Genomic DNA, 72089 nt, shown 5'->3' with positions numbered 1-72089 from the left:
CCAATCAAAATGAAGTATGACTCATTTATCTTAATAAGCAACCAATCAAAACGAAGCTTGACACATTTGTCTTCATTATCTACCAATCAAAATGAAGAACAAAATTTGTACACAAATTTCTTAAGGCTACAACATTAGGGAGAGAATTGTAAAATACAAATGATATTTTCCCTATAAATATATTATCCTTTTTTCATTATTTTCATTGGTCTCTTCATACCATACTCTTAATCATCCCAATATCTATATCTCTCATCCTTTATTTTAATCGGGCTTTCATTTTTTTTAGTTTCTAGCACTTTTCCTTTTGCCATTTTTGAGTTTTGTATATTTTTCTAAGTCACATGTCTCTGTTTTATTTTCTATATTTTTCAGCAATGATTATTTTATCTATTTTATATATATTTTTGTTTAGTTGCATGAGAATATGCAGTTCAAGCATAAGATCAGGTTCAAACTCGAGAAATTGGTTAATCTCAAAGAAAAAGTGGCAAATTGTCCTCACATTCTTTCGTTTGGCTTATACTCGCTCCGTTTTTAAATATAAGCAAATTTTATTTTTTTAGGTTCATTCAATTAATGATGTATGTGGTTTATAATATGGACTACATACATCATTAATTGAATGAACCTAAAAATTAAAATTTGCTTATATTTAGAAATGAAGGGAGTAGATCTATATTTTCACATCTATATTTTCACTTCCAAATGGTGCATTAATTGTTAGTACAGAAAAAGTGAATGAATGAGAAAAGAGATCATTTACTCATCTTTAACTTTTGTTGTACTTTTGACCATTTGCTGTGTTGTGTGACATTCATGGCCTTAGACTCTAAAACGAGACATGCATTCCGATTGAAAACTAAATGTAAAATCAGAATTTACAAATTTGTATTTTTGTTGTTGTCTATTTCATATTTCATCTGATTCATTTGTTTGTTTCCTATGTTATTGTTTGGATCTATATTTTGTTCTTTTAAACATGTTTGTTAGATTTGTTTATATATCATATAAGTAATATGTGTCCTCCTTATAAACATCAAATATTATTTTATATAATGTTATATATACATATTCTTATTACCTCCTCCTCCTCCTTCTTCTTCTTCTTAGCTACATATTTTTACTTTCAAAACAAAACAACACATTTAATATATAAAAACAAAAACAAAAAAAACTGCACATTTATATTCTTACATCGCTTTGTACATATAAAAAGAACTAAAAACAAAATTATTATTAAATGAGGTATATTATTATTTGTGTAAGTACCAAATGAGGTATTTATGAAAAATTGAAAACATCTCTTTTATATATAATAAATATAAATAAATAAATATTAACATGTATAAATATAAATGATTAATAAGAAATAATTTCGCTCCATAGCAGTGATGTATAAATGACGAATAAATTGTTTTTGAATATATTTGTTCAATTAGTCCATAAAAGAATTCATTGTAGTTTAGTACAACATAGTTTACGGTATTAAATTCACAATGCAATTGTCTTCTACCATATTTATCATTTTTTTAGGGGATTATCATTTCATTAAATCATTCTTGCGTATTCATCAAATATGTTTCCAATCTGGGTTCTCTTCCTTATGATTAATCAATTGGTATTAAAATCTTTTTAATTAATTTCCTTTTAGAATGATTTAAAAATAAAACAAAGTTTTAAATCATTTAATGGTTTTGATATTAACATTAAATAAATATTATTTTCTAGGAGTGTTACGTACATATTACATACACTCCTCAATTATTTATCTATATTTATTCTCAAATAGATGGTATCTCTTTCTCATCATGAACATAGGTAAAAGAGGAAACTATTAAACACATAATTACATATTTGTTCTCCCTCATGAATTTGATGTTCATCACTAGAGATTGACACTTTTTTAGATGTTTGATATTGTAGGTCGGGATGTGAGCTACAATGACAAAGAAGTATGAGTTATTGCAAGACAAAATAGTATCAACGAGAACTTAAATGCGATGGAAAAGGAACCACAAGAGAAGTTGTAATGTTGAAATATGTTTTTTGTTTGACGAACGATGACAGCTTATTTCTCAAATATAATAAATGTTTGCTTTCACAATGATCCTCATACTGGCGCTTCTCGAGTAAATTAATAGCTTCAGATGCAAGAATCACACATTCGAAGATATTACATTCACAAATGAAACCACGCTGCTCAACATAAATTATCCTCATAGTAATAGTGGCCAACCTGTTTGCAAGAATTTTAGTAATAACTTAGAACTGAAAATTAGCAAGAGCAATTGGGCGATAGTTCCCCATCACTTGTGGCCCTCACACTCTCGGAATAAGCACAATCATATTATTCAATTTTAACTTTTCCGTAAACAAATTAGATATTTTAATGAAACTTTAAAATATCACTTTATGATTTTTTTTTTTACAAAATTTTCGTGAATGATTATTAAGCATTTAGAATGAAATCAAAATTCCTTAATAACACGATTCTCTTACCTTTTTCAACAAACAATATCAATTTGGATTGAAAATAGAACATCAAATTTGAAATTTGAATTAAAAAAAAATAAATAAAAAAAATCCATTCTTAATTGTGGAGATTTCAAATTCAATATGTTTTTTTGTGAGTTAATGGTAGTAATTAACCTGCTAATTAATAAAAATTTAATGATATTTGTTCTTTGAGACTAAATATTTTTCCAGCTCATACATTATATTTACCATAGCCAGAAACAACGAGTATAACTTATTTTTTCCACCAAGAACAAGATCAACACCTGTGACCATTGCCAATCGCTTCTCTATAATGTCAAAATGACTAAAAATTGTGTGCTTTGGGGTTTCAATTGAAAGAAAATTGTGTTTGCTAGAATTAATTGTGATGTAGGGCTTCACTAAATAAAAAAATGAAAAAAAATCAGAAGATAAATCCTGAATCTGAGTTACATTTTCCTTCCAGGGAGAAATTGTTATTTGAAATAAATTTATGATTTTGAGGTTTTAATTGAAAACACCGGGATAAATCGTAATTTTTCTTTGGAGTTTCACTATGTGTTATCACTTGCTAGACCGACACCACCATTTTGGGCTAAATCTAAAAAACTAAAACACGGTATAGTTGAACTATTGGATGAATCCCACGACTCAGTAAGTTTCACGGCTGAGATTTGACAAAACAGAATTGGAAATCGATGGAAAGGATTGAAGGATTGATGATGAAGGGGTTAGAAGAAGATTTGAGTTGGAGTGATGAAGGTTTTAAGGTTCTAAGTTGGAGTATTAAGGTTTGAAAGATGAAGTTTGATTTGAACATGTAATTGTTTTTTAAATAATTGTTAATGAATAAAAAACCAGTTGAAAAAAATAAATGAAAAAGAAGGATTTGAACGGGTTTTTTAAATAAATTTTAATCTCCTATTTTAAAAATAGTGAGATTGACAGTTGAATCAGTCCATATTAGACGCATCATGCGTTTATTTTATTTTATTTTTGTGTTAACCCTCCAAGAATTTGAACGGGTTGGTTTGGGTTGGACTCAAGCTTAAACTGTTCGGATAAACTATGAATTGAGTTGGACCTAAGCTTAGCCAGGTTCAAGTAAACTATGATTCATTGATCTATAAAGTTTTATCCCAATTGTGTTTCCAATACACTCAGACCCATAATTCTAAATTGATGACAAAATTATTATGCATCCACAAAACATGAGAAATTGACACTATGACTAGGAAGATGATTAATTTTATGTGCCCACAAGAGACTAATTGGATGGGTGAAAAGACAAAAGAATTAGATACTTCTAGATTTAAGCATTGATACACCGGCAAAGTTAGATTGATATGTGGGGTAGGCATTATTTCGGATAAGGGATGGAAGAAGGTTATTGTGAATGTAAAAAGGATTTCAGATTGGAGAATAGGCCAAAAAATTGTAGTGGAACAAGACATCCTAAATATTATTACTGCTCACACACTTCAGGTAGGGTTTGAAGAATATCTCAAAGTAAAGTTTTTGGTGGATTTAAAATACTTAATTCAGGATATACCACAAGGAGAAAATATTTTTCCTGGGAGGGGGATCTAAATGGGCCGGGAGTGTTTCGAGAAGTTTCAAAGGCGTGCATGGAGGTATGGCCTTGGGGAGATTAATGCGCAGGGTAAATCAATACTATATTTTTTATCATATTTTTATCATACTATAGCTAATACGTGCTTAAGGAAAATAAAGGAGCATTTATCACATACAATAGTTCAGAAAGATTTGTTTGGTTATGGATGTAAGGGTTAATAGGAGAGATGGAAGATGAGAAGCAACAATTGGGCTTCTAGGATTAAGTGACAGCATTCAAAGGGTGAAAAATAAAGTGTTTTCCCACAGAAGATTTTAGAGGAAGGATACACGAAGCTACATGGAAGCGAAAATGATATTTTAGACAAGATGACACGTGAGATAAGAAAAGTAGCCAAAGAGACACAAGGAGAATCAATAGGTTTTGGATCTAGGAGTAACAAATATTGGTGGAAAAAAAGTGAGCAAAGTTAGAATCAAAAGGGAATGTCTTAAAGCGTGGTGTAGGTGTAAAATTATATAAATTTGGGAAAATTATAAGAGAGCTAGAAAACAAACCAAAAAGGCATTGAACAAAGCTAGAACGTAAGATTTTGATGGGTTATATCAATCCTTAGGTATCGAGGATGGCGAAAAATCAATATGTAGTCTTGCTAAGAGACGGGAAAGAAAGACAAGAGATTTGTATCAAGTGAAGTGTATTAAAGATGAAGAGGGTAAAATTATTGTTTAGGAAAAGGATATAAAGGATGAATGGAAGAAGTATTTCAACAACTTATTTAATGAAGGTAATGGGATATTACCAGACTCTAACATGATAGGCATTAGAGTGGAGGATTAAAACTATAACTACTATAATTCAAGAACACGAGTTAAAAGAGACCTTGAAAAGGATGAGTAATGCCAAACTAATTGGGCCTGGAAAAGTACCTATTGAACTATAGAAAATCATTCTAGAAAGAGGCATTGTTGGTGGATCACTAAATTTTTTAACGAAATTATGAGTTCAAAGCGATATCGGATGAGTGAAGAAAAATCACTTTAATTTTGATCGATAAGATTAAGGGGGATATACAAAATTGTGTAAATTATATTGGAATTAAACTTATTAGGATAAAAACACTGATTTGAAATAAAATATAGTTGTAAACTACATATATACACACACACACACACACTTTGTATTTGTAAAACCAAATATCCTAATACAATTGTATAATATATATTTTTACAATAACTACACAATTTACAACTAATACTTTTCGTAAAAAAACTTTATAATTTATACTAAACTTTCTTTAAATTTATGCTAACTTATATGTTAAATGACTTAAATATTCACTGACTTTGTGTGAGATGTACTTTTTTGAGTAAATTAATTTTCAATTCAATTTAAAATAAAAAAATAATATAAAATTTAATAAGTATGTTAATTCCCCGTGCTTGGCACGGGTATCCCGATTTGAATGATAACCTTGGTGACCCGCTTTTTTTCCAAGAAAGGGGAATACTCGCACCAACGCTTGATTCAGTTGAGCATGTTAACGAATATATGATGTCACTGATTCCAGGTGAAGAGAAAGAGTATATAAGCTATGTTTCTGTGTGTCGATCGGGTGAAAATTCTGATGTCCAGAGCGAGTGGTTCACAACGGAATTTCTTAATGGTATTAAGAGCTCTGGAATTCCAAATCATCGGTTGAAACTAAGGATGGGATGTCCAGTTATGTTGATGATAAACATCGATCAGGCCAATGGACTGTGTAACGGTACGAGACTGACAGTTACACATCTAGGGAAGAGCATGATAGCTGCTACCGTAACTACAGGAAAAAGGGCAGGTACCAGGGTATTCACTCCCAGGATGAATCTTATTCCGAGTGATCCAGAACTACCCTTCAAATTCAGGCGTAGGCAATTTCCATTGACGCTTTGTTTTGCAATGACAATAAATAAAAGTCAAGGTTAATCTTTATCTCGAGTGGGAGTTTATCTTCCTAAGCCCGTGTTCACGCATGGACAACTCTATGTCGCTGTTTCTCGAGTTACTTCTAGAAAAGGTTTGAAGCTGCTCATCTTGGATGAAGATAATAATGTTTGCAAGGAGACCACAAATGTTGTGTACCGTGAAGTTTTTCAAAAAGTATGATTATTGGTTATGTTTTAGAATTGGTGTTGCTATAATTTAGAAAACTAAAGTTGCGTATTGTTTGGAAGACGTTTTTTTTAATTTCTTTGTAAGGCATACTGGTCATTACAGGACATGCAATTTCTATATAAGCAGATCCTTCTGCCATTGATTTTTAATTGATGCACTTTTCAGATATAACAATACGCGAAACTTTTTTTTTTACATCGTTGTTACCCTAAAATACAATATTTATATTAGACCATTGGTTTTGTAAAAAATAAAAACAAATAACAATCGGCGTTTCTGTAGCTCAAACTACATTATGTCAACAAGTTTTTTACTTTTTATGATTAATAAAATACATTATGTCAACAAATAATAATATACAGCACGTCGGCGTATTTTTCCAAAAATATTACATATGCTAAGTTTAACAATGAGTACATCTTATACTACAAATAATTAGTATAAGTATAAATCCAAATACTTTAATCGTTATGTGCAATGTTTAGATATTTCAAAATATATACAAAATTAACAAAATTAAGATAATATTTTTTTCGATATCAAATTTAAATTATAACCACAACTATAACTTTAAGATAACATAATATAAAATCTATGCATCTGATTAAAAAAGTTTTTTATTTACCGTGCTTGGCACGGGTCACTATACTAGTTGTGATAAATAGGTAACTCGTGCAATCAAACAATGATTAAGAAATTGATCACAAGATATGAAATGTCAGTTTTATTTTTATGGCATAATTCCTTGAGAGCTCATCATTTTCTAATTGAACACAGCACTTAATCACACTTATCGTTGGTATTTGTGGTGGAATTTGTTTTTGGGAAATGCTAACCGGTACACCGGGAGACACTTGTTAAGGATATGAAAAAAGAAATTATATCTATCTTTCTATATATAAAAGTTAACCCATGCCAATTTTGAAGCCCTAATTTTTCCTAAACCCTAATGACTAAAATTCCTGTTTTACCCTAACTAAATCGTTAATTATGAAAACAAAAAGAAAAAGAGCCTCACAGGATAAACATAAAAACGTAATAAAAGAAAATCACGGAAACAAATTGGACGGATAAACATACTAACAATTGAACGGATAAACATCACAAAAAAAAAACGCAAACAACAAAATAGGCCGCAAATCAGAAAGGATAGCTCAAAGTTGTTTCCTATTTTGTTTCCAGCCTAAACTATCTGCTCCTATAACAAATAAAGCCGCAGATCAAACAAAATAGTTTCTTCTTCTTCCTCTTATCAATATCGCCACCGTTTTTCTTCTGCAGGCTTTGCCCAATCAGCAAACCGTTGATTACCCGAGCTTCAAGCTTCTCATCGTCGGCGATGGTGGCACAGGTACCAATTGCTTTTTTCCTTTTCCTTCATCGTTTCTTTATTCTCTTATTTTTAGTTAATTTGCGTGAAATATGTAACATAGAATCAGTGATTCGTTACGATCTGGCATATTGATTTGGAAGTGAACTTTGGTGTAATGAATAATGATAGTTTTTTTTTTGCAGGGGAGACAACATTTGTGAAGAGGCATCTTACTGGAGAATTTGAGAAGAAATATGAATGTAAGATTCATATTAATTTATGGCTAACAAGCATGATTATTGATAAGACCAAACCGCAAGCGCACGGCCTATCGAAGTAATAGTAGTAAGTAAGAGTATCGTTCCGCTAGGGAGTTGGTCAATCTAATTAGCCTTTAGATATTGATTAGAGGAGAAAGAGTTAAGAAGTTGGAGAGTGCAGTTTTTGAAAGTAAATAACAATAATATTAAAAAGCCTCGGGATCATTGGTTCATCATAATAACGAATCTTTTCACAAGCAAGCCCTAAACTTATAATTAAACGTTAATCCTAATTACTAAGGACAAGTTTCTCTTTAGCATATCACAGCTCCTCTCGAAGTCAGTGAGTGTATCCCTCCAACAACCACACCTATTCTCATGGGTGATTGCCTTTGGGACCCTTGAAGATCGAAACTTTATGTGTCCCAAGGTTTGCTAGACTATTCTCATGTTTCGCAAACCTTGTCTAAATTCACTTGATCGGATATCAAAGCTCCGCGTTCGCTTTATGAATTGATATCTGTGATGATGAATTAACCATTATCAAACCCTCCGCGTTCGCTTCCACAGTTTGATAATAATTAATTCATGTTAAAACGGTGAATTTAGATTAGGAATTAGGGTAACAATTAATTAAGGTTTAAGACTTGGCTTGATCCGGATTACGTCATTAGACTTATCCAACGATCCCAAGACAAAGAAGTCTACTCACTCATGTTCATCGTAGACATGGGGGAAGAAGAGAGAAAATAACGATAAAGTAAATTGCGAAGAAAGTAAAAGAAATAAAAGACTTTTATTAAAATAATACTTGAAATAAACAAAGTAAAAGGTGAATGTTTATGGTGGAGTGCTACTCTATTTATAGCTTTACAATTGACTTAGAAACTAAGCTACTATAAGGGCAAAACAGTAAAGCTGCAACGGAGTAACTTGGGCTTGAAGAAAAGCAGCAAAAGTGGCTCTGGGAGGTGGCACGGCCGTGCCACATGTTGGCACTGGCCGTGCCAAGCTTCTGACTTGGTGGGAACATATTTTTGTTCCATATCTTCGTATTTTTGCACTGTATTTGTTCCAGTCCTCTTTCTTTTGCTTCAAGACACCTTCCACCATATATTCGTTCCTAAAATAAAATAAAAGACAATTTAAAGTAAAATATTCTAATATAAAATAAAATGCAATAAAATAAAATCAAATCTAAAATAAAACTAAACTAAATAAGGCAATAAATTATACTATCTAAGACTCATCAAACTCCCCCACACTTGAATCTTTGCTTGTCCTCAAGCAAAAGGCAACAAACATAGCAGCAACAAAGATTGATTTATGGCAATATTAAGAACATAAGTCTCAAAGAAAGGTTTTGCCTCAAGTACACTAATTACAATTTCAAATACTTCCCATGAACCTATTCTACCCAACATCAAGTCTCAAGTGAGTGTGTGTGTGCAGTCCAACCCTTTTCTTGCTCCTGTATAAGACAGATATTATGAGGAATAGGTTCTATCCTTAGTGCTAAAGTAACCGAGAAAAGTCCTTTCTTCATTTCATATAAGAGTGATGGGAATTTAAGTTAAAATTAAATTAAATTAACAATTAAGCACAAAGGGGCTGCAGATGCTTAGGGGCTATCTATCCTCATAGGAAGTCTTCTCGGATGTAATTGTCCTTTCCCCCTAGATTCAAAATCACCCTAAGCAGTGCTGCAAAATTATTATTTGTTTCATCTCCGCGTAGGAAGTCTTTTTGGATGTAATTGTCCTTTCCCCCTAGCATTGATGAATTTGTTTCACTTTAAGTTCAAATTAGGGAGTCACCACCACAATTAGGAAGTTAGGGATTGTCCTTTCCCCCACATGTTGGTGCCATTCTCCCGCCCCATTTAACATTAACAAATTAAGAAGAATATAACAATTAAGAACAAGTTGATTAATTTTCCCACACAAACTTATACTACTTTTACTCTTAAGACTTTAAAGGGTCTAAGTTAACACTAAAGATAGAACGTGTTCCTTAAAATACCTATTCATACATTTGCTCAAGGATTGCAACCGGGTGCTTTTCTCATTGGAGAATTTTCACATTAAAACAAGACATGGGTATAGCAAGAACATAAGAAACACAAGAAACTATTTTCATGTACAAGAGGCGACCTAAAGAAGAGACAAAACAAAAATTTTCATGCCATATTTACATTAAAAACAAGCTACTTAGTCATGCCTCTTGCTATAAAAAACAAAACAAAAGAATAAAGTTCAAGGGAGTTTGGGAACACTACGACTCTAGACACTTTATTAGGCCCCCCCCACACTTAGGAGAAGCATTGTCCTCAATGATTCAAAAAGAAAAAGAAATGAGAAGAAGAAGAAGAAGAAGATGATGAAGAAGAAGAAGAAGAAGAATTAGAATAGAGAAGAGTAGAGGAAGAGGAAAGCTCACAATTTTATTGAGGTCCATAGTGGACTTTGGAGGTGAAGGTGTTCAATCATGTTTCAGAGCATTTGATTGTTTTCTTCATTTATTCGATTGCTCCTTTGGACATTGGTTCTTTCAACACCTTGTCTTTGTTGCTCGGTGCTTTATTCTTTGAACTTTGGTTTGCATCCATGCCCGCCGTTCATCATTATAGCTTCCACCGACTTCTTGTTCATGATGCAAGTTTGCACCTACCTCCTCATCATTACCACCATCATCTCCATCATTATGTACCTGTGGGTTAGTACCAACATAAAACAAATTTTCCACCACCTCCAGAATAGTTAAGTCCGGATTAGGTAGAATAATCAAACAATAAGCTCTAATAATTCTCTATTCATGTTGGTAATTATGAGTAGGGTCGTGGGTTCTAAGGAAGGACAAAGTAGTGAAAGTATATAAGTCTAGACAAAAGTTCCCTCTATCCTCTTGATCCCTTGATTCACACTCACCCCAAACTAACTTCCTAGCAAGAAAAGTGATGATTCCACCTACCATTATATCACCCTTATCATCCGGTTTCTTTTTAATTGAAACAAGATAATCAAGCAAATAATAGCAAATGTTAATATGATGGTTATAAAGCATAGCCCACAACATAAACAGCTCTCATCATTCCCTACCTCTTTCCTACTCTATACGGTGCAAGCCATAAACCTTTCAAGGTACCTAAGCATAGGGTTGTGTTATTCAACAAACTAATCACATTATCCTCTATTCCTAGTCTATCCATAGCATTAACATCAAGGTACCTGCAATTAGAGATAGTTCTAGAGATTAGAGATTTATACCTATTCCTTTGCTCGGGATCCTTTAATTTGATCCTATGATTGCAGGTTGTTGATTGCTTCTTGCACCACTTTCGGAGTCTTCAATCTCCATGCCTTTCTTCATTGATGCCATTGACCTTAACTTGACTTGGTGTGGATTTTGGGTGAAGGTTAGGGTTAGGCAAGGTTTTGGTTGGGAAGAGTTGGTTTAGTGATGGGGTTGTTGTTTAAGTGAAGTTTAAGAGTTGAATGATGGAGATTGGTGAAGAAGTTTTGGTTTTTGGGTTATGGTTTAATGGTATATGAATTTAGTTTAGAGAGTTATGGATAAAGGATGAAAGAGGTTATTTTGAATGAGGAAAAAAAAAAAAAAAAAAATTTTTTTTTTTTTTTTTTTTTTAAAAAAAAGTTTTTTTTTTTTTTTTTCTTGGGCACGGCCGTGCCACCTTAGGCACGGGCCGTGCCTAGCCTCTGGACCTTAGGCACAAAATTTTTTTTTTTTTTTTTAAACTGCTCATCTAACTTGGATTTAGCAAACTCTTGTGTTAAAGGAATTTTAGGCTCATGAGATGGTGAAACAAATGGCTTGTCATTCTCTCCTATAGTTTTCTCACTTTGAGGCTTATCACTTCCTATCTCTCGTTCATTGTTCTTAATTTTCACAACGGGGTCCTCTAATTGGTTACCATCCCTAAAAATAATAGCATGTATATGGTCTTTGGGGTTGGTTTCGGTTTGGCTTAGAAGGACTTCGGAGGTTTGAGAGGGAGTAGCCAGCTGTTGGGGTACTTGGGAAGTCTGAGTCTCTATCATCTTACTGTGAGTAACTATGGAGTCTACGTTCAATGTATGTTTGGCAAGAGAGTCCTTCAAAAATTCAGTTTGGTTTTTAAACTCTTGGAGCTGCTCAGATTGATTTATAAGAAAATTTTCTAAAAAAAGTTCCAAGCTGGATTTTTGAGGGACTATTTGGTTGTTTGCATAACTGAGTGGTGTTGTTTCTTGTCCAAAAAGATTTTGAGGGATTTGAAAAAAAATTTGGTTATTTTTAAACCCTTGATTATATTGAGCATAGTTTACTTGCTCAGGACTTCTAACAACACTACCTAGTTGGCAATCAATGCCAATATGGCCAAATACACCACAAACTTCACAAAGAGGTGATACAGGGGGAGGTGTGACAGCACTAGTATTTATTTTATCAAATTTTTGTGTGAGTGCGTCAACTTTAGCAGCTAGATGATCAAGGGAAGAATTTTCATACATACCTACCTCTTTCTGAGAGGGTGAAGGAGCAACATTAGTGGTGTCCTTTCCGTAGGTCCACTGATAGTGGTTTTGTGCCATGTCCTCGATCAAAGCATATGCTTCTGTGTATGTTTTGTTCATCAGAGCTCCACCTGCAGCTGCATCAACATAAATTTTTGTGGGATACAAAAGGCCATTATAAAAAGTGTGAATAATAAGCCAATTCTCTAGACCATGATGGGGACAAAGTCTAAGCATTTCTTTGAAACGCTCCCACGCATCGTAAAGAGATTCTCCATCTTTTTGAGTGAATTGTATGATTTGTTTTCTTAAGTGAACAATTTTAGAATGAGGAAAGAATTGGGCAAGAAAAGTTTGCCTCATTTGTTGCCATGAAGTGATAGAACCAAGTTTTAATGAATTAAACCAAGCACTAGCTCTTCCCCCTAAGGAAAAAGGAAAGTAGTGCAGCCTTACGACCTCTTGGTTTGCATTCACGGTTCCACTGAGTCTTAAAAAAGTTGAAATATGAAAATTCGGATCCTCAGTGGTTGATCCGAAAAATTGATTTTGCTGAACTAACTCAATAAGTTCAGGTTCTATTTCAAAATTGTCATCAACCGTTGGGTACACAATAGCATCGTATGACTCATTTGAAGATGGGATTGCATACTCTATGAGAGTGCATTCCTTAGCCATATCGTTATTATCTTCCCAAGAAGTTAAAGGCAAAAGAAGAAATAGAAAAAGATTTTTTTTTTTTTTTTTTATATATAAAATAAAATAAAATAAAGAGAAAGATTTTTTTTTTTTTATTTTTATATGAAGTAAATAAAATAAAATAAAATAGAATCAAATAAAGATTTTTTTTTTTTTTTTTATAGAAAGAAATATAGAAACAATAAAATAAAATAAAATAAAATAACGAAAAAGATTTTTTTTTTTTTTTTTTTTTTTATAGTCTAATCACTATCAAAAAGTTAATTAGATTAGTTAACTCCCCGGCAGCGGCGCCAAAAACTTGATAAGACCAAACCGCAAGCGCACGGCCTATCGAAGTAATAGTAGTAAGTAAGAGTATCGTTCCGCTAGGGAGTTGGTCAATCTAATTAGCCTTTAGATATTGATTAGAGGAGAAAGAGTTAAGAAGTTGGAGAGTGCAGTTTTTGAAAGTAAATAACAATAATATTAAAAAGCCTCGGGATCATTGGTTCATCATAATAACGAATCTTTTCACAAGCAAGCCCTAAACTTATAATTAAACGTTAATCCTAATTACTAAGGACAAGTTTCTCTTTAGCATATCACAGCTCCTCTCGAAGTCAGTGAGTGTATCCCTCCAACAACCACACCTATTCTCATGGGTGATTGCCTTTGGGACCCTTGAAGATCGAAACTTTATGTGTCCCAAGGTTTGCTAGACTATTCTCATGTTTCGCAAACCTTGTCTAAATTCACTTGATCGGATATCAAAGCTCCGCGTTCGCTTTATGAATTGATATCTGTGATGATGAATTAACCATTATCAAACCCTCCGCGTTCGCTTCCACAGTTTGATAATAATTAATTCATGTTAAAACGGTGAATTTAGATTAGGAATTAGGGTAACAATTAATTAAGGTTTAAGACTTGGCTTGATCCGGATTACGTCATTAGACTTATCCAACGATCCCAAGACAAAGAAGTCTACTCACTCATGTTCATCGTAGACATGGGGGAAGAAGAGAGAAAATAACGATAAAGTAAATTGCGAAGAAAGTAAAAGAAATAAAAGACTTTTATTAAAATAATACTTGAAATAAACAAAGTAAAAGGTGAATGTTTATGGTGGAGTGCTACTCTATTTATAGCTTTACAATTGACTTAGAAACTAAGCTACTATAAGGGCAAAACAGTAAAGCTGCAACGGAGTAACTTGGGCTTGAAGAAAAGCAGCAAAAGTGGCTCTGGGAGGTGGCACGGCCGTGCCACATGTTGGCACTGGCCGTGCCAAGCTTCTGACTTGGTGGGAACATATTTTTGTTCCATATCTTCGTATTTTTGCACTGTATTTGTTCCAGTCCTCTTTCTTTTGCTTCAAGACACCTTCCACCATATATTCGTTCCTAAAATAAAATAAAAGACAATTTAAAGTAAAATATTCTAATATAAAATAAAATGCAATAAAATAAAATCAAATCTAAAATAAAACTAAACTAAATAAGGCAATAAATTATACTATCTAAGACTCATCAATTATATACGGCTTTTTCTTCAAATTCGTTCTCATCATCATCATATTATCACAATTCTACTAAGCTTCTTGCTTTCCTTTTGTGATCTGTGTGTTGTGATATGTGAGTTGGGATTGAGCGCACATGGAGGATTTTGACTATGATTGGGTTCTGTTTTGCATTCAAGGATGGAATCTTCAACCAATCAAGGTATTTATAGTATATTAGGGATTTTGATGTGTTTTGTTTTTCAGTTTTTTTTGTATGTTTTCTTTTGTTTCAAGCTATCATCTTTGATTTGTTAATATGGTAAACAAACTTTTGTCGCTGTTTAAGGATTTTGTTTTGATTTTTCATTTTTGATTCACATTTCATATTTCCTTTTATGCTATTTTCAATGATTTGGGAATATTTTTATGGACAAAATCAGATTGGTACTCATTTGGGTAAGTTGTTTTTGCAGGAGATTAACTTGAATTGATTTGCGAAGGTATGTTTTGATCTCATATTTCACCATTGTTTATGGTTAAACCAACGTCCTCTCCTTTTGGCATCAGGTGAATTGAGTTTCTATGCACCACTCATCTGCTAATATCATCAACAGAAGGAGAAAATTTGTTTGTTCAACCACATAAACATTCTAGGAGAAGGTTATGTTTAATATGTTTTATTTGCAATCGTATGCTATCTTTTTTTTTATAAGTTTCGAAATTGAAATCATGGGTTTGGTTTGTTTTTGTTTCATTTGAATTAACGTTAAACTCCTTCAATTTTTGTATTTTTCATTTTTGGATAAAATATTATTCGAATTCTGTGAAGAACAAGTCTTGCTCTTTCTAAATATGTATGATTTTGATTTCTGATTTTTTGCTTTGGTTTGAATAGGAAGAAGAAATCATGGTGAATTATGAAAACATGGTGATCAGATTGGTACTCATTTGGGTAAGTTGTTTTTGCAGGAGATTAACTTGAATTGATTTGCGAAGGGATGTTTTGATCTCATATTTCACCATTGTTTATGGTTAAACCAACATCCTCTCCTTTTGGCATCAGGTGAATTGAGTTTCTATGCACCACTCATCTGCTAATATCATCAATAGAAGGAGAAAATTTGTTTGTTCAACCACATAAACATTTTATGAGAAGGTTATGTTTAATATGTTTTATTTGCAATCGTATGCTATCTTTTTTTTTTATAAGTTTCGAAATTGAAATCATGGGTTTAGTTTGTTTTTGTTTCATTTGAATTAACGTTAAACTCCTTCAATTTTTGTATTTTTCATTTTTGGATAAAATATTATTCGAATTCTGTGAAGAACAAGTCTGGCTCTTTCTAAATATGTATGATTTTGATTTCTGATTTTTTGCTTTGGTTTGAATAGGAAGAAGAAATCATGGGAAAGCAAAGTAGAGGAGACAAATAAAATGAAAATAGGCAAATAAATACCGAGAATAACGGAACCATGTTGACATTATAGGTAATATCATGAGGTTGTTTTTTGACATGCCTTTCTGGTCGCAATTTACACCACATCTATTTGACTGAGGTTGGTAATAGCTGGCTTTTCCCAAACTTCATGCTCATGAAAAAGGTAGTTTACAATGATACACTTGATATCATTTCTTTCATATCTTCAATATTTTTTTGCTATATAGGTAATATGATAGTGTTTGTTCTTTTTTACAACTGAATGTATGTTTGGTTCAAAGTCGTAATAATCTAAGCACATTTTTTTTTGCAGAGATAATCTGAACAGAGTCTGCACAACTTATATGCTCCAATGCTTGAAGTTTAAATAAGAATTCAATAAAAAGTATATTTTGAAGGTATATCCATGAACTTTGTGTGGCCTTCATTCTTTTGTTTGTTATACATAAGTATATAGCAGAGTATGCATGCTTTGAATTTATGATTACAATGAACACACTTGGTTTCTATGCTTTTCTATTTAGATTAGAATAGAAGCACACACACCTATTTTAACAAGAAACTCAATTTTAGTATAAAAAATAAGTGACTAATTGTGCTCCAAATTTAAATGTGAACTATCTGTCTCTTTCTGTTGATTTTTGTCCTCTTCGCGACTTCTTCCTTTTCCTGCTTTTCTTCATTGTGTTGTCTCCTTTTGTTTCCTACGAGTCAAGTACATGAAACATTTAACAGATCAGTAAAAAGCATGCAAAATATAAGTTCCAGCAGATAAAAACACATTTAAAATATGCTATATACTATAAAATAGCTGAACGAAACTAGGGGATTTGGAATTTGTTTAATCTGCATGCATAAACAAAACTAGAACAGCTAAGTATATAGCATCTATACTGTTTTGCACATTTGTAACAGTTGATGCTATCTTAATTTGAAATATAATCTATCATTCCAGATTTTAGTTTTACTTGGTGTTTTGCAATCTGACTTCAAGATTTGCTTTGCACTAATTCATAAGGACCTTCGTAGTCCTTTTATTTTTCCTCTTTTCTATGTTTATTCTCATTAAAAAAACGCTACATGTTTATAAGGTTGGTATATTTATTTATGTTTCATTATATAATTATATATTTTTACGCTTCAGTGCACTAAATAGCAGCTAGGAAGCCTGAAAGAAACATGGTTATATTTCATCATTTATACTTAGTCCAACAATTCATCCAAAATTCAGATAGCTACTTTAATTTGATTTATTAAATAGTAAATATGAAAGTAATGAATAATGAACACTCTAGACAAATAGAACAATGATTTCTCAATATCGTGGAAGCTAAAACAGAACCTTACTTCAATGATGTCTGTGAGTAATAGAAATAAGGAAATCATTGAGAATGTTTTCCCCACACCAATACAGATAAATGCATCAACATGTTACAGTCAAGACAAAACTCGGTTCAGACTAATTAAGAAAAATCCGAAAAGTAAACAGTAAAAGAAAGAACAGATATTGAGAAATCGGATAGTGCACACAAGAAGAAAACGAAATTGCCACTTTCTCTTTTATTATTCTTTAATAACTCTTATCCTGCGATAGCATCTCTTTCTGACGAAGCTGAGGCTAAGGAGATCGAGAGCAATGGTTCGAATATAGTGGCGGAGGGTGATTATTCAACCAATAAAAGCATTTGGTGAGGGATTTTACAAAATTCACCGGAAGGTGATTGTCATGATTGTTGATGATGTAGATAGGTATTCTTCATAACATTCATTGGTTGGATTGGATGTATCGGTCTCATCAAATTCTGTTTCTGATTTTTTTTCTCCCCATTTTTTCTTCACTTTTGCAGGTTTTCCTTTTTGGTATGATTGTGTTTATTGAGGAATGCATAGCTTGACTGTGATACTTATTGTGGAACTTCAGTTTTGGACTGATCTTCCAAGTTGCAATTGCTGTCAAAAATACTAAAATGAGTCAAATTTACTAATTGCAGGCTTCTAAGGAGATGCAAAAGCACTCATGATTGACTCCATTAACAAAAAAGAAAAGGTACTTGATTTATACAAAGTTATTAGTTATACTGTAAAACTGTTTACTTTCAATGTCAAATTTTCTCTAGCCGTTCCTGTCCTGATATCGTACTTATAAATTGTGTAAAATCACAGGAACAAGACACCTACTGATTCATCAGCCTCGCACAACCATACAGACGATCCTAAATGGTGCTTGCTCTCTGGAGGGTAAGTTGTTTTTACATTTATCACACGAATAATGAAATTTTTAGAGTGTTAGACAGAATCCAATATTGAATAATTCGTTGTCTAATTCCTTTTTAATTCAAACCACTATAAAGAATTGAAACTTATTACGTTAAGGTTGGAATGTACCCATGAAGTGCACAAATATATGTGTTTCAGTAGTATCATCATATTAATAGCTTTTTTGGAATAATGTTTGTTGCACTCAAACCACAATTTCAAAGCTCAAAACGTTGTTTTCTGATGTTTGAAAACATACTGGCTGAAACATGGTTATGTTCTGTTTAAAACAATTCAAAGAGTGTTTGGAACCGCGGTGGGAATGCTCTCACCGCACGGTAGGAACGAAGCTACAAATTGGAGCTTCAGCGTGAACGTGTTGAAATTCAAAATCTGTCACTTCAAATTCGCTCAGAAACCAATTTTGAAAAGAAAAAGTCCATCTAAAACATTTGAAAGATGATCACTTAAAATTGTACAATATTGCAAAGTTACTAATTTCTTTTTAGTACTTTGGATATTTTTATTCTCTTTGTTATGAATACTCAAAAGTGCACATTAAGAGAGTCCTACTCTTTTTTAGGAATTGGAGAATTTTCCTGTAGTATATCTGCACTTTTTCCATTTGAGAGGTCTGCTACTAATGCTATGTCATGTTTTGCTGACTTGCAGTTGTAGAGTTTTTGGGCCATTTTTTCTGCTTCCGGTGTTGTTCTATTGCCGATTCAACTCACATTTTTCTGGTCTCGGAAGATAATTTCGAAGCCCGCTTTGGTGTAAGGCAGCTAGAGTAGTGTTCTGCTGCAGATGTTCCAATCCATATATTCTGCAGATGTTAAAATCCATATATTCTTTTCATGTCCTAATCCATATTTTATGTAAAAACGACAGTTATCAAGAATATAGATTAAAAATGCAACATCTCATGTTCTATTGTATTATGCATGTCATTATGTATCTTGCCAATTTATGATAAAAAGTCTCACTGTGGGATACTTTAAATTTGCTGAGTTTGAAAGGAAATAGGGTGGACTTCATGAATTTAATTTCTTCACCGTGGGATACTTTTCTTCACCTACTTCATGAAGATGGTGTTTGCATTGATACTTCAAATGTAGTGTTTAAATATATTTTCCAAAATGTGTAAACTCGAAAAACTTCAATTACTATTGATTTTAAATAACATTTGAATATTAAGTTCGAACTATACAATGAATTTTTGCTTCTCCTTACTACATTTGCATTGTATATGACCCGTGCGGTAGCACGGGTAGAAAGTCTAGTAGTAGTTAATACATTAAAATTGTGTAATTAATTTATAATAAAGTCAAAAACAGTTTCCTTTTATGGTAATAATTCTCTTTTATGGTATGCTTAACCAGTGTCTCGGGGCCACTGGTTAGCAGGACCTTTGTTTTTAACACATTGCTATAAATTCCTCACAAATTAAACACGAGATATAAGGAAAGATTAAACCTGATTATTTCCTTAAGTTTAAAGAATTTGTTTCACAACTCTCATTATCGAGAAACTGATTTGGTGAGATTTGGAAGCATATTCCAAATTATTTTTCTTCTCTGATACACGGTGCGAGTGTGAACTTGGAGTTACAATAGTTTTGATCTTTTGCACAGAAAAGATGAGGAAACTAGTTTCCCACGGACTTCATTATTGTTCACCGACACTGACACTTGACTCGCCACTAACATGGATATGTCAACACCGCTAATGTTAAAAACATATGACACTTACACCGCTACCTATATATATATATATATATATATATATATATATATATATATATATATACATGATGGTTTCCACAATGGGATTATCAAAATACTCTTGAGAAGATTCTTCCTGAGTTGCTTGTTTGTAAGATATTATCTTACCTTTAGCAGAAGAAGAAGAAGATGCTTCTTCTTTCTCTTTTTTCACATTTGAAAAATTAGGTCTTCCTTTGTTGTATTGAACAACTGACCAGTCCCCAATTATAGGAACATTGCTTGTAGGTTGAACATGGGGCAACATATTATTGCTCCCTTGGTAACCACGACCATATTGGCTGCGGCCTCCTCTCCCCCTATAAGGGGTTGTCATAGCCCTGCAAGAATTCACGAGTTAAGAAATCAGCAAGAGAATTATTTTCTCCTTTAATATATTGAATATCAAATTCAAAGGCAGATAATTGAGCTTGCCAATTAGCAAAAATTTGTTTTGCTACAAGATTCTTAACATCTTTCTCTATAATGGGTTTTGCAGAACTACAATCAATTCTAAGCAAGAATTTTTGATTAAGAAGATCACTCTGAAATTTAGAGATACATTTTATTATAGAAAGCATTTCTTTCTTAACCGTAGAATACTTAGATTGAGTAGGATTCCATTTTCCTGAAGTAAATCTAACCAAAACTTCTTTATTAACATTAGGGATAACTTGTTTAAGAATTCCCCCATAACCCAAATTGGAAGCATCAGTTTCAACAATTTTAAAAAAATTAGGATTAGCAAGAGAAAGACAGGGTAAACACTTGACTTTACTCTTAATCTTTTGAACAGCTTGAGTATGCTCATCTGTCCAGGGTTTAGGTTTAGATTTTAACCTATTGTAAAGAATAGATGTGTCTTTGGACAAATATTCATAATAGTCTGAAACATAATTAAGACTACCTAAAAATCTTTGTAATTGAGTTTTATCTAAAATAATATCAGGAAACTTAGAAGCAAATTCAATGCTTCTATCAATAGGAATAATAGTTCCTTTATCAATGGTATGACCCAGAAATCTAATTTTAGTTTGAAATAATTTTATTTTGGGCGCAGAAACAACAAGCCCGCTTCTTTTAACAACCTCTTTAAAGATTTTTAAATGTTTAACATGTTGATCTATAGTTTTAGAGAATACTAAAACATCATCAATGTAAACAATAATAAAATCTGAGTATTTCTTAAAAATATCATTCATAATTTTTTGAAATTCTGATGGCGCATTTTTCAAACCAAAAGCCATCACCAGCCATTCAAACTGTCCAAACGGAACAGTAAAAGCTGTTTTATATCTATCAGATTCTTTGATTTGGATCTGCCAATAACCAGATTTCATATCAAATTTAGAAAAGATAGTCGCATTGGCTAATCTATCTAACAAATCCTTTTTGTTTGGAATAGGATACCTAATCCATTTTAAAACCTTATTAAGAGGCTTATAATTAATAACAAGTCTAGGAACACCACGTTCCTTTTCGGCCGCGTTATTAACGTAGAAAGCAGTACAACTCCAAGGGGATTTAGATTTTCTAATTAATCCCTTGTCAAGAAGAGATTGAATCTCTTTCCTACACAAATCTTGATAATCATCATTCATCTGTGCAGGTCTGGCTTTAGTAGGAATTTGACTTTCATTAAAGTCATCAACATAGGGAAGAGAAACAATATGTTTCTTTCTATCCCAAAAAGCATTGGGAAGATCATTACAAACTTCATTTTTAAATTGAAGTTCTAAAGACTTAATTTGTCTTTGCACCTCAGCCTTTTGGAGCTGTTCATCAATATTTAGAAGATTTATTTCATCTTTAAGAAAACATATTTGTTTCTCTTTTTTGTTAAGAATATCCTTAACTTCATTAATCATCCTAGTATGAGGATCAGTAATAAATTCAAAAATAACTTCTTGGTCATTAATATTGGTAGTAATACCTTTCTGATCAATATTAATAATAGGCATAATATTATGCAAAAAGGGAGTTCCTAATATAACTCTATGAGTTAAATTTTTAACCAAAATAAAATTTGTTGGTAAACAAATATTTTGATTACAAATATAAGCATTCGAAAGTTTATAATTAACTTGAAGTTTATCTCCTCCAGCTTGGGTAAGAGATTGAGTAGTTTTCGAAAAATATTTTGTAGGAATAATACCTTCCTGGATGCAGTTTAAGTCAGCACCACTATCAACCAAAGCTATCTCATTTTTAAGAATATATTCTTTATTAATAACTAAAGTTATTTTGACAAACCATTTTTGTGAAGTAACTCTTTGAAGAGTAGCAAGAAAAGTATTTTCAGGAGAAACCTTTTCATCAGAAGTAGAAGGTTTATTATCATCAATTTTCAGATTATCCTGACTAATATCTTCTGTCTTAAGGGTTTCTAATTTATAAGCTCTTTGAGATAATATATTATTATCTCTTTTTATTTGAGCTATCTCACTCTTTAAGAGATTTATTTCTCTTCTAAGATCGTTAGTGGAAACAGGAGTTTCTTTAACATTAGTTTCACGAAATCTAGATAAGACTTCACTTATTCTGTAAGGTGCCTCAATAATTTGAGGACCTTTATCCTTATTAGAACCATCTTTAATAAGAAATTCTAACATTTTTCTCTTCAGATTAATATCTGAAATACTATCAATAGCCTTTAAGGCTTCGTCATGTTCTGCAGTAAGAACATTAAGACCATTCATTTCGACTATTTGCTTCCAATAGTCTATCTCATCACTACATTGACAATCTTTATTGTCAGAATCAGAGTTTGAATCGTCATTAGACGAAGAATCACCAATTAAATCAATATTTTCATTATTATCTTCTGATTCATTATCAGAATACTTGAATAGGACTTTTTCAAGTTGAGCTCGAAGATTATCATCTTCTATATCATTAAGTTGCTTCTTAGTCCAGCATTGATTGGCATAATGACCAGTTTTACCACATTTATGGCAATTGATATCTTTTGAAAACTTATCAGCTTTCCTTTTATTTTTTGAACTAGGAAAATTTTCCCTAGATTTTCTTTTAGAGAAATTTTCTCTATTCTTCTTTTTATTAGAAGATTTATGATGCTTTCTTCTCTTAATGTGAGTAGTATCATTAGAAGAACTAATCGTCTTCTTCTTCTGCTTGTCATTAGAAGGTTTTCCTAAATCAAAAGCAAATTGCTCACAAAATTCACCTAATTGGTGTTTTTCAGTTAATTTTTGCTTTTTCAATTGATTTTTTAGTTTTATGTCATTACATAAAGCTAAACCTTCTTGAATACAAGTATTCGTTATTTGACCATAAGTCAGATCTGGGTAATTAATATTAATACCATCATTTTTATTTCTCAAAGTTTGCCTAATTCTTTCGGCAAAAAGATGAGGTAAACCATCAACAAATTTTGCTTTCCAATGACTATTATTAGGATTTTCAATCATAAAAAGTCTGGATAAAAAGGTATCTTTATACAATCTAAAATGTGTCAACGAAGGACACCTCAAATTTTGTAAAAGAGTACAAATACGTTCTCCAACAGGCATTCTAGTTCCAACAAAATTAATTTATAATGGCAAGACATAAAGTATAAACTGCGTCTTCTTCATTAGTGCTAGTTTCAGCACCAGTTGATTCATTTTTGACAATTTTTTTATGAGAAAGAATTTCTTCCTTTTGAACTTCAGTGAGATAAAAGTCCCACCATCCTCTAAGTTGGCCAACAAAACCAACAGTTATAAAAATAGCAATATTTCTATCAGGGTTACCCTGTTGTTTGCAAATAGTGGCATACATAAGCATTTTTTGCGTTACGGTAACGATTTGTCTATCATTTAGACCATCAATGTTCCATTCATAGATGGATCTACAAGAATACGAATTTTGAACGAAATCTTCAGTTTCTTCAAAAAGTAAATCTTGAGGGGAAGGTCTATCATAATAAATTTTATCAATCGCCCTCTTGGTATAAACGGTATTAATATCAGCCTTTTCATTAAGACTATGGTCAGCAAACATAGTGGTGAGTTGATCAATATTATCAATATCATCAAAATTATCATTAGATTCTTTAGAATCAAAATCAGAATCATTATCTTTAGAAAGAACATTAAGATTTATTTTCTTAAGTTTTTCTTGCAGACTATCCAAAAATTCATTAGAATTGTCGTCAATTTTGAAACCTTCAATTTTAGCTGGAGGTTGAATAATAGGAGTCTCACTAATTTGATCGTAAAATCCTTTCTTACGAGGTTGATATTCTTTTTTCTCAAAATTTTCTATTATAATCTTTTGGTTATCAATATGTTTTTCAACCAAAAATTTTAAAAACGCAATAACTTTATGTAAAGATATAAGTTGATCTCCTATACGAGTCAAATAAGCATTAGAGAAATTTTGAGCTTTTATTATAGAGTTTAACTCTTGAAGAGAGACTTGGGTATTACCCACTCTTTGACCAACAACAGTGTGCGAATAAACAACAGCTTCAACATCCTGTCCTAGAATGATATTTTTCTCAGGAGGAAAAGGATTATGAATAGGCTCTTTTTCCCCAGCAATATACCAAGGTCTAGATTTTAAAGTTAAAACTTCATTTTCAGTTTGATCCAAAAAAATAGGTTATAAACCAATCAACAAATCTAATAAAATTTTGAGTTTGGTTAAGATGATCATAATAATCTTCTTTGATTTTCTCACGTTCCCAATCAGGAAATTTCTTGAAAAACCATTTTCTAAAATCAGAATATTTATCAAGCATAAATTCATCATTGATGAATTTTCTCCAATTACTATTTGGTGTAAGATCCATAAAACAAAAATTTAAAAATCTGATTCCGTAGGAGATGTCTTACGCTCATTTTGACTGTTATTAGTCTGATAAACTCCATAAGGAATCTTATTATCTGTGATCAACAGTTTCAGAATCATCTTTTATTTTAGATGATGAAGCTTCTGAAAAAGATGCCCTAGACATATTACTAGGCGCAAAATAAAATCTATTAGAGGAATATCTCGAAGATATACTTCTAGGTATAGTACAAATTCTTTGAGGAGTAAATCTTATTTCTACATCCCCATCAGTGGTTTGAACAATTTGTTCAACTTGATTATTTAAAATGGTTTCAGGTTCAACAACCTGAGGCAAGTTCCAATTTTCTGGAAAATTTAATTCTTCCCATTTTATCAACCTATTAGTTGCGATTTTGGAAGTCAATAAATTAGTTTGAACCAACGCATTGGTTCCTGGAAAACTTATTTGTTTAGCCTTAGGATTAAGGGTATTTAGAACCTTAAAATAGATTCTGTAACAAACAGTCATGATTTGACTACCAGCTTGAAAATCATAACCATTAGTATGAATATTCATTTGCAAAGCTTTAAACAAATTTGCATCAGAAAGCGATAAGCTTAAATTAGGTGCTATGTCAAAATAAACAGGACCATGGCATAAGCTAGTTTCAATAACAGCGGCTAAGGATTGTTTAAAATTATTGCATCTACCATCTCTGACATAAGCCATAAGACTGGTATTTAATCCAAGCAGAGTTAAAGGTTTAATAGCAATTTGTATTAACCCAACATGCATGTATTTATAATCTTTAAAGGATTCTAAATCCTTTTTGCATAACAAGAATATATTTTGTGAATCTTTTGAGATTCTAACATTTTGTTCTATGGTCTTAACAGCCATTCTAGATTTGAATTCGAACATCCCAAAATTATAAATTTTGTTTGTGGGAACAGATGGAATTACCCACTTATTTAATTTTTCTAAATTATTTGGGAATTCGGCCAATTCTTGATTGGTTGTAAGATCATTTTGATCTGGTTCTTCCATAGGAAAATGTGGCAAACAGTGTTATGACATAGTTAAATAACAAAGTACATTAAAGTATAAAAGACTTTCTCATGATCATATCTTCAGGTAGTTAAAACATTAAAAACTTTATAAAAGTCTCTAAACCTATCAACCCGCAGGGATAGAAGAGCCAAGCTCTCAACGAGACATCGAACGCAGTAATCTGACAAAAATTCAAGTTAAAACAGACATATATTATCTCTAAAACTCCCTCCCAGGGAAAATGAGATTTTGTCTGAAACAAGAATCACCAGATCCGTCCCAAAATTCTTTTATGTTTAAAATAAAAGTTAATATGATCATGACAATTTCTTGTATACTAAATATTACTAAGAAATTAACTAAGTCATAACAAAAGTTTAGCCTCTAATTGTCATTCAATTAGAGTGGTGGAAGAGTAGTACCTGGATACACAAAACGGTAAAGGCGATGATACCAAAAGTTGTTCTTGTTGCTCGATTAGTGCAGATATATAAAGATTCAAAAGGAATTTCACAATGTTTTTTTTTATAAACTGGAAAATAGATTATAGGTGGGAGCGAAAGCGTGCCTCCAACAACGAAAAAACGTTCCTTATAAAGGAAAAAGGTTCACTATTTGAACCGGTAAAAGGCGACCTAAACAAACGGTGGCCGGTTACAAACGACAAAAACATAATTGCAGAAGCCGGGTGCTCATTGGGCCCCATCGTCACTTTAACAATTATTACAACGCGACAGACAACTTTTAACAAAATTGTCAAAAGAAAGAAAAAAGAAAAAGCTAAAGCTAAAGTTGATTGCGACTAAAGCAAAAGCTGAAGAGGACCATTTGTCCGCCAGAAGATTCCTCTGAATTATTTTGAAAAATAATCTTTTACGGATTTTGCGTTCCTTTCTTGGCTATGATTTCAATCATTGAGTCCCAAATGTCTTCCATCGTTGGGTCTGGTTGGGATTCACCAGCAAGAACCTCTTCGGTTTCATCTTGTTCTTTAGAATCTTTTGAAGATACAGACATACTATCTTCTGGAAAGGAACAGAAAAACTGATCTTTCATAAAATCAAGAACTCTGACCTTAATCTGATCATTAGTCTCTTGAGGATATTTCCTCTGAAAATAAGTCTTAACATCATTCATAGAAAAGTTTTGAGTGTTTGAAGTTTTGACACTCTTGGCTTTCTCTAAAGAAATAGCAGCAACAATTTTTTCAGATATGATTTTTATATCATCTGGACTCATATTAGTCCAAAATTTATAAAAGAAATTTCTTTGTAAAATAGGAACATTAAACCTATCCTTAGATATGGTTATATTCCATCTCCAAATCCAAGGAATTTGAAATTTACAAAAGAAATGACAAGGACATTGTCCTGTGATGAGTTTACTGGATGCAACCTTTTCAATTAAAGGGCTAGTATTACACCAGGAAGTATACAAATTTTGTATTTCAGAAGGTAGAATTTCTAAAGATGGGCCAAATTTTTGCCACCACGAGAAAAACCAATTAGGAATAGATTTTTCAATAATTTTGGGATTAACTGAAAAGAACCAAGAATGCTTGTTTTTTGGATTTTGATAATAGAATGCTTGAGTAAAAGCATTAACATAATCCCAATAATTAAAATTGATAGAGTTATTTTGGCTATCTATAATAGCTTTTTCATGGTTTGGGCTAATACCCCAATCTTTAGGTAACAAAATTTTGTTAATATGGCACTTAGAAAAACTTATAAAGTCTTTAGTATTACCATTATGATGATTATGAGTAATAATAACTGATCCTGATCCGATCAAAAGCATCTCAAGGTGTGGTCTCAACTTTCCAGCCATACCAGGATATCCTCTGGTATCTAAGTATCTATCTTTAATAGACCAACCATCACTGTTATTTAGTGAAAGATCTTCATCATCAATATACATGATGGTTTCCACAATGGAATTTTCAAAATACTCTTGAGAAGATTCTTCCTGAGTTGCTTGTTTGTAAGATATTATCTTACCTTTAGCAGAAGAAGAAGAAGATGCTTTTTCTTTCTCTTTTTTCACATTTGAAAAATTAGGTATTCCTTTGTTGTATTGAACAATTGACCAGTCCCCAATTATAGGAACATTGCTTGTAGGTTGAACATGGGGCAACATATTATTGCTCCCTTGGTAACCACGACCATATTGGCTGCGGCCTCCTCTCCCCCTATAAGGGGTTGTCATAGCCCTGCAAGAATTCACGAGTTAAGAAATCAGCAAGAGAATTATTTTCTCCTTTAATATATTGAATATCAAATTCAAAGGCAGATAATTGAGCTTGCCAATTAGCAAAAATTTGTTTTGCTACAAGATTCTTAACATCTTTCTCTATAATGGGTTTTGCAGAACTACAATCAATTCTAAGCAAGAATTTTTGATTAAGAAGATCACTCTGAAATTTAGAGATACATTTTATTATAGAAAGCATTTCTTTCTTAACCGTAGAATACTTAGATTGAGTAGGATTCCATTTTCCTGAAGTAAATCTAACCAAAACTTCTTTATTAACATTAGGGATAACTTGTTTAAGAATTCCCCCATAACCCAAATTGGAAGCATCAATTTCAACAATTTTAAAAAAATTAGGATTAGCAAGAGAAAGACAGGGTAAACACTTGACTTTACTCTTAATCATTTGAACAGCTTGAGTATGCTCATCTGTCCAGGGTTTAGGTTTAGATTTTAACCTATTGTAAAGAATAGCTGTGTCTTTGGACAAATATTCATAATAGTCTGAAACATAATTAAGACTACCTAAAAATCTTTGTAATTGAGTTTTATCTAAAACAATATCAGGAAACTTAGAAGCAAATTCAATGCTTCTATCAATAGGAATAATAGTTCCTTTATCAATGGTATGACCCAGAAATCTAATTTTAGTTTGAAATAATTTTATTTTGGGCGCAGAAACAACAAGCCCGCTTCTTTTAACAACCTCTTTAAAGATTTTTAAATGTTTAACATGTTGATCTATAGTTTTAGAGAATACTAAAACATCATCAATGTAAACAATAATAAAATCTGAGTATTTCTTAAAAATATCATTCATAATTTTTTGAAATTCTGATGGCGCATTTTTCAAACCAAAAGCCATCACCAGCCATTCAAACTGTCCAAACGGAACAGTAAAAGCCGTTTTATATCTATCAGATTCTTTGATTTGGATCTGCCAATAACCAGATTTCATATCAAATTTAGAAAAGATAGTCGCATTGGCTAATCTATCTAACAAATCCTTTTTGTTTGGAATAGGATACCTAATCCATTTTAAAACCTTATTAAGAGGCTTATAATTAATAACAAGTCTAGGAACACCACGTTCCTTTTCGGCCGCGTTATTAACGTAGAAAGCAGTACAACTCCAAGGGGATTTAGATTTTCTAATTAATCCCTTGTCAAGAAGAGATTGAATCTCTTTCCTACACAAATCTTGATAATCATCATTCATCTGTGCAGGTCTGGCTTTAGTAGGAATTTGACTTTCATTAAAGTCATCAACATAGGGAAGAGAAACAATATGTTTCTTTCTATCCCAAAAAGCATTGGGAAGATCATTACAAACTTCATTTTTAAATTGAAGTTCTAAAGACTTAATTTGTCTTTGCACCTCAGCCTTTTGGAGCTGTTCATCAATATTTAGAAGATTTATTTCATCTTTAAGAAAACATATTTGTTTCTCTTTTTTGTTAAGAATATCCTTAACTTCATTAATCATCCTAGTATGAGGATCAGTAATAAATTCAAAAATAACTTCTTGGTCATTAATATTGGTAGTAATACCTTTCTGATCAATATTAATAATAGGCATAATATTATGCAAAAAGGGAGTTCCTAATATAACTCTATGAGTTAAATTTTTAACCAAAATAAAATTTGTTGGTAAACAAATATTTTGATTACAAATATAAGCATTCGAAAGTTTATAATTAACTTGAAGTTTATCTCCTCCAGCTTGGGTAAGAGATTGAGTAGTTTTCGAAAAATATTTTGTAGGAATAATACCTTCCTGGATGCAGTTTAAGTCAGCACCACTATCAACCAAAGCTATCTCATTTTTAAGAATATATTCTTTATTAATAACTAAAGTTATTTTGACAAACCATTTTTGTGAAGTAACTCTTTGAAGAGTAGCAAGAAAAGTATTTTCAGGAGAAACCTTTTCATCAGAAGTAGAAGGTTTATTATCATCAATTTTCAGATTATCCTGACTAATATCTTCTGTCTTAAGGGTTTCTAATTTATAAGCTCTTTGAGATAATATATTATTATCTCTTTTTATTTGAGCTATCTCACTCTTTAAGAGATTTATTTCTCTTCTAAGATCGTTAGTGGAAACAGGAGTTTCTTTAACATTAGTTTCACGAAATCTAGATAAGACTTCACTTATTCTGTAAGGTGCCTCAATAATTTGAGGACCTTTATCCTTATTAGAACCATCTTTAATAAGAAATTCTAACATTTTTCTCTTCAGATTAATATCTGAAATACTATCAATAGCCTTTAAGGTTTCGTCATGTTCTGCAGTAAGAACATTAAGACCATTCATTTCGACTATTTGCTTCCAATAGTCTATCTCATCACTACATTGACAATCTTTATTGTCAGAATCAGAGTTTGAATCGTCATTAGACGAAGAATCACCAATTAAATCAATATTTTCATTATTATCTTCTGATTCATTATCAAAATACTTGAATAGGACTTTTTCAAGTTGAGCTCGAAGATTATCATCTTCTATATCATTAAGCTGCTTCTTAGTCCAGCATTGATTGGCATAATGACCAGTTTTACCACATTTATGGCAATTGATATCTTTTGAAAACTTATCAGCTTTCCTTTTATTTTTTGAACTAGGAAAATTTTCCCTAGATTTTCTTTTAGAGAAATTTTCTCTATTCTTCTTTTTATTAGAAGATTTATGATGCTTTCTTCTCTTAATGTGAGTAGTATCATTAGAAGTACTAATCGTCTTCTTCTTCTGCTTGTCATTAGAAGGTTTTCCTAAATCAAAAGCAAATTGCTCACAAAATTCACCTAATTGGTGTTTTTCAGTTAATTTTTGCTTTTTCAATTGATTTTTTAGTTTTATGTCATTACATAAAGCTAAACCTTCTTGAATACAAGTATTCGTTATTTGACCATAAGTCAGATCTGGGTAATTAATATTAATACCATCATTTTTATTTCTCAAAGTTTGCCTAATTCTTTCGGCAAAAAGATGAGGTAAACCATCAACAAATTTTGCTTTCCAATGACTATTATTAGGATTTTCAATCATAAAAAGTCTGGATAAAAAGGTATCTTTATACCATCTAAAATGTGTCAACGAAGGACACCTCAAATTTTGTAAAAGAGTACAAATACGTTCTCCAACAGGCATTCTAGTTCCAACAAAATTAATTTATAATGGCAAGACATAAAGTATAAACTGCGTCTTCTTCATTAGTGCTAGTTTCAGCACCAGTTGATTCATTTTTGACAATTTTTTTATGAGAAAGAATTTCTTCCTTTTGAACTTCAGTGAGATAAAAGTCCCACCATCCTCTAAGTTGGCCAACAAAACCAACAGTTATAAAAATAGCAATATTTCTATCAGGGTTACCCTGTTGTTTGCAAATAGTGGCATACATAAGCATTTTTTGCGTTACGGTAACGATTTGTCTATCATTTAGACCATCAATGTTCCATTCATAGATGGATCTACCAGAATACGAATTTTGAACGAAATCTTCAGTTTCTTCAAAAAGTAAATCTTGAGGGGAAGGTCTATCATAATAAATTTTATCAATCGCCCTCTTGGTATAAACGGTATTAATATCAGCCTTTTCATTAAGACTATGGTCAGCAAACATAGTGGTGAGTTGATCAATATTATCAATATCATCAAAATTATCATTAGATTCTTTAGAATCAAAATCAGAATCATTATCTTTAGAAAGAACATTAAGATTTATTTTCTTAAGTTTTTCTTGCAGACTATCCAAAAATTCATTAGAATTGTCGTCAATTTTGAAACCTTCAATTTTAGCTGGAGGTTGAATAATAGGAGTCTCACTAATTTGATCGTAAAATCCTTTCTTACGAGGTTGAGATTCTTTTTTCTCAAAATTTTCTATTATAATCTTTTGGTTATCAATATGTTTTTCAACCAAAAATTTTAAAAATGCAATATCTTTATCTAAAGATATAAGTTGATCTCCTATACGAGTCAAATAAGCATTAGAGAAATTTTGAGCTTTTATTATAGAGTTTAACTCTTGAAGAGAGACTTGGGTATTACCCACTCTTTGACCAACAACAGTGTGCGAATAAGCAACAGCTTCAGCATCCTGTCCTAGAACGATATTTTTCTCAGGAGGAAAAGGATTATGAATAGGCTCTTTTTCCCCAGCAATATACCAAGGTCTAGATTTTAAAGTTAAAACTTCATTTTCAGTTTGATCCAAAAAATAGGTTATAAACCAATCAACAAATCTAATAAAATTTTGAGTTTGGTTAAGATGATCATAATAATCTTCTTTGATTTTCTCACGTTCCCAATCAGGAAATTGTTGGATTAATTAATTAATTAATCAATTATGGATTGACAATCATCAATTATTATAAGTTAATCTTATAATATAAATTATGGTCTATTGTGTTAAGCACTAATTAGTTGATGAATATGTGTGATTGAGTTATTGTTTCTAAATGGACCGTGATGGGTTAGACCATTTAGCTAAGCCCAATGAGAGGTCCCTGCCCTCAGCCGTTTAGCTATTTAAACGTCATCCCATCAGACGGTTAATTATTCTGAATGTCATGGTGAAAACCTAGAGCTAGACGGAATGAGGGTAGTTATCCCTCTCATAGTCGTCGGCGTTGTCTACATTTATCCTTCATCAACCTAATTCAAAGGTACACAATTTCTTGTTCCTTCTTTTGTCATTGATGATATGCTATAATTTGTATCTAGTGATCTGGCTAAACCCTAAAACTTTCATCAATTGGTATCAGAGCCTAATAGATACGGTTATGGCTATTCTAATTCTGATTATCAAATGCTTGTTTGGCTATCTCGTATGAATTTATACATGAACTCACGTCCAATCATGACGGCTGTTAATTCATTGTTCACACAAACCCTTAATTATTTGATTGCGATCGAAACTTTTATGGTTGATGGAATTGTGTGAATATATGAACTTTGTGTAAATTCCAATTGTTCATTCTCTAAATATGTTGTTTTATCTGCGTGAATGTGTACATTAATATAGATTCAAGCAAATCTTTTGTTTTGGATTTTGTTGAATTACGTTCCTTGTAATTCTACTAGTAAGATACATATCATTACCCGATAAGTATAATTCTTGAATCAAGGTGTTATTCAAGTCGTGGGTTTTATATGAAAGTCATAGAATTTCGATCTCGTTTTCTCCTTGAATCCGCAAAGAAAAGCGACGAACCCTAACCTTGAGATCTCCAATGATTTCTTGATTTCTAAAGTTAATACGTAGCTTCACATCGAGAAACAAAGAGATCGAACCAGGATTATTCCGGGTCAACACAACCCGGTTTTTTGTTCCATTACCTGATCTAATTAAAAAAAAAACTGCTGCCTATGCCAAATATTTTGGGGTAAAATTATAATTTCTTTTGTACCCAAAATATTCGGAAGATTTGATTTATTTTATACCCTTAATTTGAGATTTAAATTACTTTTGAAATCTCTAAATATTTGATGCAAATTGATATGAGTATCATATACTCTTTTAAGTCATATATTCATTAGATTTGAGTCTATAATATCCTATGAGAAAATATTATTTTATGGTAATAACACTTATGTGAATTAGTTTTAAAGTGTTATGATTGTGAAAATTCTTAGGCTCGGACTTATATTCTTGCATCAAATATTCTATATTAATATATATTTTGAGATTTGTTGATACCCTCAAAATTATTTGTCTTGTCAAGAATAACTTGACTATTATACTATATATATTCTTGATTTGTGGGTTTCAAAATTTTGTCAAATCTTAAAAGGATCGTTGAGAATAATTTCTCTTTAAATCATATATTCTCAATATTTGAGCCTAAACTATTTTGAAAACTCTCTCCTATATTAGTAACACTAACTATTTAATCAATTGAAATGTTACTATTGTGAATTTGTAGAAGGCTCAATTTATTAGTTTTAATGCCAAATATAATTAATCTAAATTTTACGATTTTAAATATTATTGGCATTATAAATATTCTAATAAATTATATTCTTTAATTCATATTGTCTTAGCATAAAGATCCAAAGTTTACTAATTGATCATTCTTTTAGCGACATATTTAAACTAAGACACTTGTCTTTGATTCTTGTCACAAATTGTTTTGAAGGGTCCTAATAATATTTTGTTTTCAAATGAGTATAGTGAGTTGTATATATATGTCATTTATATTAATTGAATCTAAAATTGGCATTTTTCTCTTTAATATACATTATGCTTTCTACTATACTCTCTAATCTAGACCCGTAATTTATTACTCTAAATTTTGTGACAAACACCATTAACTATCTAATAATGTGTCTTGTCGCAATTAAATATTTGGATCACAATTATGTTAAACTATGTATTTTTATATATAGTGAATAATGCATTGTTGCATTTTTTATGCTAAAATTCTAATTATGAATTAAAATTTGTACGCCTCTTTGTTGTTTATCCGTTAACTATTATCAAAACAACTTATTAAGAATTGAGGCAATTTTTTAAAATATGTATCATCCTTACATCTGAATTCTTATATAAATCATATTGAGTTATAATTAGAGTCTCACATATATTTATTTATAATTGCTTATTCTCTATTGATGAATATTTTGAGATGACTATATTATAAGATATTCTCTTTAAGTCATCAAAGGTCATTGACTCTAAGTATAAGGATGAATGTCACACTTTGTGAGGTAAGTTGTTATTTAATTATTTTATCCTCTTGTGACTTATTGCTTATTATTGCACATATGAAGAAATTTAGTTCTTCTTCTCTTTTGTTGTGCAATTATGATATCCTATATAGAAGTGAAATCCTTTTTCCAGAATATTCTAAACAGAACTCTGTTGTTATATACTATTTTCTTACGATAATACTCCATTTTGTATTTATGTTCTTTGTAATTTATAGTGGGAGTATTGAAAATTTTATTCTAAGAGTTCTATTCTGGATAAATTAGAAAACTATTTAAACACTTGTATTCCAAATAATAACTTTTGTTATTATACTACTTCATATAAAAGAAATTATAAAGTCATATTTATGATGTGCTAATTTAAAATATTATTAAGCACATTTTTCTATCATTTGAATATGACCGAAGTTGAGTAAATTAGGTACAATTGTTTATGCATGATATTAATTGTATCATATTCTCTTAAGCATAAAAATTATTTATTTGTATAATTGTAGTCTCACCTATCGTGGGTACAATTATGCGAATTTTGTTAAATAGATTAACATTATATTGGTAACAGTCATACCCTATCGGTGTGTTGTTATTAATATAATTGTTATTATTCAATGTACCTAAAATGTTTATACTTATGTCAATTATAATTAGAATACTCTATCAATGTTTAAATTTTGAGACATAAGAATTGTACATTGTGATGATATAGTTCTTACTTATTATTATCCTTAAGGTCCTCAATTGAGATTACAATAAGTAAGTTAATATATTAAAAGACATGTAGAAAATTGTATAAATTTTGCAATCCAATATTATTATATTTTGAATTAAATTTCTACCTAAATGTGATTATATATATATATATATATATATATATATATATATATATATATATATATATATATTGGATTGCTATTATCCCTTTGTTATGTGAGTGACGGACATACCCTATCGGTGTGACGTTACTTAACATATCATTTTGTGATAGAGAAATAGTTGAATGTTTTATTTAAAATATTTTCAAACTTTTAATTCAACTATCATGATTAGTTCTCTATCAAGTGGAAGAATCATTGCTATGTATTGTGTAATGTGATGAACATACCCTATCGGTATGACATTACTTAACATAATCATCCTTTTGTGGGTAAGATAGTTTAACTATCATTCTCCACCAAATGGAGAAAATATCATTCTTCAACAAGTGAGAAAAATTCTACATGTCAACTAACTATATCTCATAAACAAATATATTTATTTGTTTCATAACTTTAGATATGAAGTTATTGTAGAGACTTATATTGAGGATATTAATTATGATATTGCTATTCTTTAATACTTATGGAAGCTTATGACTATTTTCTCTTATATCCTCAGTAATAATAAAATATAAGTCTTGTGTATTTCCGCTGCGTGTAACCTGATATTTTTTCAAATGTGTTGAAGAATAATTGTAGCATTTGAGTTTTGAGTGAGTTATTAAAATTGTGAATAGAGTCTCATATCCTATTTTATAATAATAGAGACTTATCTCACTCATATGATGATAAACCTTTTATATAATCATCATACTATGTCATATAAAGGTTACTATATTTATAAAATTCTTTGGAATTTTAATTGTGAAAAAGGAGATTTTGTGTTATAAATTTCTTAAATGAAAATTTACATTCTCCTTAATTCTAAATGCAGAATATGTGGTTAACTACGAAACCCAATTCTTGATGATATCTGTCATTGATAAAATATGTATTTGAGGGGTTTTATATTATCCTTGAGTTACCACTTGTGTTAATAATTCTGCTATGCTTATGTGCAAAATATGTGGTTGAGTTCATGAAACTCTGTTAGTTAAAATTATATAACCACTTATGTTAATAATTTTGCACTATCAATTAAGTATCCCACTGTTGAATATTACATTATTATAATATCTTTATATCAGTGATCACTAATGAGAATCTCACTTACTCTTGTTTATATATATATGTGGGATCAGTGGGAGTGTGTACACAACATTATATATTATGAGCTCAAATGAGAAATCTCACTCTTGTTTATATATATGTGAGATCAAGAGAAATGTGTATACAATATTATTCTCGTTATCGTCATATACTCTTATGCACACTATAAAATATGACATAGCTTATGAGACTTTAAACTTTAGTCTCATTCTATTATATTGAGATATATATTAAAATTCTATCAATCTCAATGAGCATCATAATTGGATGCTTAAGTCAATTTTGTTGGAATATGCACAATAACTTCTTGGCATGCAAATATACATTGTGCTTCTGTTTTACCAACATTCCACACTTTTTGAGGTCATAAATAGTAAGTACAGTGTATAATATCAATACTCCTATCGAGTATGATATTGTGTTCTTGTGGTACTTATAATTTGAGATAATCATAAATGATCTTTTGTTAATGACATTCTAGTGGCCACATTAATCCACGTCTTTTTCTTTAAACTAAGTGTCTATGTTAATCCAATTTGGGGATTATTGAATTTCCTATTTTGCTTTTATGGATTTTCATAGTCACATTTTTTGTAAAACTTGGATTAATTGAATGTCGTAGAACATTTATTGATTTTGACTATATTTAATTACACTCTTATTAGGCTATCCCTATAAGTAATTACTATTCGTGTACCTAGGTGGATATAGGACTTCTGTAATATTGAAAACTCATTGGCAGAACCACTAACCACAGACTTATATATATGAGTATTGTAACTCACAATGATTTGATCAAGTCTATGTTATTTTGGGTTAGTGGGAGTTTGTTATAGCATTTTTAAAATGCTTGGGCCATTCTTTAATGACACATTCTTTTTTAATTCAAATGTGTCACTATAAATTCATCATTTGTTAGAAAAGTGAGTCTTTAATATGTATGATTTGTTTTCCCTGTCGGATTCAATTTCTACAACATTAAAGCTTACTTCTCTTTTGAATGATTAGTGCTTTGACCATAAATAAAAGTTTTAAAATGAATTTTATACTCTTTAGTGATTGAGTATTGTCATCCAAGTGGGAGACTGTTGGATTAATTAATTAATTAATCAATTATGGATTGACAATCATCAATTATTATAAGTTAATCTTATAATATAAATTATGGTCTATTGTGTTAAGCACTAATTAGTTGATGAATATGTGTGATTGAGTTATTGTTTCTAAATGGACCGTGATGGGTTAGACCATTTAGCTAAGCCCAATGAGAGGTCCCTGCCCTCAGCCTTTTAGCTATTTAAACGTCATCCCATCAGACGGTTAATTATTCTGAATGTCATGGTGAAAACCTAGAGCTAGACGGAATGAGGATAGTTATCCCTCTCATAGTCGTCGGCGTTGTCTACGTTTATCCTTCATCAACCTAATTCAAAGGTACACAATTTCTTGTTCCTTCTTTTGTCATTGATGATATGCTATAATTTGTATCTAGTGATCTGGCTAAACCCTAAAACTTTCATCAGATATTTCTTGAAAAACCATTTTCTAAAATCAGAATATTTATCAAGCATAAATTCATCATTGATGAATTTTCTCCAATTACTATTTGGTGTAAGATCCATAAAACAAAAATTTAAAAATCTGATTCCGTAGGAGATGTCTTACGCTCATTTTGACTGTTATTAGTCTGATAAACTCCATAAGGAATCTTATTATCTGTGATCAACAGTTTCAGAATCATCTTTTATTTTAGATGATGAAGCTTCTGAAAAAGATGCCCTAGACATATTACTAGGCGCAGAATAAAATCTATTAGAGGAATATCTCGAAGATATACTTCTAGGTATAGTACAAATTCTTTGAGGAGTAAATCTTATTTCTACATCCCCATCAGTGGTTTGAACAATTTGTTCAACTTGATTATTTAAAATGGGTTCAGGTTCAACAACCTGAGGCAAGTTCCAATTTTCTGGAATATTTAATTCTTCCCATTTTATCAACCTATTAGTTGCGATTTTGGAAGTCAATAAATTAGTTTGAACCAACGCAGTGGTTCCAGGAAAACTTATTTGTTTAGCCTTAGGATTAAGGGTATTTAGAACCTTAAAATAGATTCTGTAACAAACAGTCATGATTTGACTACCAGCTTGAAAATCATAACCATTAGTATGAATATTCATTTGCAAAGCTTTAAACAAATTTGCATCAGAAAGCGATAAGCTTAAATTAGGTGCTATGTCAAAATAAACAGGACCATGGCATAAGCTAGTTTCAATAACAGCGGCTAAGGATTGTTTAAAATTATTGCATCTACCATCTCTGACATAAGCCATAAGACTGGTATTTAATCCAAGCAGATTTAAAGGTTTAATAGCAATTTGTATTAACCCAACATGCATGTATTTATAATCTTTAAAGGATTCTAAATCCTTTTTGCATAACAAGAATATATTTTCTGAATCTTTTGAGATTCTAACATTTTGTTCTATGGTCTTAACAGCCATTCTAGATTTGAATTCGAACATCCCAAAATTATAAATTTTGTTTGTGGGAACAGATGGAATTACCCACTTATTTAATTTTTCTAAATTATTTGGGAATTCGGCCAATTCTTGATTGGTTGTAAGATCATTTTGATCTGGTTCTTCCATAGGAAAATGTGGCAAACAGTGTTATGACATAGTTAAATAACAAAGTACATTAAAGTATAAAAGACTTTCTCATGATCATATCTTCAGGTAGTTAAAACATTAAAAACTTTATAAAAGTCTCTAAACATATCAACCCGCAGGGATAGAAGAGCCAAGCTCTCAACGAGACATCGAACGCAGTAATCTGACAAAAATTCAAGTTAAAACAGACATATATTATCTCTAAAACTCCCTCCCCGGGAAAACGAGATTTTGTCTGAAACAAGAATCACCAGATCCGTCCCAAAATTCTTTTATGTTTAAAATAAAAGTTAATATGATCATGACAATTTCTTGTATACTAAATATTACTAAGAAATTAACTAAGTCATAACAAAAGTTTAGCCTTTAATTGTCATTCAATTAGAGTGGTGGAAGAGTAGTACCTGGATACACAATATAGGGATAGGATCAAATGACACCATGGTGTCAAATTAAATTTGACACCAAATCATAACCATTAATCCAACTTTAATCCGACGTCTCTCATCAATTCATTAAATTTTAATTTTAGAAACAATTTATTCTTTCATCTCTTGATTAATTTTTACCAAAAATTCCTTGATGGTATATTATTAATGGTTTTTTTACACTATTCACTGTCATCCTTTTTTTTTTAAGGCTTATCATCGTTATTTCTTTATTCCTTTTTTTTTTTGAAAGAGTTATTTCTTTATTTCTATTAACCTTTTTTATTTTTATTTTTCTTAGAAGAACCCAAAGAAAATTGATTTATAAAGAGCTGCAGGGATAATGAATGAACGATGTCACCAAAAAATTAAAAAGAACATATTCTACTAAATGAAGGCAAAACACAAATGCTAGAACACTAGTTACAAGAATATCAGCAGCATGAACTCAAGAATAATACCATCCAACAAATGAAAGAGTAGCCAATAAAAATAGGATACAAAGATGATCGAACAAATATTAGTAAATAGAATCTCTAAAAAAAAATAGTAGAGAGAAATCAAATGGCAATCATCTACCTATTGGTGTAAAATATAACGAAAATGGTAATTAATTAACCAAGAAAATAAAGAATAAATTATTTCTTAAATTAAAATTTGGATCATTTGATAAAGCATGTGAGCATTTAATGACTTGATGGGAGACGTCGGATTAAAATGGATTGATGGTTAGGATTTGGTGTCAATTTTAGTTTGACACCTTGGTGTCATTTGATCCTATCCCATATATATATATATTAATTTATTTGTAAAAGATCTAAATTAAGAACCAAAATACATATGCATCTACGTCGAGCAATTTATTTCATTAAAAAAAGTTCTATAACAAAATAAAATAGTATTTGGCCTTTATTTATCCACCTACAATCGAAAAATTTAAATGCGTTGTAATCAACTTTAATGTTTATAACCTCTCGTTGATCAACATTTCTCACACATCTTTAACTCTTGAATCCACTGTGTGAAAGGAGAGAAATAAATCTAGATATTTGTCTGAGTTGTCCAACACACCTCATATAAGTGTTGTATAGGTGTCAGACACTAGTCCAAGTAGTGTCGAAGTGAAGAAGAAAACAACTTATTTAGGACACTTGTCCGACACATGTCGTACACCGCAACACACCTAATCCTAAGGGTGTTTGTGCTTCATAGTTCAAGAGCAAACGGAGAATTTTACATGATCGTTGATGGCGGTGCTCCAAGGATGTGGTGGTTGCAATCTCGGTGAGGAGAAGTGTGGTGTTGTACCTATAGATGCTCTGACGCCTCAATGTATGAGCAGGAGTAGGAGTGAAACATAAAGAGATACATGTCTTGCGAACTTGTCAAAATATCTTTATATAGGGTCAAGGAGATCGTTATGTAGTAACGGTGTGATAATGAGGCAAATGTGGTAAATGATAGTCGTTATGAGCCGTTAAGACATTATAAGACTTCATTGAAGCAAAGAGGATCCAAGGCGAGAAGAAGATTCTACTCACTTGAGTCTGTGTAGAAATGAGTCCTAATTTATGATGGGGTAAGCTACATAGTGCACTTGTTAAATGCATAGTATCAAAGACGCACAATAAAAAAAATAAAATATCCGGATTTTACAGGCCCTCCCTCTCATGCAACAATCCTCATTTATTACGTACTCCCTCCGGTCACTATTATAAGCAAATTTCTACTTTTTAGATTCATTCAATAAATGATGTATGTGGCCTACAATATAGACCACATACATCATTTATTGAATGAACCTAAAAAGTCAAAATTTGCTTATAATAGTGACCGGAGGGAGTAGTATATTAAGTTACTTCCAATTACGTAAATCAATAGTTCAAACCGCACTCAAAGGTAGGGCATTTCCCATTTTTATAGGAACTTCTGTACCATAAACAATGGTATCTCCAATTATAGCCCCTCTGGGTGTAAAATATATCTTTTCTCACCATCCCCATAGTGTATATATCCACTGAGAGCTTAAGACGCGCAATAAGGAACTCATTTGAACACAGTTGAAGAAAATTGTATAATTAAATAAGGCAATAATATTTTTACTACATTATCTTTATTAAGTATGAGTGGTATTGTCGTTATCATAAACACAGAAGTGGAAGATGCTTACTACTTCATAAACAATGGTATCTCCAATTATAGCCCCTCTGGGTGTAAAATATATCTTTTCTCACCATCCCCATAGTGTATATATCCACTGAGAGCTTAAGACGCGCAATAAGGAACTCATTTGAACACAGTTGAAGAAAATTGTATAATTAAATAAGGCAATAATATTTTTACTACATTATCTTTATTAAGTATGAGTGGTATTGTCGTTATCATAAACACAGAAGTGGAAGATGCTTACTACTTCATAATAATGCAAGTTATATTACTAAGTTTTTAAAGGGAAGATAACTCATTTTATTTCATCCAAATTAATATAGTGAAAACAACACGGAGGGCGATAAAAAGCAGTAGGACTAGCATGTAATATAGACGTTTGAACAAGATTATGAGTGACTCTACTAGCTTGTCTCCTAACATAAAGTAGAGCATAACTAGCATAAAAAAAAAAAGCAAAGTCCTACAATTAGAGAGTACAATTCCTAACTCATTCACATAGGAGCTATTACCCAGGATTGTATTCACAACCAGCTGACAATCAGTTTCGAATGCTACCCGATTGAGGCCAAGATCAAGAGAAATTTGGAGGACTTGTTGTATAGTGATAGCTTCACATTCAGCTGCAGTTAGAATAGAGGGAAAAACCATTGAGTGAACTTGGATAAATTGTCTAAGACTGTCTCGAAAACATATACTATCACCAAATTTTCCTTCAGCTTCTGAAAAAGCAATCAATAAGGATAGTACAATTGAAAAAGAACAATCAATATTTTATTAAAAATTGAAATGATCAATCATTTAGCGAAAATTTTGTTTTTGTTTTTTTTTTTTTTTATAAATGGAATACTCATTGTCGAACGGAAGAAGTATTATGCATTTTTTTTTGCATAAAATAACTGCTATAACTTTATTTTATGTAAAATTTGTTATTAATTTTTTTTCCATCCTCCATTCGATAGATTTTTAGATCCATCGTCTTTAAAAATAATTGTTATTTTATCAAATTATCTTTATTAACTATCGATGTGTTTTTCCCTATTATTATAAATGCAAATTAAAAAAATATTACATTGAAAAAGACATGTATTTCGTTTTTTTAAATACAAGTCGAGTACTGCGACAATCAATATGGGACAAACGAACAATTTAATGTAAAAATAAAAAGATACAAATCACAATTTTGTTTCATTTTTAACTAAGCAAATACCGGGGAAAAAAAAGAAAAACAGAAACCAAATCAGTCCTCATTTTCCACGAGATCCAATTTAAAACGAAGACATTTTTTGTTTGACGTCTAATTAAGACATTTTTAAAAAGCAGCCATTACTATATATCAACCACGCTTGCCACGAGCTCCACGAGCACATATAGGAGTTTTTTTTTTTTGGTGGGGTTGATCTATAGTCTAATGCATGTATCTATTAGGATCAACGATAGACAATCTTTATTTTCACACATTTCACTTTACTCATTTTAGAGAAGTGTGATCGATGTTAAAGACACTCAAATTAAGCACAAGATCTGTGTAAAAAGAGACGAAAACAACATTATAAGGTGGAATAACCAATACAAATAGAAGAGTTAGACCACTAAAAATTAAAATCAAAGAAAAAAATTAGGCCTTTGAGCTTTAAGCCACCACCACAAAAAAGTTTGATACAATATAGTAAATGCTCTTGTGATAAGACTTTATCGCATAAAATTCGACCGTTACGCTCTTCTAAATGACCGAGATATAAGTACATTAAAATTATGTGATTACAACTTACAAGTATTTGAAATTTGAAGAATTTCCCTTCAGTTATTTTTGTGAAGTATTTGTCAAAAAATTAAAGTACAATATATACGTTTGATTAATAAAAAAAATGTCTGATTAGAAGTTACAAGTATTTTTTTGTTGGCACGACTACAGGTTACAAGCATTTTTTTTTTCTTTCAACGAGTTACAAGTTGTTAAAAGCATGCATAATACACGAGGGAATTTATGAAGATCACAGATTCACAGTATTGCAACGTAATTTGGTTCTATATTATGACAATGGAGGAGGGTTATTAATCAAAATCAAAACTACACCTATATATGATTAGTTTTACTAAGCGGCATACAAACAATGCGTATTTTTGCAACGACTTATTGAAGGATTGAACGCTTTCCAACACGATGTTTTCGATATGCACTTGTAAGAAATACCTAATACCAATACCACACCATGTTAATCTGTAAAATTTAGTTGGTTAAAGATTGAGATTGTAAAATTTATCCGAAACAAATTGATTCCGTTAAAAGTGTCTTTATTTATTTGAAGATTACTTTTCAATAGGTTATCGATAAAGGATAATTTGATTGATTGTGGCACGATTCATCTCAGTTCTTACTTTGATAATGTTGTTGTGGAAAGGATGAAATATCTGATCACTTCTTCTTTGAATGTGATTTTTTTGGGTAGGCTCTGAAGAGAAATCTTAAAGTGGTTAGGTGTCCATAGTGTTTTGTCTATCAATGCTCAGATTCACGCGTTCCAATTTTGTAGTGGTTACTTGCTTAGTAAAGAGGTATGGTGTTGTTTACATGCAATTTAAGTGCCAGTTGTTGAATTATATGAAAAGAAATAAATAACAAGGTGTTCGATCAGAAGGAGATGACAATTGCGTTTTTTCTTGATAATGTTAACATTCTTGTTTGGTGGTGGTTGAAGGTTAAGAAAATATATTTCAACTATGATTTGAATCATTGGTGGACTAATCTCATTCTTTGTTTTGATGGGGAAGAAAAAGTGGATGTGCGTTTGGATAGATGTTACAATTTGTATATTTTGCACTTTCAGGTTCGAACACTCTTGCAAAAAAAAAAAAAATCAAAAAGTAAATCGAAGAGATTGATAAATTAAAGACTAAACTGATAGTTTATATTTTTTTGGAGGATTAACATGTACTAGTAGAGTCCCTAAAAAATGTACTATTAAAAAGTTTAAGTGAGTTAAATTTTAAAGTTCATTTAGATCAGAATAAACCTCAAACCCTAGAAGTGCTTACAAGCTCATATCTTTTTGACGAAATGTATTGGATTGATATTATTGGTCAAAGCAAAAAAATACTGATGAAATCTTAAGAATACGACGAGAGGGAAATGACTGAAATCAATGTTGAAATAGATTCGGAAACTGAAGAAACTAAATAAGAACAAAACGCGGCTCAATCAAAGACCTTAGTTTTTATCTTTTTTCTGAAAAAGATAAGACTTTTACTTTGGACAACATTGAACAAGATAATAATCTTTTCGCATCGAAAAAACCTTTTGTGACTACTCTTTTCGATTATCGGGAATAGGCCATTGTGATATATAAAAAACGATCACTTTTTAGGTATTTACAATGTACACACTAAATAGATCATCACGATGTAAGAGAGAGTTGACATCACTTCTCTGCGTAAACTCCTCATCAACTGAACTCAAATTTCATCTACCGCATAGGAACTCAAATCTCATTGACCGCATTAGGTCACAAATTCACAATGACAGAACAATCAATTTGACTACAAGTCATAACATTTTCTCCAGACTAATAAAATATACTAGTCAATTAATAAAGATTGATTCAATCGATAAGTAGCTAACTCATTCGTTCTTCTTCTTCTTCTTCTTCCGCTCTAACCGTGATGAGTCCGAAGTTAAATCTAATTTAAAAAAAGAAAAAAACGCGGGTCTAAAAAACACTACCACAAGGGTAGGTGGGCATTAGATTAATAATTAGTACAATTAACATAAGGATTGATGAAGGAAGGAAAATGGCACAATCCTCAATCGTCGCGACTCTGAGCCGGCACTTTAAAAGGAACATTACCCCCACACTTTCCGCTCACTCCTCTTTCAGATCTCGTTCTTATTCTTCTTCTCTTTCCTTCCGCCGCAAAGCCCCTCTCTCTGCTTCTCTGTCCACCATGGGTGAAACTCCCGTCGCTGCTGTTGATGCTGGCATGGACGCCGTCCAACGCCGTCTCATGTTTGATGACGAGTTCGTTTCCTTATCCCTCTCCATCTCTTTTATTTACCTTCTAGCTTTTTGTTTAATTGCTCTCATTTATTTTTAATTGTTGTTTTATTTATTGAAAGCGTGGATTAACATGTAGTGGAAGAAACTGAACTATTAGGGTTTTTTATTTTTTGTTTTAGTTCATTGGCGTTGGACTTTAATTGTATTTGTGATGCTTGATTTATTTTGTTCTCTGTTTTGCTTAATAATAATGGATTTGTGATGCTTGATTTATATGTGTAAGTATAACTAAATTTTAAAAAAGTGTAATTATAACGGACACTTCAGATTAAACGTGTGTCAGTTATGCCTGTCGATTACCGACACGTGCGACACATGTGCCGGTATCCAATGATTACTCCCATTCACTTCAATTTCGTTAAATTAATATAGTGATGTCATATCCGGTGTCCATGTATGCGTCAATGTTTCGTAGTTTGGGTACGCCTTACACTACACTGTCGCTAGTGCTGCCTTTTCTTGAAATTGATGTGAGTTGTTGAAAAAAGATAAATCTTTTGGGAACACAAAATTTGACATCTGACATTGTATAGATACATGGTTTTGGTAGAGTTTAAATTTTTTTATTCATTTTCTCTCACATGGAAGTAAAAAAAACTAGACCGAGAGATTATTTTGTGCGATGTTGAATTGTGTGTGTTCAAATAACACAACTCACGTAAAAAATAGAGGAGCATAAATTTGTACAAAATTTTGATATGAATGGTGTGAGTGTGGGTTCAATTAGACTAATTGGCTACTGCTTTTGGTAATTTTTGGATGTATGTCTTTCATTAGCATGAATTGTTTCACGAAGATCTGCTATTTAGAAGATTTGAATTTTCAATTTATTTATTTAAATTTTCGGCTCCATTGACCTTTTTTCCAATTTTCCGTTACTTTTGGAGTTTAGAACACAGATCTAGAAATTTAGCTTTTTGACTATCTCATAAGTCTGTGTATTAGGAAATGACTTTTCTTTATCGAGGTTAATTTGTAATTTTCTAGTGATAACTGCACGAAAAAGTATGTAATTATGTATTCATCCTTTATTTGATTAAAATACATTGGGATCTCAATCTAATAAAATTCAAGGGTTGACATTTCTTTCTTGTGAGTTCACAGAGAAGTTTGTATGTTGTTTTTCTTTCAGTTTTCCGGATCTGTTTATATTAGATATCTTAAATTCAATTTTTACTAATGTATCACATTCACATGTTTCTTCATCTTGCATTGAGTTGGTAATTGTTTATTTGTTTTTGAACTTTTGCAGATGCATTTTAGTGGACGAGAATGATCGTGCAGTTGGTCATGAATCCAAATACAATTGTAAGTCGATCTTCCATTTTTGAAATCTTAATTAGTTTGCAATTGCAAGGATTCACATTGTTTATTGGTATTTTTGTGTGGGTACTTTGATACCTTGTACTTCATATGGTGTTAAAAGTACAAACTTCTTTGATTTATTGTGTCTGTATATGTTGGTGTTATGATATAGATGAGGTGTTTTGATTTAGGGTTTTTAAATGACAAATGTAAGTCATGACCATGCCTATGTACACAGTTTTCAGATAATGCATTTTACATGTTTGCAAAGTTATCGTCAATTTTCCATTTACAAATTTTGATGATAAGAGTTATTAAATTAATAATTTATTATCTTCTAGAATTTGTCACTGATTTTAATGCAAATAAGCTGCTACTCAGGCATAAAAGAATTGCAACTTCTAAATTTTGTTTGTCATATATTAATAGTAGCTTTTGATCAAATTGTTGTGTGGGAATCTAAAATAAAAAAGCAATTTTCCGATGCGTATGTGGATTTTGACTTCCTGAAGTAAAAATACTGCTCTTGGGACGTAGGCCCGGTTTATTCATATTTTGATCTTCAACAATTTTATAGGCCACTTGTGGGAAAAGATTGAATCTGAAAATTGGCTGCATCGAGCTTTCAGTGTATTCCTGTTCAACTCAAAGCATGAGTTGCTTCTTCAGGTATGCTTTTTATTTATAAATATGATGTTAACTACTTGTTTTAATGTAAAGCTATTCATTTCCAAAGCATCAAGCATGATTGTGTTAGATACTGGGTTTGGATCTGAACAGGGCTTGAACTCTTATCAATTGCCCTTAGGGCACTTGTTAGCATTTCCCTCCTAGGGCACTAGCAGGGCTCGAACTCGGGACCTCCGGGTTCAAGGTCTGTGAAAGGGGAAACTGCTATTTGCTGTTAACTACGCCAATGCTTCCCTTTTACAACGGAGTTGGTGTCTTATTGTCAATTTCTCAGTAGCAAACAAGGAAAAAAAATTCAAGAAATAATTTAGTCGTTTGTTGAAGGTTTTGCATTCAAATAATTGAGTGATCATTATAGCAACATCATTTTGCGACGAGTTGCATTCAACACTTCCTATTCTGATAACAAAATCATTATGACTTGCACATTGAACTATCTAATACAAAATATGAACAAAATTGTGACATTTGATTGCCACTTGTCCAAATTGTTTTACTTGTTGTTAAATCTGAATTTAGCGATTGCCTTTTTTATTACCCTCCTTTCTGAATGACCGTTTGACGAAAAAAATCTCTATGATGACACATGCATGTTTTCATGTCTTAGACTCTTTCTTATATGTCTGTTTATTGAGTGAGATTCTTTGTTCTTTGTGGTGAAGCAACGCTCTTCAACAAAGGTGACATTCCCTCTTGTGTGGACAAACACATGCTGTAGCCATCCACTGTACCGAGAATCTGAGCTTATTGAAGAGAATGCCCTTGGTATAAACTGTTTACCTTTTATAATATATATATGTAGAAAAGATTATGATGTACTTTGTTGTTGTTGTACCTTTTTTGTTATTTATTTTTACTCCTTGTATTACCAGGAGTAAGAAATGCCGCTCAGAGGAAGCTGTTGGATGAGCTTGGTATTCCTGCTCAAGATGTACCAGTTGACCAGTTCACCCCATTGGGTCGCATACTTTATAAGGCACCTTCTGATGGCAAATGGGGAGAGCATGAACGTAAGCTAATTTAATATATTCCAAGTTTTACTGCAAGCTGATTTTTGTTGTTTTAAGTATCCAACTAGGATTGGTGCACAGTAGTTTAGGTTATCCAAGCATATAAATTTGGACATGCACCACTAATAGCTCCTCCAATCGATTTTTCCTTTTTGCAATGTTTTTATTCCAGCGGTATACGTGTGTAATCTATGCTGCTGCTAATTCTAACAGGATAAGTTTGAGTTTATGGTTGTGGAAGGGATGTTTCCTTTAGATAGCATTGACTTATCTTTTTTCCCTCTTTAATTGCAGTGGATTATTTGCTGTTCATTGTCCGGGATGTTAACGTTAATCCAAATCCTGATGAAGTGGCTGATATCAAATATGTTAACCGTGATGAGTTGAAGGAGCTGTTGAGGAAAGCTGATGCAGGTGAGGAAGGTTTGAAGCTGTCCCCTTGGTTCAGGCTAGTTGTTGACAATTTCTTGTTTAAATGGTGGGATCATCTTGAGCAAGGGACCCTTAAGGAGGTCATTGACATGAAGACAATTCACAAGTTGACATAAAACCAGAGATCTTGCAGCGAACTATTAAGGGTTGATATTTTTCATTTTTCATACAAATAAAGAAAATGGACCTGTTTAAGGAAAGTTTTTGAAGTAGTGTCCCGTATTATATCATTGATCATCTCTGTTATTTGATAGTATACCCAGAACATTAATGCCTGGGTGTATCTTAAAATTGGCAGTAAGTTTTGTTGTTGATTTAAATTAGGATTTTGGGATGCGGGCGAATGTTCAATAAGGTTAAAGTTGTTATGAATAGGATGCTCGTGACTTGAATCTTTTTTACTTATAATAATACAGGTGTTAGGAATATTGTCATGTGTTGAATCTTAAGTTTATTATCGTGGTGGTGGTGGTGGTGGTCGTGTCGAACTGTCTGTTGGTGGAATTTTGTTTACTTCGTTTTTTTTTAATTAAAAAGAGTACCACCTCCATCTCTAAAATATAGGGTCCTGTTAACTAAATTATAGGAATTAAGAATGTTATTAATCTATGTATATAGCCTGTGATCTCATGTGGAGTTTCAAAATAGATTGCAATTGCACGGGTAGAAAGCATTACCGAACTATTGCATGAGGTCTCCTTCCGGACATGAGTCTAACCAGAAAAAGTGCAACCAATTCCGCACGACCAACACTCCAATCGCTACTGAGCCACCAACACCTTAAACAATAAACCTCCTTGATCCACATGCTTTCTTCAATGAGTATTACTTTTCCCACCCTATGCCTTTCCTCGCGCGCCCTATTTTTTTCCAAAATTACCCTCGGAGTTTTCCGGATTTTATAATCCGGAATGATGTTTTTCCAGAATTTTTTTGATTTTAAGCTTTCTATTGCTATGGAATTGGTTATGTACAAGCTACAGATTTTAAAAATAACGGTGCACTTAACATTTATGGAGAGAGGTATATTCTGCAATGTGCTGCAGATTTTAAATATAATATGAATGATATTACTGAGTTGTCTTTCTTAATTTCTTTCTTCCAAAGACATCATCACTGAATGAAGTTTTCAAATACTTGTTAGGTCATGATTCTAATGCTTTGAAGTGAGTATTGAAACTTTAATTGTCTCATTCATCACAAGAGTTATGGATATGTCAACTTCATACTTTGAGCATTGTTATGTAGAGAAATAAGTACTCAAACACCGGGTTCCAAGGATTTATTCTTCCCAACAAAATATCCCAACCAGTTTTTATGCAATTCAAAGTTTGTTTCTGGAAAAAAGTATTGGTCATACTAGAGAAATCATCCATATAATCACATTCCGGATTACAAAATCCGAATTGTTTAACGTATTCCGGATTATGTAATCCGGAAACATCATTTTTCACCCTATTTGTTGACTTTCAACGTGAGTTACGGATTTTTCCGGATTTTGTAATCCGGAAAGCTCAAAAAATAGGGCGCGTTACATGATTTTTTCGGATTACATAATCCGAAAACCCCCTAAACACCCTTTTTTCATGGTGCTGATGCAATCCGGATTCTATATTCCGAAATGCACCAGCACCAAATTTTTCATATGTAACAAATCTTCTAAAATTCTATGTGCATCTAAACTCTTAGAACCAGGATAAACCTTAAAAGTAAAGTCCTTAACGATGTTGAATTTGCAAGTATGAACCGTATCAAACTCATTGCATGCTGAGAAGTTCTACATGCTCTAACATGAATATTCACCATCTGCAGATTATTAAGGCAATCACTACTGCATTCTAACTCTTCTGAATGATCCGACACTTGTACGGTAGAAACATCGATGTAACTCTGAAGTGTAAAAATTAAAGTGTCAAAATACAACAATAAGAAATAAGCTAAGAAGCTTAGGTAATCATGTTTACATGTATAATAAGTTCAACCAAGCCAGGAGCACATTGGAGTGCACTAACAATATACGAAAGTTATCCTTTATCATTTGCTCCATGATTTTTACACCCAAAATTCAAAATTCCATCATTTATACTTTTTTTCATGGTGCTAATGCAATCCGGATTCTATAATCCGGAATACACAAGGGCATTTTTGGAAAATTTACAGGGCGCGGGAGAAGACCATAGGGTGGGAAAAGTAATACTCTTCTTCAATACCATTTAATTAACATTTTGAAATGCTAAAACCATCATCCTATAACACACAGACACCCCCCCCCCCCCCCCCCAAACCTCCATTCATACACACTCACTTCCCTCGTAAAAATCATTTAAAAATAAATTAATCAACCATCCAACGAAAGATTCCCGCTCTTCCACCCACACACTTTTTCTTAACCCAATCAAGTAGAGGATACCAAAAACATAACCTCTGAGGATTAACTCCTATGGGATGGGAAGGCCAAGATATTAAAAGGGAATTTGACCAACACGACAATTAACCGTTGCTTCCTCCAACCATATGTCCGACACATTCACAGACACCAACGTGCTTTTATGAATTTTTAACCCTGAAATCATCTCAGAGAAAAAGAATGATTTTTAGGACCCTGATGTTCCCCCAACTTTTTTCACCAAATATCAATATATATTCAGCCACTCAACAACAACTAGAAAAATAAATGGTGATGAAGGATCACCTTGCCCCAATCCCCTATTCAACTTAAACTCACATGTTAGGCTTCCATTTACTAACATAGAAGCTAGAGCTGTCAAAACGGACGGCCCGGCCCGACCGGGTAACGGGCTTTTTAGGGCCGGGCTGAAAAGCCCTGTTTGAATATGGGCTGAAAATATAGAGCCCGAGCCCGGCCCTTTACGGGCTCCCGGGCTAACGGGCCAGCCGGGGCCCGGTTTTTCCTTCTTTTTTTTTTCCTTCCATTTTTTAAAGATTGAACATATTAATTTTTTAGAAATACAATACTAGCTGCAAGTACAAGTTGAATAACCACACGCAAGTTGAATACACCTAAGCACCAAAAAATTACCCTTTAACATAATTCATATTACAGTACTCCTATGCTTTTAGTTTCAAAATTTTCAAATTAGTACAAGCTGAAAGGGTAAATTAGGGATTCCACATATTCACCATTCCATTCTCCCTTCTTGTCCAAAACATGCTGCTGCTACTCTGTTGAAAATAGATCATATGCAATATCAATTTTTCAAGAACATGGGTAGCAATATCATGCTTACACAAATCAGATAAATTCAAACACAATAAAACACAATAGAATGAAGAAGAAACAAAATCAGTAAAACAAAGAAGAAATGAACCTGGAAAACGATGAAGAAGAAGAACAAACCGAGTTGTTGAAGAAGAAGATCGTGTGCGATACAGTACAGAGAAAAGAGAGAGACTGGCCGCGGTTCAATTCAACTTCAATAAGTGAGTGTGAGTGAGTGTTTTTTAGGGTTTCTATCTTTAGTTTTTGGGCCGGATCCTGAATTGTAATTGGGCTGTCCATCCAGTATAGTTAAATAACCCAATGCAATGCTATTATTTGCGGGCTGCCGGGCTGCCCGAAGCCCGACCGGGCTAGCCCTAACGGGCCCCGGATTTGTTCGGGCCGGGCTAAAAAGCCCTGAAATGATTCGGGCTCCAAATTTTCGGCCCAGGCCCTGCATTTAATTCGGGCTTTCGAGCCGGCCCGTAAGGCCCGGCCCGTTTTGACAGCTCTAATAGAAGCTATTGTCCAACTTACACGCTCCATAATTTACTTCTTCCACAAAACATGACAATTCATTTTAGCCATCACCACATCTAGATACACTCCCTTCACAAACTTTGATCAACACTTTGTACATACACTCAACCAAAAAGATAGGACGGAAATCAGACAACATTCGACTAATTTAGAGTTCAATGCTATAAAAGTACAAATTCACCATTTCAATGATTTACCATTTCTATGAAACTCAGTCAAAAATCTAAAAAAAATCAGTTTTAATTTATGACGAAAATTCTTTTAGAAAACCAAAGTTGATACCATCGGGTCCAAAATAGTTTCTAACTTTGTTAGCCAAAATAATTTCTAACGTTAAAATGCTCTGTGAACTCTGTCATATCAGTCTCTCAATATACTTATTTATTGTTACATCAGTTCTTATAAGAAAAGAGTTGTTATCAACACTGAATGATTATATTAACGTCAATGGCTGTCCTCGTGAGCTTAACTCAGTTGGTATTGACAATGCATAAAATATGCAAGGTCCGGGGTTCAAACCTTGACCACCACAAAAAAAAATATTAACGTCAATGACTATTTTGACTAACATAATGCATAATCAAAGACTGTTTTGAAAATTTGATAAATTGAGACACTACTGTAATTATTCATTACACCTTCATAAACGAAAAGAAAATTACTCTTCTTTTCAAAATTGATCATTCCCTTAACCCAACTAGAGTTAACTTTTGCTCGTTATTTTTTCAGCCAGAGTTAACTAAGATCAGTTCAATCACGTTTTAAGTCGGTTCAACTAATCTTAAAAGTGTCTGCAAAAGTTAACTCGCGCTAAAAAATGCCGAGCGGAAGTTAACTTTGAGTTACCGGATGAGTTAAGGGGATAAACCATTGTGAAAGGGCGAAGAGCATCTCTCAAACAAAAATGACTATTTACCGTATTTAAATGTTGTCTTTTTTTAATAATAAATTTGAAATAAAATAATTTAATTTAATAAAAAAATGAATAGTTCGTTTACTTTCCTTTATTTTCTTCTCTTCAAAGTGGGAGGTAGACATTTGTGCTGCTGAATGTTGATAACGTGACTTCTCTCTCTCTCTCTCTCTCTCCAGACTCTTTCAAAATCTGTTCGGACTCGGAGTATCAACTTCGCAATCAAACTCAACGTGACGCTTTCTTCCATTTTCATTCAAATTTGCAGATCCATTTTCTCATCCATCGGTATTTATATCTCTTATACAAATCATTTCATAGATCTCGATCGCGTGATTTTCCATTTTACAATTTCTAACTACTTGATTTTGTTTTGTTCTTATTTTCCTTTTCTTCTATATATTATTCACTCACCGTGACGTTAATTCTATCATAGTTCATATGAATTTATTATACCATATACTTTTCCTATATGTAAATGTAAGCTAGTTTGTATATCATATACATACATATGTAATTAAGTTTTTCCAATCAAATTGATTGAGTTTATTATTCTTTGCCTATGAAAATGTCTTTATTAAGTTTCTTAAATTAGAGATAAAACGTTATGATTTGCATGTTGTCATATCAATTATATGTTAAATTTATTGATTTCAAATTTCTATTATAAATAAAAACCAGGTGCGCTTTGCATGCACAGAAATACAATTTATACAAAGTATATAGTTGTGTATGAAATTGAAATAATTGAAATCAATCAAAAATGAGAAATTTGAGATACAAAAGTTAGTTTCGATTTGTACGAGAAGCTATTGTATTGCAGGATTCTTTTCGTATATTTTTCCTATGGGTTTCTTGATTTCTTTTCTTTTATCTAAATTTGATCGTAATCTTCAATTTCTTTTGTGAATCTGAAATTGTTTTTTATTTGTGGTGTTGCAGGTTCCTTGAAATAAAATGGCTCTGGTCACTACTGCCGAAGTGTGTGATGCGAACCCTCAGTTAATTTTGAGCGGGGAGCTTCGTGCCCTTCAACCAATTTTTCAGATTTATGGTCGAAGACAGGTCTTTTCCGGACCTATAGTTACGTTGAAGGTGTTTGAAGACAATGTCCTGGTTCGGGAGTTCCTCGAAGAGAAAGGCAATGGAAGAGTGCTCGTTGTGGATGGGGGTGCCAGTTTGCGCTGTGCAATATTGGGTGGTAATCCTGTAGTGCAAGCACAGAACAATGGATGGGCAGGTATCATTGTGAATGGATGTATAAGAGATGTGGATGAGATCAATGGTTGTGATATTGGGGTGAGAGCTCTTGGTTCTCATCCCATGAAAGCCAATAAGAAAGGTATGGGAGAAAAACATGTTCCCATAACTATTGCTGGGACAAGGATCGGTGATGGGGAATGGCTTTATGCAGACACCGATGGAATTCTGATCTCTCGAACAGAGCTTTCTGTTTGATTTCAATTCATATGTAAGGCCTATATATTTATTATTGGCAGGCAAGACATATCATGGTGTAGTACTTTCTGTTTTTGTGTTCTTGACCCTAGTTTCCTAGCTTCCACAAAATTGCAACGCTATCAGTCTCCATGATAATGAAAGTAGTTTGGATTGTTTGTCCATTTTACACCAACTTAATCTCTGTTTTGAATTGCTGTCATGAGAACTAATTTTTTTTTTGTTTCCCTCTCCGCAATTGTGTTAATGGTTGCATCTGTTACTATGTTTGGAGAGATCCAAATGCAAAATACATACATGCCCATATTTTAATAAATGATGGTATTGTCTTTTGTTTGCCGTAGAATGATGTTGCAGTCTAGAAACTAAATGAAGGAAAGATCGGTATCAGTGCGTTATAAATTTGGTATGGTGCATCTCTCCTTGTCTCTTATTTCCACATAGCAGCATCGTAAGGATTTCTGATGGAACATTTTTAGATTTATCTTTCTAGATGACAAGCCTCTTAGAGTGAATTAGAGGTGAGGCATTTGTGTTATTTGCATGAGGTTGTAGGTTACCCGTTTCAGCTTCATTACTATACAGTAACAAAACGTTATGCATGAATTTATACTACATGAATTTGTATACGCTATAACTCATTTTGCTGATACATAAAAATTACACTCCTCTGTAAAGTCTATCTTCCCGCGACGCGAAATTATCTTACATATTACTAAAAAGTTGCAGTGGGGGGGAGGGGGGATTTGGCCCTGTGGTAAAGAATGTGGCAACGTGATTCTGCCTCTTAAGTCTAACTACTTTTGGACATGGAATAGGAAAGGTATCAAAGATGATGCTATGCATTGTGTTCTATGCATATTAAATATATGCCCCATTACGATTTACAGGGTAGAAAGTGAGTCACACTAACTATTTTTTATTCAAAACTGACTACTTTTGAAGGGCAGCCATTGTTGTCGGTTGTGCAGCTGTAAAATTCCCAAGCATGTCTCGTGCCTGATTCTCATACTGTACTATTTTTACTTTTTTTTGAAATGGCATACTGTACTATTTTTATATACTTGTGGGACAAGTGATCAATTGATCAGTCTCTTTTCAAGTTATCCATCCATTCATAAGAAATATATGAAATGAGGTGTCACAATCATGTTGAAGGTAGTAAAAAATCTAATTGTGTGCTGAGAGTGACTTGGATCAATGTTTCTTCTAATGGACATTTATCTCGTGCCATCACATGCTTCATGTCATCATCACAACTATTGGTTTCAATTCTCAAGCATTGCGAAACTTTTTTGTACCATCATGGTTTAGGCACCACTTTTCTAAAGTATTGTCCTTATATGAGCTCTTAGGTTTTGTTTAAAAGGGCACCCTAATGGGTTGAGAAAAGTGAATGTTTTATTAACTATTTTTAGCCTGAGACTTTTTTGGTGTACCAAAATACAAGATATTTGATGAAATGCATGACAAGCTTGCAGTCTGGAACTCCATCACTAGAACTTGCTGTGATGAAAATGCACGCAAGATGTGGTAAATGGAATTGTTGATAAGGGTTCGCTTTGTTGAACATCCTTGATTGATGTTAATGCTCTGGTTAATATGCCAAAGGACTCTCTTTAAGCTGATGACAATGATAAGAGTGTGTTAGGATTTGGCGACAATTTTTGGTGTGGTTTGTGGTTCAAATTTAGAACTGTTTATCCAAACTGTTGTGATTGATCTCTGCCTGAAATGTTAGAAGAGAAGAGCTTTTAATCATATGCAGGAAATTGAAAAATAAAAAAAAGTGAATCTGATGGGGCACTATAATTTCAGGATATTTTTGTTTCTGATAAAATTATTGCAGCAAACTGATCATGTGCTGATTATGTCCATGGAGCAGATAATAGTGTCATTCATCTTGCAGCTTCAATGGATAGATATATAATCATGTGAATCTATTTTTTTTTTTTTATGAAAGGCTTTTACCAAAAAAGCCCAAAACTCAACATTGAAGCCCAGAGAAAAAGCCAACTTGGCTAGAGTGCTAGACCCAGTAAAGATATATCTAATCAACTAAAATAGAAAAACCATGCAAGTATATCAATATGTTTCTCTTTCTCATGCAAATTGCCAATTTGCCACGGCATCTTGGTCTTGTTCTCATGCAAAAGACACGTGTTCTGTTCTGCCACAGCATGCAACAACACTGCATCTGTCTCATGCCTCTTATTAATTTTTATTAATTTCTCCCTCTCAAGTCTAAACTGCAGTTTTAGCTATCTTATCTATGAAACTTAACTATCCATCTCCATGGGGGAAAACCAAAAAGACTCATTTGTTTTGCCTACACCAGCAGACTTACTCTACAATAGCATGGCCTCTGTCTTTTCCCCTTTCTACTCTCTTTTGACAGTGACATCTGAGTCCTACCATCATGATGGGCAAACCAAAGACAATGCTCCTTCACAAATAGCTTATGGTAGCATAGTTTTGCTTAAGAAACTGGGACTTTGTTTTCTGAGTGCTGCATATGTGTGTATGATTCTGTCCTTTGTTCTGATTCTGGCTTCTGTGGTGGGAGTTGGGTTGGTTCGGTTTTGGGTGGAGGAACCTGTCATTGTTAATGAAAGTTTGTATTTTGATTACACTGATGCTCATCCTACAGCTGTATTTTCATTTAATGGTGGAGTTAGTGCTGCTTGGGGTTATATTAATAAAAAGCATATACGTGTTCCAGTTGGTCACACATTTTCTGTTTCTTTGTCCCTCTTGATGCCTGAATCTGACTTCAATAGAGAGCTTGGGGTGTTTCAGGTATGCCTTTTTGTCTCTCAGATTTCATTGAACTACACATGTGAGTTGTGATATGGTTTTTGAATGAATTTGTCCAATTTAGTGCCAATAGAATGAGAGGAGAATGCAATTTTGTGTAAAATGACACCTGTTAAAGAAAATGCCAACAACTATAGGGAAGATGTTCTTGTTATAATAAGTTTCCTTTTTTAGGGAGTTTTCTTTGAAATTTTCATTCGGATGGACATGCAGGTAGATACATATGTTTTAGATTCCTTGGACATGCTTGATTTCATGCAATTTATAACATAATTATTGTTTGTCATTAATTGGTAGGTCCTGAATGCTGATAATTACCTCCTGAGTAATGTGTCAAGGGAACTATCTTATGATTCTGCTAATAATAACTATGCCATTTACTTGCTTTTTCTTTATTAAATGAATGAATGAATTGTAAAATTGATTCTAAGCAAAGGCGAGTTGAATGTAAAAGTGATTATGTTGGTATATATTTACATAAAAGTGAGTTGAACTAATTGAAGTTAGAATTTGGAGCTTTTACCTCTAGAATTGATGAATCAATTGGATATGATTATTTTAAAGTCTTGTTTTAAATTGTGTAACAAGGAGAATATAGAAAAAAAGAAACAAAAACAAATGTGATCAATGATTACAACTAACATGTAGAAACTTGACACAGCTTCTTTTTCCTGAAGAGTTAATAAGATTTGTTTTGCAGCTGACAGCAGAACTCCTATCAGTAAACGGAAATGTGATAGCAAAATCAAGCCAACCATGCATGTTAAGGTTCCGAAGCTCACCAATTCGACTTGCAAGGACAGTTATGATGGGTGTGCCATTGGTGCTAGGAATCTCAGCTGAGACTCAGAAAATCAATGTAGAAATATTGAGGCACAAGGAACAAAATCAAAGAACCAATGCTATAAGAGTAACCCTGCATCCAAGAGCAGGAACTTCATCTCTTCCACAACTATACGAAGCCGAAATTGTTATAAACTCCCATTTACCTTGGGCTAAAGAGTTAATTCGGAATTGGAAGTGGACTTTCTATGTTTGGGTGTCATTATATGTGTACATTGTGCTACTTATGCTTCTCTTATATTGTTACAGGCCACTCATCTTTCTTGTCACACAAGATACTTTTAGTGAGCAAAGGGTGAGGGAAGTGATATGTGAAGAACATAAAGAATTACAACTTGGAGAATTATCAGGAGATGAGAGTGAGGTTTCTGAGTTGTTGAGGAAATGGAGACTCAGCAGAAGCAAGAGAAAGACTATCCTGACACATGGTAGTGTTGGTGTGCCAGAAAATATTGGCGAGGCTTCCAGTATTAGCATGACGACTACTAGAGAAGATGTAACCAGTGTTGCTGTTGAAGATGATGTTGAGGACTCTGAATCAGTGTGCATAGGTTAAAGGGTATATTTAGTTGCTTTGAAAATGGTTGATAAATTGCTTTTGGAGCATACTTTTTTAATTGTATAATAATATGATCAATGGTCAATTAGAAGTTTGTGTCTAAGCTGTGCCTGTATCTATGGTAAATAAAGTTAACATCTCACACGATGATTTAAGAGATTTTCGATCATATTTTAATTAAGTTGTGATATATTTTATTATTTATTGTCTTTTTGTTGTTAAAGTGCGGGTAATAAACGTGGGTACATGCTCTTGAGTGCGTATCACCAACGTCCCTCTTGGAAACCTTATGGATAGTTTTAGCTATTTTGTGTGAGAGGCACAAACTTTGTTTTGGGAATATAAGTTAAACACATTTTTTTATGAGAGGGAAAGAAAAAACACGAGAAAAACTAAGCAACTCGTTGCCTAAAATCCCAGAGGTATTTCATGATGTCGACATTTTTTTGCATCAAACTTGACCAACTATTTAGTACACTCGTTGTTTTCTCTTAAAGTATGATTCATGGAAACCAATCATTGTCTTCTTTTAAAGTATGATTCATGCAAACCAATCAAGGTAAAGTATGATTCATGGAAACCAATCAAGGAAGAGAGATGAACATTCTAATAAGGGAAATTAAAGTTGCACGAGGGTGGAAATCCTTATGTTGGACATCACTGAACAAGTCTAAAGTTGACTTGGAGTCGATTAACACATGTTGTTTTCAGATATTGGAAGACACAAAACCCAATTTCACCAAATAATGGGTCTTACTTTTTGATGAAGACGACGATCAAACCACTTATAACTTAAGCTAGTTGAATACTCACCATTAGAGGTGCCACTTCAAATTAGTTTATCCTCGAAGCCATGATCAAGAGTAAAGCTATGAATACAATCTCGATAAAAAGGAGGAAGTTGAGTATAAAGATTTTTGAAGTACCACACACCAGTATAAAAAATAGGGTTAAATATGTTTTTGGTCCCTATAAATATACCAACTTTTCGTTTTAGTCCCTCTAAAATTTTCCTTCAACTTTTAGTCCCTAAAAAATTTTTCATCTTCACTTTTGGTCCCTATTTTAAAGTAAACTCATATGTAGAATACATATTTTTGAATAAAATTTTGCAGAAAAATTCATAATATTATAAGAATCTCTCCAAAAAAAATTAGAATTTTTTAACAAAACATGAATTTAATATGAATTTTTATATTTTTGACGGTTACAAATTCATAATTAATATATGTTTTGTTAAAAAATTTTAATTTTTTGGGGGATTTTTTTTTACAATATTCTACACATTTCTGCACAATTTCATTAAAAAATACAAAATTTAACTTAAAAATAGGGACCAAAAGTAGTGATTGAAAATTTTATAGGGACTAAGAGTTGAAGAAAAATTTTAAAGGGACTAAAACGAAAAGTTGGTATATTTATAGGGACCACACACATATTTAACCCTAAAAAATATCACAAAAATGAAGATCAACATCATTGATATCAACAAAGGGAACCACGTTATTGATATCAACAAAGGGAACCACGTTACAAAGATAAATATTATCTATCCACTTATCATACCATATATATGACCTCTACCAACTCTGCATGTGAATCCTGGCCCAAAGGATGTCCACAATCTTGGTAATAGCACGTCAAATACATGCATCTTCAAGGAGTATGTAAAATATGAGCATTAGTCAAATATTTAGACGTTAACATTTGAACCCAAAGCTTGTGAAGTTGGTGTAATATGTCACAAATGTATTTGCCAAATAAGGAAATGTTAGAGTTTCTAGTTGTGCGACCCCATGAGATTTGGGTTTGGTAATATTCTTTCAATTGGCCCAATGGCCAGAATGTTTTCCCCTAATGTCTTCAATTTAGCCATACTTTTCACCTTGGTAAGTATCTTGGTTTCCCTATACTTACCGTTAAGTTAAACACATTTTAGTGTCACTAAGACATCGGGTCTGTTTGGTAAACACCAAAAAAGAGCTTTTAGCTCTTAACTTCTAGCTTATAAGCTCATTTGACAAAAATAGCTCTGTTTGGTAACAATTTTTGACCATGAGCTTATAGCTTATTTCACGAGTTTATAAGCTATTTTTCAGAAGCTATTCTAAGTAGCGTTTGAGCTTATAGCTTATAGCTTCTCATATTTTCTTCCACTTTTACCCCTATTGTTTTATCTAAAATCCATTTTTACCCTTTTATTATAATTTAATTCAAACCTACAATTCCCTAATATAAATCCCTCGTTTTTTTCCCTAATAAATATACATCCCTCGTTATAATTTTTTTTTAACAAATACATCCCTCGTTATTATTTATCTCACTTGTCTTATGTTGCTGACAATATATATACCTCCATTTATCTTTTGCCTTATGTTGCTGACAATATATACCTCCATTTATCTTCTTCTTTTTTTTTTGACAAAATACCTCCATTTATCTCTCTTGCCTTATGTTGTTGACAAAATATATATATACCTCAGTTGACAAAAAAGTATATATACCTCGTTATACTTAAATAAATTTTTTAGTGAATAAAATTTAATTTACAATATAAAAGATATATTAAATTTATAAATTTCAATTACTTTTTAAAAAACAAAATTGAATTAAGAATTCCTGAATATTTAAATATCAAGTTATATAAACTTTATATTTTGAATTAATAATACCCTTTTATGTCATTTTACATTTATCAGCTAGTTAAACCGTTAATTTTACCAAACACTTCAACTAGCTTATCAGTCATCAGTCATCAGCTAGCTTATCAGCTAATAGCTATCAGCTAGTTTATCAGCTAAAAACTATCAGCTATCTTATCAGCTATCTGCTATTTTTACCAAACAAGCCATCATTTTTCTATTAAAAAATTGCCTCTTTCAATTCCGTTAACAATGTTTGAATGGTAATTGTTAGAATTTATTCTTTTGATCATTAGTGATAGTATCTAGATTCTAGGCCACGGATGCTCCTTCACGTCCAATGAGAACAATGTGATAGCTTGGCGAATAAGTCATGACAGAACCTTCTATTACAGGTCGACTTATGAGCAGATTTTTCCCTATGCCTTGAAAAAATTATCATTTACCAAGCTAGAATTGTTTTTTCTTTAAGTACAAAAAGACCATGGTGTTTGAAGTGACACATAATGATAATAAGAAATCGCTTGAAAAGCGATTTCTAAAGACAATGAGTTATATGGAAATATGATTTATGATATAAGATTGTGACATAATTTAATTTATGTAGTTGATCCTAATAGTAGGATAATGTTTGAGTGCTATTTTTTGTCTTTTAATTTTTAATTCTTTTTGTTAGTGTTCTATTTGGCCAACACATTTTCAAATAAACACACATGAGAAATATATAGACCCAAGTTTTAATTCAGGAACCCAAATAAAATATTCTCACAACTAATTCAGGATCCCAAATAAAATATTCTCACAACCAAACCACTAGGTTATAACATCAGAGATAATGAATATTTTAATTAATAACTACTTAAACCTTTTAATTCTTTTCTTCTCATAGATAAATTTAATTTTTGTTTCGGTTTATATAATATATTTATAAATTGTTTCCTCTCATAACACTTTTTAATGTCTCTAGATATTTTTCTTTTCATGTTATGGTACAAATGCCCTAAGAGCACTTTATTAAACATTCAAAAAGAGCAAATAATGTGCTCGCTCCAGTCACATTTATAAGCAAAAAACAAATTTTTAAATTTATTAAATAATTAATGTATCTGGTCACATTTATGTCGAATACATTAGTTATTCAATGTACTTAACAAGTTGTTTTTTTTTCTTATATGTTAAATACATTAAGTTTTATGTGAAAAAGTTCGTTTTTAAAGTTTTAATGTGTTGGACACACAATTCTCAAATAAAATTATTTCTTTAGATTTCTTAACAAATGCCCTTACCATCCCAATGGAAGGGTCTCTTTATTTGAAGACCCAGAACCAATGAGGTACCTCATTGAATACTTATTGAGCATCTCATTTAAACACCTCAATTTTAAGTGGGGCACATAATATTTTCATTAAGATAATGATTGCAATATGTGTGTTTTATTAATAGGATCATTTAAAACTTTTATTAGAGATGCTGGATTGGACTCATTGAGTGCTTATTAAATACTGTTATTAAATTTTTTTAAATAAACAACGTATACACGTGATACCTATTTAAATACTAAAAAAATAATTATCTCCATCGTAGATTCTCGACACTTGTTATCATTCTCTTTTCTTAATATACTTTTAGCTTATATGAAAAAAGTATATTCAAAAAAATTTGTACAGTGTTTTTGGTCAACAAAATTTTCTGTAAAGTCTATGTATTAATTATATTTTAACTATTGAAATAAGCTTATATGAAAAAAGTATATTCAAAATAATCTGTACAGTGATTTTGGTCAACAAAATTTTCTGTAAAGTCCATGTATTAATTATATTTTAACTATTGAAATAATTAAGCTTATTAAAAAAATACTTTACTTAAATAAACTTATTCCGTAATGTGTTTTTGACTAAATTAATAATTAACCTTATTAGTAGTTATATTTTATATTTTTTTTTGGTGGAATATTTTATTTACTTTTAATACATAGAAAGTATTACATATGACAAGTTGTATATATTTTATTTACCCTTAAAATTTTTCAATTATAATTTTATAGTAAAGTGATTTGCCTTATTAAAAAGATCAGAAGAATTTGACCAAAAAAAAAGGTGAGAAGAATCTACCCAGAAAAACTTAGAATAAAATCCTGAATATTTTTTTGACAAAAGAATAAAATGCTGAATATTAAAAGTTATTTATATAGATAGAGTTTAATTTATTTTTTGACAAAAGATAGAATTCAATTATTGTTTTTGGAGAAAAGTTAGTTGTCGAATTATATTTGATGATTTATTTATTTTACAAAGTGTTGTTTTCATTCCACATTTTGTTAGAGGTTGTTATGATTTGTAAAAAATTGAGAGACTAATGGTTAAATTTCCTTTAAATAAGGATAAGGTTGTTTTGAAAGATAGAGAACACTTTTTTTTTTCTTTTTGTTTTAGTGAAATTAATTAAGCCGAAAAATTTGCTTAATCTCTCCTCATATCGAACACCACGTACACATGCATATTAAACCATTAAACACCACAGCAACAAGTGAAACAAAAATTTGCTTGTTGTTATGAAAAACACCATCTAAACCGTACATATTAAACCATTAAACCATCACGTGTAAATATAATTTACTTGTGTGGTTGAAATTATTATTATTTTTCTTAATTTATAGTATGTATTTAATACGTGTGAAATGACTATATATTTATGTATGTTTTGAGGTGCCATGTTGTGTGTGTTGTATGGAGTGAAAAGGAGATTTGCATTGCAGAATAAGCTTTAAATTCTCAGTTTCATTGGTTTCAGCTCCACTCCTATGGAGCTTTGGAGCTGAACCTCACCATCAACATTGACATAATAACAACGTCAAAATTCTCTGTTTTTCTTAGTTGAGTTTCACTGTAACAACCACCCACACACAAAATGGAACAAGATAACAACAACAACAATAACATCAAAAATAACATCAACAACAAAAACAACGAAAACAAAAATGGGGGTGATGAAATCAACAATGTTTCTGATGCAAAAGATACAAAGTTTGTCGATTTTTCACCAAAAAGAAGCATAGCTGAGAGAAGGGGTTTCAATAAAATCAACGCAGGGCTTATCAGTTTTGGTGCAACAACCCCTTTGGTTTCTCCTGCAACTCGATCACCATGTCTCACAATACCACCTGGGATTAGTCCCACCGCATTGCTTGAATCCCCCATCATGCTTCCTAATTCTCAGGTATAGCTATGATCCCACATCTCATTTTCATTTTTACAATATTAGACTAGTGAATTAATCATCATTTTTGTCATCGAAATTGTATACCTTGGTTAATTTAGTCACTCAAATTTACGAAATTGTAAATTAGTTCTTGAAGTTGAAGGTTGTCAAGTAAGGCATTCTCTGTCATTTAACAATTTATGATGAGTTGCCTCGTTGCTTAGGTCACGTTGAGCTCTGATATTTGTTCCTACAAATTTCATTGATCTCATTTGCTATCTAAATTTATCCAAGTTGATTTGATTCGAGTAAACTGATTGACGATCTTCAATTTTAGTGACTAATTTGTCATCTCGTAACGATAGATATTAAATTGTTTAACTCTTATAATTTTGATGATCGCACACTTACAAATGTTTTTTCTTTTCAATGTTTGATTTTCATGTGTGTAGTGGTTGGCTAATTTAGTTACTCAAATTTATGAAATTGCAATTATGTTCTGAAGTTGAAGATCATCAATCAAGTAATTCCCCAATATATGTTTAAGAACTTCCTTGATTTCTATTTTTGCAATCCAAATTTTTAGAATTGATTGAATTCGACTACATTGATTGAAAAACATTAATCTTGTGACAAAATTGTTATTGTATAATTATTGAGACCAAATTGCCATTCTTTACAATTTTGAGGATAAAAAACGAAATTTACTCATTTCAATGGTTGTTTTTTTGTGTTTTAGGCCATGCCATCTCCCACCACTGGGAGTTTCGCCATGCTTCCACCTCTCACCGATAAAGGATCAATGCTCACTTCTGTCAAACATGAACAAGAGAACGTGGATGTGCCTACCACCTTCACTTCTGTCAAACATGAACAAAAGAATGTGGATGTGCCTACCGCCTCCGATTTTGCTGCCTCTTTCAATTTCAAGCATCAAGCCAACTTGGATGCTGATTCTTTATCTCCATATTTTGCTTCTCTAAATCAGGTGCCTTATGTATTTTAATTGTTATTAAACAAAAACAATGGACTGTATTGTGTTTTTTACTTTTTATCATGGGTCTGTCAAGATTTTTTCTCAAATTTTGATGCTTGGTGTTATTACATCATATATATGTCCTATGTTGTTACTCGCATATCGCTGAAAATCACAATTTGTTCAAATTCCAATATGTTACTATGACATCACTATAGCTGTTATTTGACAATCCTTTGTACTAAATAGCATATCGAACAACAATAACATTTTTTTTTTCAAATTCCGCTATGCTATAGCGGCACGATAGCCACTAGTTGAAAACACACTAAATAGTTGAGCATATGTTTGCTTCCACAACCTGGAACCCCAGACTCACACGTTTGGATTACCACATAGTAGTTATTTTTGGCTTCCAAAGCCTAAAATTGATTCCAACCCCCAAATCAATTCTCCCCAAAAGCTTACATTTCTAGCTTTTTCGGTGACATGAAATCAAGTCTCATTTTTTTTAAAGTAGCCAACACACACAATCAAAAACTTGATCCAAACTATCCAAACAAGTCACTTTTTTTCGTGAATATAATACAAATCATTTTATATTCAACTACTTTCAACATAAATCAATTCAATCAAAATCAATTTTTGTCACCACAAAACCAAACACAATTTGTGAAGAATAAGGAGTACACTTTTGTGACTGTGTCAGTTAAGCGTTTTAGACATAGTTGATAGGTGGTAAGCTTTATAGGCATAGTTTTTGAACAATAGACCTAGCCAGCCATCAACTTGAAAAATTTAAACATGAAGATGATAATACCAAATTTAAACAAATATCCATTCAGTCTGTCTAACTTCTACTTGTTAACTCAGCCTAAGCTATATTTTTCTCATACATTGTCCAAGATATGAAAGCTTTCTTACTAAGTGATATTTTCATTACCTTGAATTCACCAGGTTTCTAATAATCGCCACATGATGAATGGAGGCCATAGAGACAGCCAAATGCTTGTCCAAGGTCAACAGCTGTTAGATTTTTCATTCCCACAAGGTTTTTCAAGTGACTATTTAGCTAGAAATAGTGGAGTCCATTTCTACAATGATGTGAAAATGGTAGATGATGTGATTGTCAACACCAATAATGTTGACATACCAATATCTCGTTCCGAAGAAGCTAGCGATGAAAGCACTCTGCCTGAAAATTCTATCCACAGCGAGGATATCGGACAACATCATGTCTTAGAAGCAGAACAGAAAGAGATGTCTCATGCAGCAGGAGCAAAGACCTCAGAGGATGGTTATAATTGGAGAAAATATGGCCAAAAACAAGTAAAAGGTAGTGAATATCCGAGAAGCTACTACAAATGTACTCAGTCTAATTGTCAGGTCAAGAAAAAGGTGGAAAGATCACACGATGGCCACATAACGGAAATTATTTACAAGGGTAATCATAACCATGCAAAACCACATTCAAGTCGTCGAGGATCAGTACCTTCTAGTGATGAGATGTCAGAAAATGCTGAAGCCAATGAAACATGTGATAGAGTTGATGCTGATTCGGTATGGGGAAACATTCAGTCACGGGGAAAAGATGCAAAACACAATCCGGAACGGAAGCCTGATGGTCAAGAAAGGACATCCCCGCCTTCTGGTGTGACCGAGCTTTCGGATCCTATGAAGAGACCTAGATCTCAAGGTATGTTTGAATCAGACAACACTCCGGAGCATTCTTCCGCACTTGCTAATCATGATGGTGATAAAGATGGAGCCACTCAAGCAGTCCTATCACCTGAAAACAATTCTGAAGATGCCGACTCAGAATCGAAAAGAAGGTACTGTACTTTATCTGATACTGTCTTCATGCTGGCATTGGCAATACAAATTGAGGGACAGTCTATGTATGTTGTTGGTTTAATTTTCTGTTGCAGGAAGAAGGAGAGCTACCCGGTTGAAACAATGGTGCCTCCGAGGGCTGTTCGTGAGCCACGAGTGGTAGTCCAAATTGAGAGTGACATCGACATACTTGATGATGGTTATCGCTGGCGAAAGTATGGACAGAAGGTTGTCAAAGGGAATCCAAACCCAAGGTAGTCATACTGCTTTTTCTTTATGCATCTGCAGGTCTGTTTAGAAGGAAATACTGTCAATGTTGCGAAATTTGAACAAGTGGCTATTGTTTGTGATATGCTAATTAGTACAAAATATTTTCAAATAGTGTCTATAGCGGCATTATAGCACTGCTGGCTGCTGCGTAGCAGAAATTGAACAAACTTCCGTTTCTTGGAACCAGCGATTGACAACATTGAAAGCAATGCTTATAATTGTATCAAGATATTACGATAAATAGTATTCATGCATTTTTTTTACTTGAGTCTATAAGCTAGTAGGCATATAACATTTTCTTGTCCATCTCTTCTAGGAGCTACTACAAATGCACAAGTGCTGGATGTACTGTAAGGAAACATGTGGAAAGGGCTTCACACAATCTAAAGTATGTTCTTACAACTTACGAGGGAAAACATAACCACGAGGTTCCCGCTGCTAGAAATAACAATCATATAAGCTCAAGTGATGTTGGTTTATCTTCTACTTGTGCTAATGTCATACCTGGGAGTGCCGTTATCCCGAAATCTGAAACTCATCAAACTCTTCCATCTCATTTTGATAGAAAACCTGATTTTAGCAATGATTTCCTGAGATCAAGTTTGATGGGAAGTTTCAGTAATGATATGAAGTTTGGACCTTCCTCCATATCTCAAATGAATTACTCTTCCTTGAATAATATCGTACCTTATGGCGCCTACGGAACGAGCCCTGACCATGTTGCTGTGCCTCAAACCGGACCTATTGCTTCAATGTTCCCTGAATTTCAAATGCCACTACCGCTGAATCTTCCCTCGTCTGGAAATTATTCTCTAGCTGGAATTAATTTTAATTATGCAAGACCTATAAGTTCTATCCAGTCTTATCTTTCAGAACAGCAGTTGAGGGATACGGATACAGGATTCCTAAGGCCTAAACAGGAGGTGAAGGAAGAATCTTCATATGCTGCATGTGCACCCTCTCTTGATCATGCTAGTACCTCACTCACTCCACCATCACCATCACAATCCATCTGTCAAAGTGTCATGCAAAATTTCCCTTCATAATCTCATTTTTACAGCTATTAGCAACAACAAGTTCTCTTGGTTTTCTTAGTTTTGGAAGATCTTTAGCCAATCATTATCATTTTAAATTTTCTAGATACTCATTGAAACACACTGTAGTGTCTTTATACAATTTCCATACCAATATTATGGTAGGTTAATCTCGTTTGTCATATCACTGTAGTGTATTTATTGAAACAATCGAACAAAGTATGGTGTCCTTCGCTTACCAGTACTTGTAACTAGTTATTGGTAGGTGATTTTGTTACTTGAAGAGTATCTATATTATTGGACAAAATGAAAGATGGTACCTATTTAGTTGCTCATGGCAACCAACATCACTACAATACAATTGAAAAACATACGATAGAGAGTACAAGAGGAGGATGAAGATCATCTGCCTTGAAGCTCCTTATGCTTGACCCTTGCCTTGTACCGCCAACCTTATGAATGAATAAAAGTTTGTGCAAGGGTCTCTATTTATAGTGTATAATAACATCGGGATTAAGAGAATGAAAATATGGTTTTCTTCACAAAAAACGGCTTGGAAAACAAGCAAACAACACTCCCTGCCCGTGTCCATGCGCATGGCGCATGACTTGGTGCGCAGGGGTGCATGAGGCAGCAAGGAATGTTGTCTCATGCACAAGGGCGCATGGTTCCGTGCGCAGGGGCGCATGAGGCGACACCTCCTGTGCGAATTCTACAATTTTCGACCATTTTTCAGGCTTTCTTCCGTCATGTGATGCCTTTGAATTTCAAACAAATTTTATTCACTTGTATTGTATTGTATTCAAATACCTTCTAAGAACCATTGAATTTCAATCTTCATATCTTCGATCCTTCACGTGATGTCCTGCCGATTTACATGATTTCTCACTAAAAAGACTCAAAACACCTATTGAGTTGCATGATTTAGGATAAAAGTGAATTACAACAAGTCGAATGAAAACAATACAAAAAGTTCCTCAAACCATTGACAACTCTTCTAATTGACTTATAATTTACCTTCAAATGCAAAGAATTACACTAGAAACATAGCAAAAAACATCATATGTTATTCCATCTTCATGTACCAACACTACATCCAATATTGACTAAATTACTCCACCACACCGAACCCCTCTTCCCCTCTGTGTGTAAAAAAAGCAGCATCCCCAACCATTGTTGCCCACACTCTAAACTAGAAACTACCACACTCCTCGTTCAACATCCACCACCATTTACTTAACAATGCTATATTAAATTCTCTTAACCGTCCAACCTCCAAACCTCCTTTCTCCTTATTCGAGAAGACCGTATCCCATTTTATCCGAGAGATTTATCCTCCTCCACCCCCCACACGCCCGGGATAAAGGAAAGGAATGTGCCCAATTTTACTCTATTAGAATTGCTCTTGTTATTATTTAAAAGATAAATAAATAAACTCAAGTTTTTCAAAAAAACTCAATTTATCTGAATACAAACATTGAAATAGTTGTTACTAAATATTATAAAGTGACAGACTAAAAATATGCTAAAATATTACAAAATGACATTAATTTATCCCGTACTTTTTTATGGACCATTGACAAATGTTTGTACTTTTTATATAAATTTATAAATAATAAATATATATTTCATGCATGAATTTTAAATTAAATTATAATTATAATTATAATTACTCTTATTATTATGTAAAAGTACAGGAAAAACTCAATATAACTAATTTAGTAACATTTGAGGGTTGTTGATAAATATTACTAAGTGATAGACTAAAAATATGTCAAAAATATTGGAAAATGATAAAGATGATTTAATGTTTTGAAAAAAAGATAAAGATGATGTTAACGTGTAGGTGTTTTTTTTTTATATATATCATTGAGAAATATTTGTCACTTTATTTATATAAATTTATAAATAATAAATATGGATCCCATCCATGATTTTTGTGTTAAATTATAATTACTATATTAGAATTATTGTTGTTATTATTTAGAAGATACATAAAAAAAAACTTATTTACTAATTAAATAATGACCGACATTTGTCCTGTGTATGAATTGTACAACTATATTATCTAGTGACTCATTGATTAGTGAATAACATTTATCTTATGTTTTTTATAGCCATACCTCTAAAGGATACAATAATTAATAATCTATAATAATAAAAAAAATATATAATATGACATTAAGATAAGCAAAAAAGAGAGGCAAATTATTTTTATTAAAGAAGCAATCTTAAATATATGTAATTTTTTAAAAAGTAGTTTGTATGCCTGTTAATATTAATCTCGTTTATAATTTGTAAGAGAGAA

The 72089-nt window shown here is 32.2% G+C and overlaps 4 protein-coding genes, 1 long non-coding RNA gene, 1 other non-coding gene and 1 pseudogene across 15 annotated transcripts; 6 read left to right on the top strand and 1 right to left on the bottom strand.

The window, feature by feature from the left end:
- Positions 1–12526: 12526 nt before the first annotated feature.
- Positions 12527–12634, top strand: LOC146908900 (small nucleolar RNA R71). The gene has a single exon (XR_015020874.1). It is a non-coding gene; the product is annotated as a small nucleolar RNA R71 (small nucleolar RNA).
- Positions 12635–14537: 1903 nt separating this feature from the next.
- Positions 14538–19197, top strand: LOC146908899 (uncharacterized). 9 transcript variants are annotated; one of them, XR_015019604.1, is made up of 12 exons: positions 14538–14720; positions 14974–15000; positions 15068–15160; positions 15396–15452; positions 15564–15656; positions 15893–15988; positions 16069–16102; positions 16253–16337; positions 17552–17688; positions 17787–17986; positions 18103–18177; positions 18868–19197. It is a non-coding gene; the product is annotated as an uncharacterized LOC146908899 (long non-coding RNA). The 9 variants fall into 9 exon arrangements; XR_015019600.1 differs by having other exon boundaries at positions 17534–17688; XR_015019601.1 differs by having other exon boundaries at positions 16058–16102; positions 17534–17688.
- A 9903-nt stretch (positions 19198–29100) lies between these two features.
- On the bottom strand, positions 29101–32905 carry LOC146908898 (uncharacterized; annotated as a pseudogene).
- A 12819-nt stretch (positions 32906–45724) lies between these two features.
- LOC146908897 (isopentenyl-diphosphate Delta-isomerase I) lies at positions 45725–49904 on the top strand. The gene is made up of 6 exons (XM_085726010.1): positions 45725–46002; positions 47294–47349; positions 47924–48015; positions 48699–48801; positions 48909–49046; positions 49341–49904. The coding sequence occupies exons 1-6, from the start codon at positions 45776–45778 to the stop codon at positions 49592–49594; spliced, it is 870 nt and encodes a 289-aa protein (XP_085582136.1). The 5' UTR covers positions 45725–45775; the 3' UTR covers positions 49595–49904.
- Positions 49905–54270: 4366 nt separating this feature from the next.
- On the top strand, positions 54271–55784 carry LOC146908896 (Ribonuclease E inhibitor RraA/Dimethylmenaquinone methyltransferase). Its single transcript, XM_085726009.1, has 2 exons — positions 54271–54439; positions 55094–55784. The coding sequence occupies exon 2, from the start codon at positions 55109–55111 to the stop codon at positions 55607–55609; it is 501 nt and encodes a 166-aa protein (XP_085582135.1). The 5' UTR covers positions 54271–54439; positions 55094–55108; the 3' UTR covers positions 55610–55784.
- Positions 54271–59985, top strand: LOC146908895 (Putative adipose-regulatory protein (Seipin)). Its single transcript, XM_085726007.1, has 3 exons — positions 54271–54439; positions 55094–58408; positions 59127–59985. The coding sequence occupies exons 2-3, from the start codon at positions 57905–57907 to the stop codon at positions 59823–59825; spliced, it is 1203 nt and encodes a 400-aa protein (XP_085582133.1). The 5' UTR covers positions 54271–54439; positions 55094–57904; the 3' UTR covers positions 59826–59985.
- Positions 59986–65185: 5200 nt separating this feature from the next.
- On the top strand, positions 65186–70058 carry LOC146908894 (WRKY transcription factor SUSIBA2-like). Of its 2 annotated transcripts, XM_085726006.1 has the most exons (5): positions 65186–65686; positions 66408–66656; positions 67602–68476; positions 68573–68731; positions 69064–70058. In XM_085726006.1, the coding sequence occupies exons 1-5, from the start codon at positions 65378–65380 to the stop codon at positions 69791–69793; spliced, it is 2322 nt and encodes a 773-aa protein (XP_085582132.1). In that variant the 5' UTR covers positions 65186–65377; the 3' UTR covers positions 69794–70058. The 2 variants fall into 2 exon arrangements, with proteins under 2 accessions (XP_085582132.1, XP_085582131.1); XM_085726005.1 differs by having other exon boundaries at positions 65236–65686; positions 67602–68731; positions 69064–70019.
- The last annotated feature ends 2031 nt before the right edge of the window (positions 70059–72089 follow it).

The sequence above is a fragment of the Medicago sativa genome, chromosome 7 (assembly GCF_051527215.1).
Source record: "Medicago sativa cultivar Bolivia chromosome 7, Bolivia_mono, whole genome shotgun sequence".
Classification (NCBI taxonomy): domain Eukaryota; kingdom Viridiplantae; phylum Streptophyta; class Magnoliopsida; order Fabales; family Fabaceae; genus Medicago; species Medicago sativa.
This window is presented reverse-complemented; position numbering and strand designations above follow the sequence as displayed.

Excerpts from the sequence above, each read along its gene's own strand:
- LOC146908897 (XM_085726010.1), top strand. The coding sequence starts at position 45,776 with ATGGCACAATCCTCAATCGTCGCGACTCTGAGCCGGCACTTTAAAAGG. Across the intron at positions 46,003-47,293 it reads CGTCTCATGTTTGATGACGA|ATGCATTTTAGTGGACGAGA; the intron begins GTTCGTTTCCTT and ends GAACTTTTGCAG. Across the intron at positions 47,350-47,923 it reads TCATGAATCCAAATACAATT|GCCACTTGTGGGAAAAGATT; the intron begins GTAAGTCGATCT and ends ACAATTTTATAG.
- LOC146908896 (XM_085726009.1), top strand. The coding sequence starts at position 55,109 with ATGGCTCTGGTCACTACTGCCGAAGTGTGTGATGCGAACCCTCAGTTA.
- LOC146908895 (XM_085726007.1), top strand. The coding sequence starts at position 57,905 with ATGGGGGAAAACCAAAAAGACTCATTTGTTTTGCCTACACCAGCAGAC. Across the intron at positions 58,409-59,126 it reads GAGAGCTTGGGGTGTTTCAG|CTGACAGCAGAACTCCTATC; the intron begins GTATGCCTTTTT and ends TTTGTTTTGCAG.
- LOC146908894 (XM_085726005.1), top strand. The coding sequence starts at position 65,378 with ATGGAACAAGATAACAACAACAACAATAACATCAAAAATAACATCAAC. Across the intron at positions 65,687-66,407 it reads TCATGCTTCCTAATTCTCAG|GCCATGCCATCTCCCACCAC; the intron begins GTATAGCTATGA and ends TTTGTGTTTTAG. Across the intron at positions 66,657-67,601 it reads ATTTTGCTTCTCTAAATCAG|GTTTCTAATAATCGCCACAT; the intron begins GTGCCTTATGTA and ends TGAATTCACCAG.